Here is a 72,089-nt window from a genome sequence, read left to right as displayed (position 1 = left end):
AGCAGGGGCTGTCTCTTGACTTTAAATCCTAGAGGATTCGAAAGTCCTTCTCATACGTTTTCCTTTATGACTCTTTATTTTATTTTCTCCAATCACCTAGAATAGTGATGGCGAACCTTTTTTCCCTCGGGTGCTAAAATAGTTCACATGTGCATTATTGTATGTGTGCCCACACCCATATTCAATGCCCCCCATGGGCCCCTGCTCCCTCATTTTCCGACTTTCAATGGCCCCGGTAATTCAATTAATTTAATTTAATTTATTAGATTTGTATGCCGCCCCTCTCCGGAGACTCGGAGCGGCTCACAACAACCACAACAATATACAAATCCAATATTTTTTAAAAAACTCAAAAAACATTTTAAAAAACCCATCATTAAGAACCATACAATACAACCATACCATTCATAAAAGCTATATGTGCTCAGGGGTATCTCAGTTACCCCATGCCTGGCGACAAAGGTGGGTCTTGCGTAATGTGTGAAAGGCAAGGAGGATGCGGGCCGTTCTAATTTCCAGGGGGAGTTCATTCCAGAGGGCCGGGGCCGCCACAAGAGAAGGCTCTTCCCCTGGGGCCCACCAGATGACACTGCTTAGTCGACAGGACCCGGAGAAGGCCAACTTTGTGGGACCTTATCGGCCACTGGGATTCTTGCCGCAGAAAGCGGTTCTGAAGGTATTCTGGTCCGATGCCATGTAGGGCTTTATAGGTCATTACCAGCACGTTGAACTGTGAACTGATTGGCAGCCAATGAATGCCACGGAGTGTTGATGAAACGTGGGCAAATCTAGGAAGTCCCACGATAACTCTCGCGGCCGCATTCTGCACGATAGCACCATATAGAGAGCACTGCAGTAAGCCCATTTTTTAAGTCCAGGTTCCAGAAATTTTCTTGGAGCTTTGTGGGGAGGCAAAAACACCCTCTGCTGCCCCACTGGGCCAAAACCACCCTCCCAGAGCCTCTGTGCAAGCCAAAATCATCTGGCGGGCACCCACATGCGCACTAGAGCTGATTAGGGCAACGGCTCGCATGCCAGCAGATATGGCTTTGCATGCCAGCTGTGGTACCCATGCCATAGGTTTGCCATCACGGACCTAGAATATACAGTGAGATGAGGAAATTAAGGGAATTTTTAAAAGTCCCCTACAATGAGAACAAAGTGCAGTTCTTGGAATTGTTTACAGGAAGCTGTGACAGTTATCCTCAGTCACATCCAAAGCAGCAGATCACTGACTTCATGAGAATAATTTCATTGTAGATTAAATTCTGTCCGTATCAGATTTTACATTTTGGGTGAAAACCAGAATTCAAACACAGTGAATCAAATACAGGCTATTAAAAATACCAGAATAAGGCTCTACAAATGAAATGTTCTAATATCAGGGGTCCCCAAACTTGGCAACTTTAAGACCTGTGGATTTCAACTCCCATAATTCTCCAGCCAGCTGAGTTGGCTGGAGAATTCTGGGAGTTGAAGTCCACAAGTCATAAAGTTGCCAAGTTTGAAGACCTCTGTTCTAACATTCTAAATGCTAATGCATATATTTCAGAGTTCAGAGAACTGGAAAATACCACCTCTGATGGGCTTTTTCTAGCATATCTCTGAATCCTGGACACAAATTGTTTCAACTACTACCCTCAAAACGTTGCTACAGAGCACTACACACCAAGACAGCTAGACACAAGAACAGTTTTTCCCCGAACGCCATCACTCTACTAAACAAATAATTCCCTCAACACTGTCAAAATTTTTACTAAGTCTGCACTTCCATTTCTACTAGATTTTTCTCATCATTCCTATCATCCTTTTCCTCCCACTTAAGGACTGTATGACTGTAACTTGTTGCTTCTATCCTAAGATTTTTATTAATATTGATTGTTTCTTCATTGCTTATTTGACCCTAATGACCATCATTAAGTGTTGTACCACATGATTCTTGACAAATGTATCTTTTTCTTTCATGTACACTGAGAGCATAGGCACCAAGACAAATTCCTTGTGTGTCCAATCACACTTTGTTTGTTTGTTTGTTTGTTTATTCATTCATTCATGCATTCATTCATTTATTTATTTATTTATTTATTTATTAGATTTGTATGCCATCCCTCTCCGTAGACTCAGGGCAGCTCACAACACAATAAAACAGTTCATAACAAATCTAATAATTTACAATTTAAAATATTTTTTAAAAACCCATTATTAAGCAGACATACGTACAAACATACCATGCATAAATTGTATAGGCCCGGGGGGAGATATCTCAGTTCCCCCATGTCTGACGACAAAGGTGGGTTTTGAGGAGTTTACGAAAGGCCAATAAAGAATCAAGAATCGAGACCTTTAATTTTCTGGCAGTGAAAATAACTGGTGAGATTTTAAATCTAATTGATAATTTTTAGTATTGGCTCTTAGGGAGAGGTTCTCTTTATTTAGGATCAACTCAATCAGTGCTAAACCTGAATGTAGAATCTAAAAGTATTTGCTTATATAATTCCACAAATATAATAGAATTTTAAAATGTAATACAAATAAAGGCATTTATTTTTGTGAATAGTTTTATGGATAATTTATAGGGGTGTAGACATTGAAATGTTGACTAATCACTGCAAAAAGACTGCCACAGCTGAACTCCACCATTATTAAAATGCGTCTTTTGCTGCATTAGCTTAAATTTCTGCATGCAGTGTCTTTAAAGAAAACAAAAAAAAGAAGCACTCAGCTATTTCTTTAAAGACACTTATATAACCTTATGAGTTGAGTAGGATAATTTAAATATGTCCTTATGCCATCCACTATTGTCATTGGCTTCCTTATACAGTAATACCTTGTCTTACGAACTTAATTGGTTCCAGGACGAGGTTCGTAAGGTGAAAAGTTCGTAACATGAAACAATGTTTCCCATAGGAATGAATGGAAAAGCCAATAATGCATGCAAGCCGATTAGGAAAATCCAAAACATTAAGGGTTAAAAAAAAAAAAAAGCTGCCGGCAGACAAAGCTGAGGCGAACGGAGTGGGGGGAAGGACAGCGAGAGATGGCAAGAGGTGGCAGCCCCAATGAAGCAAGGAGAAAAGAGCCTCTCTTGATCTCCATGAGTCCCTCCCGTTTTTTCCCACCCTGTCCTGCACCTTCATCAAGAGGGGAGAAAGGTGCAGGACAGGATGGGAAAAAACGAGAGGAACCCATGGAGATCAAGAGGGGAGAAAGGTGCAGGACATGGTGGGGAAAAACGGGAGGAACCCATGGAGATCAAGAGGGGAGAAAGGTGCAGGACATGGTGGGGAAAAACGGGAGGAACCCATGGAGATCAAGAGGGGAGAAAGGTGCAGGACATGGTGGGGAAAAACGGGAGGAACCCATGGAGATCAAGAGGGGAGAAAGGTGCAGGACATGGTGGGGAAAAACGGGAGGAACCCATGGAGATCAAGAGGGGAGAAAGGTGCAGGACATGGTGGGGAAAAACGGGAGGAACCCATGGAGATCAAGAGGGGAGAAAGGTGCAGGACATGGTGGGGAAAAACGGGAGGAACCCATGGAGATCAAGAGGGGAGAAAGGTGCAGGACAGGGTGGGAAAAAACGGGAGGAACCCATGGAGATCAAGAGGGGAGAAAGGTGCAGGACAGGGTGGGAAAAAACGAGAGGAACCCATGGAGATCAAGAGGGGAGAAAGGTGCAGGACAGGGTGGGAAAAAACGGGAGGAACCCATGGAGATCAAGAGGGGAGAAAGGTGCAGGACAGGGTGGGAAAAAACGGGAGGAACCCATGGAGATCAAGAGGGGAGAAAGGTGCAGGACAGGGTGGGAAAAAACGGGAGGAACCCATGGAGATCAAGAGGGGAGAAAGGTGCAGGACAGAGTGGGAAAAAACAAGAGGAACCCATGGAGATCAAGAGGGGAGAAAGGTGCAGGACAGGGTGGGAACAAACGGGAGGGACTCAAGTCTGGAGGTGGGGCATGAGGTGAAAAAAGTTCATAAGAAGAGGCAAAAAAATTCTGAACCCTGGGTTTGTATCTCGAAAAGTTCGTATGATGAGGGGTTCGTATCATGAGGTACCACTGTACCAATAAAAGTACTGCATTGCATACTTTCCACTGTTAAGTTTTTGAACTTATTTATACTTTTTAAAGAAAAAAAATCCTTCTGCTCTAAACTTTCTAACCAAGCATTAATCAAATTATCAGGAAAACAAAACAAATATTGAAGCACATGGAGAATTCAAAGACCAATATTGATCCAGGTTACGCAACGTAGGAATTATTTGACAGGAAATCACGTTCCTTCTCTATTAAATTTTGCATGGACCACAGTAACCCTTGATTTGCAATCACAACTGAGCCTAAATTGTCCCAAAGGTGCTTTTTTCAGAAAGCAACTGGATGTCCTTGTTTTTTCTTGGAAGACTAATAATAATTGAGCCTAAAATTTCAGTTACCGAGCAAGAGGAGCGTGGAGACTGGGGGAGATGTCGAAGCAATATCGAGGTGGAAAAGAGAGTTCTTGGAGGCCATACAGTGGGGTCTGGCAGACAGAGAACTGGAAATGTCGCTCGGAAATCAGCGATGTCATCGGAGGCCACCGAGGAGTGACCAGCGAGGGGCGAGGGTCCTATGAGAGCCAAGAGATTGGTGATGGAACTGAGGGATTGAGAAGAGACCTGGGAGACATCATAGCGCCAGAAAAAGGGGTGACTAATATCAAGAAGAGATCCTTCCTTTTAACCAGGTTGAGATACTCTCCTGGGACCCTGAACACTGTTACAATCCAGAACTTCCAATTAAGAACTTATTAAGAATTTAACACTATCTTATTGCTGACTAATTTCCGATATTTTTTATATTTTATATATTTATACAGTGGTACCTCAAGATACGAATCCCTCGTCTTACGAACAACTCGAGATACGAACCCGGGGTTCAGAAAAAATTTGCCTCTTCTTACGAACTTTTTTCGTGTTACGAATGCCAAACCCGAACTTCCGGGTTCGGCGTTCGGGAGGCTGCTGGGAAGCCCCCCGGCTGTTTTAAAAGGTGACAGCCAGGCCGCGGGGCTTCCCAGTAGCCTCCGAACGCCGAACGCGGAAGTTCGGGTTTGGCGTTCGGCTTCGGGAGGTTGCTGGGAAGCCGCCCGGCTGTTTTAAAAGGTGACAGCCGGGCTGGGGAGCTTCTCAGCAGCCTCCCGAACCCCAAACTTTTGCTGAACTTCCAGGTTCGGGGTTCGGGAGGCTGCTGGGAAGTCCCCCAGCCTGGCTGTCACCTTTTAAAACAGCCGGGGGGCTTCCCAGCAGCCTCCGAACACCGAACGCGGAAGTTTGGATTTGACGTTCGGCTTTGGGAGGCTGCTGGGAAGCCGCCCGGCTGTTTTAAAAGGTGACAGCCGGGCTGGGGAGCTTCTCAGCAGCCTCCCGAACCCCGAACTTTTGCCAAACTTCCGGGTTAGGGATTCGGGAGGCTGCTGGGAAGCCCCGCAGCCCGGCTGTCACCTTTTAAAACAGTCGGGCGGCTTCCCAGCAGCCTGGGAAGGCTGGCGGTCTCCATTGCGGAGCCCAGCCATGTGGGCTCCGTTCCCCCTCTTACCAGCCCAGCAGGCAGCCGCCGCGGAGCCCTGCCATGTGAGCTCCGCCCCTTTCCTCACCGGCCCGACCAGCTGGCCGATGGTCTCTGTTGCGGAGCCCAGCCCTGTGAGCTCCGCTCTCCTCCCCGCCGGGTCTCTGTTGCGGAGCCCAGCCACGTGGGCTTAACCCCGCCCCTCTGTCCCACCCATCATCCGTATCTAGAAGAAGCTGCCACCCGAGCGCTCTTGCCCGGCGCGAGGCAAAGCATTGGGGTGGGGGGGCTGTCAGGACAGCCCCCTACCCCAGCACTTTGCATCCTGCTGGCTAAGAGCAATCGGGCAGCAGCTTCTGCCGGACACGGGCAATGAGCGGGACAGAGAAGCGGGAAGAATCAGGAGGCTCCTTTGGCGGCTGGAGGCTGCCTGGCACCCGCTGCAGCCAAAACAACAAAACCGGGCAGTTCCCCAGCTGCCGAAGGAGACTTCACCCTGCCCCTCTGTCCCACCCATCGCCCGTATCCCCCCCCGCCGCCGCCCGCTGGCTGCGAGCGCTCTGCCAGGCAGCCAGGAAGCATTCAGGGCGAAGTGCATGGAGGAATGGGAAGCTGAAGCCACCGGCATTTGAGCTTTCCATTCCTCCACACGCTGAATGCCTCCTGGCCGCTTGGCAGAGCGCTCGCAGCCAGCGGGCGGTGGCGGGGGGGGGATATGGGCGATGGGTGGGACAGAGAAGCGGGAAGAATCAGGAGGCTCCTTTGGCAGCTGGAGGCTGCCTGGCACCCGCTGCAGCCAAAACAACAAAGCCAGGCAGCCCCCAGCCGCCAAGGGAGCCTCCTGATTCTCCCCGCTTCTCTGTCCCGCTCATTGCCCGTGACCGGCAGAAGCTGCCTCCCGCGCCGATGTTCCCCGCCGTGCCCGTCTCGGCTTCCCTGGCTGCTTGGCCGGGGGGTGGGGGCTCGGCCGAAAGGGACTGGAGACGCAGAGCTGAGCATGCCCTTTCATCCCCAAAGGCCGGCCTTTTTGTCTGGGAGGGAAGATGACGCGCTGGCTGCACAGGGGCGAGGGGCGGGAGGCAAATCGCTGCGTCTCCAGCCCCTTTCGGCCGAGCCCCCCCGGCCAAGCAGCCAGGAAAGCCGAGCCGGGCGTGGCGGGGAACATCAGCGCGGGAGGCAGGAGACGATCGGGCGACCGGAGCAGCAGCCAAGGAAGCCGAGCTGCGTATGGCGGTGACGGCCGCTGTCTCCTGCCTCCCGCGCCGATGTTCCCCGCCACGCCCGGCTTGGCTTCCCTGGCTGCTTGGCCAGGGGGGGCTCGGCCGAAAGGGGCTGGAGACGCAGAGCTGAGCACGCCCCTTTATCCCCAAAGGCCGGCCTTTTTGTCTGGGAGGGAAGATGACGTGCCGGCGGCACAGGGGCGAGGGGCGGGAGGCAAATCGCTGCGTCTCCAGCCCCTTTCGGCCGAGCCCCCCCAGCCAAGCAGCCAGGGAAGACGAGCCGGGCGTGGCGGGGAACATCAGCGCGGGAGGCAGGAGACGATCGGGCGACCGGAGCAGCAGCCAGGGAAGCCGAGCCGCCTATGGCGGTGACGGCAGCCGTCTCCTGCCTCCCGTGCCGATGTTCCCCGCCACGCCTGGCTCGGCTTCCCTGGCTGCTTGGCCGGGGGGGGGGGCTCGGCCGAAAGGGGCTGGAGACGCAGAGCTGAGCATGCCCCTTCATCCCCAAAGGCCAGCCTTTTTGTCTGGGAGGGAAGATGATGTGCCGGCGGCACAGGGGCGAGGGGCGGGAGGCAAATCTCTGCGTCTCCAGCCCCTTTTGGCTGAGCCCCCCCGGCCAAGCAGCCAGGGAAGCCGAGCCAGGTGTAGCGGGGAACATCGGCACGGGAGGCAGGAGACGATCGGGCGACCGGAGCAGCAGCCAGGGAAGCCGAGCCGCCTATGGCGGTGACGGCAGCCGTCTCCTGCCTCCCGTGCCGATGTTCCCCGCCACGCCTGGCTCGGCTTCCCTGGCTGCTTGGCCGGGGGGGGGGGGCTCGGCCGAAAGGGGCTGGAGACGCAGAGCTGAGCATGCCCCTTCATCCCCAAAGGCCAGCCTTTTTGTCTGGGAGGGAAGATGATGTGCCGGCGGCACAGGGGCGAGGGGCGGGAGGCAAATCTCTGCGTCTCCAGCCCCTTTCGGCTGAGCCCCCCCGGCCAAGCAGCCAGGGAAGCCGAGCCAGGTGTAGCGGGGAACATCGGCACGGGAGGCAGGAGACGATCGGGCGACCGGAGCAGCAGCACCGCTGCCGTCGCTGCCACAACCGGCCTAAAGGGGCTGGAGCCGCAGAGCTGAACACGCCTTCCGCCCAAGCTGTCATCCTGTCTCAAGCGGGCAGCGGCAGACCGTCTTTGTGTTTATGGCTGGGGGGGAGAGCAGGAGGACCTTCCTGACTTCCTCCCCCCAGCACTTCGCCCAGGACAAGAGGCAGGGCGAAGCAGCGTGGGGCAAAGGGAGGCTCAAGCCTCCTTCGGTGGTGGCGGCCGGCTTCCGGGTTTCTGAGTTTTGGGCTTGCACGCATGAATCGATTTTCCATTGATTCCTATGGGAAACAATGTTTCGTCTTACGAACTTTTCACCTTACGAACCTCCTCCCGGCACCAATTAAGTTCGTAAGACGGAGTATTACTGTATATTATATTTATAGTTTTTTAAATTTGATAAATTTATATATTTTTTCTTATTGTATTTTAATAATCAAGTTAATCTATTTTAATTATTACTAATTTAATCTTAATATTATTGGGGGGTTTCTTAATGAATGGATGACTGGGGTGTATGTAATATTGTGCATAGGATGAATGATTGGTGTGAGTGTGATGGTTGGAGTGGGTGGGGTTATGGTATGCATGAGATGAATGAAAATAGCATGAATGACAGATCTGGCCCACCTGACGCTCGGGAGGCAGGAAAGGAAGGGGCACTGATCTCTGGGGTGGCAGAGGGTCGGAATATTCCAGTGTTCCTGGGTAGAGGCAGATATGACGGAGGCCACAGAGTTAGCTGTTCCAGGGGAACGAGGGATCGTTGCTTAATAACGATCCCTTGTTCTGGCTCTGTGAGCCCAATCTTGGGTACTGGTGATGAGTATAACTCTGGCCCTGGGCTCAGGTTGCTGCTGCTTAATGCCAGGTCGGTGGTAAATAAAGCTCTCCTCATCCGGGATTTGATCCTGGATGAGGAGGCCAGCCTGGCATGCATTACTGAAACCTGGCTGGGCCCAGAGGGAGGTGTTCCTCTCTCTGAAATTTGTCCAGCCGGGTTTCAGATACGGCATCAACCTCGACCCCAGGGAAGGGGGGGAGGAGTGGCTATTATAGCCAGGGAGAGCCTTTGCCTACGTAGACTCATTGCTCCAGAAATTGCGGGTTGCGAGTCTCTCTTGATGAAGTTGGACTTAGGGGTTCAGGTGGGCTTATTTCTCACATACCTGCCTCCCAGCTGCGTGTCAAAAGCCCTGCCTGTGCTACTCGAGGAGGTAGCCGGGTTGGCGGTGGAGTTCCCCGGACTTGTTGTCCTGGGGGACTTCAACCTGCCATCACTCGGCGAAACCTCTGGGTTGGCACAGGAGTTCATGGCCACCATGACAGGCATGGACCTGACTCAAGTAGTACAGGGTCCGACTCACGAGGGAGGGCACGCACCTGACATGGTATTCCTTTCCGAGCAATTGAGTAATGGTCTGAGACTATGGGGCTTAGAAGCATTGCCTTTGTCATGGTCAGACCATTTCCTACTACGGCTTGACTTCCTGGCTCCAATCCTTCCCCGCAGGGAGGCGGAAACAATTAAGATGTTCCGCCCCAGACGCCTGATGGACCCAGAGGGCTTTCAGATGGCGCTTGGGGTTATTCCAGAGGCACTCGTCCACAGTTCGGCGGAGTCTCTTGCAGAGGCCTGGAACAAGGCTGCAGCGGAGGCTCTTGACCGGATTGCGCCTTTGCGACCTCTCCGTGGTGCTAGACCCCGTAGAGCTCCATGGTTCAACAAGGGGCTCCGGGAGTTGAAACGCCAAAAGAGACGTCTAGAGAAGCGATGGAGGAAGAGTAGGTCTGAATCTGATCGAACACTTGTAAGAGCTTTTATTAAGACGTACAAAGTGGTGCTCAAGGCGGCAAGATGCGCGTACCATGCCGCCTTGATTGCATCAGCGGAATCCCGCCCGGCCGCTCTGTTTAGGGTGGCCCACTCCCTTCTTAACCAGGGGGGAGTTGGGGAGCCCTTACACAGCAGTGCCGAGGATTTTAACACATTTTTCGCTGATAAAGTCGCTTAGATCCAGGCTGATCTCGACTCCAATTGGAGTCGCTTAGATCCAGGCTGATCTCGACTCCAATTGGAAAACAGAGTCGACTGACAATGAGTCAGTCGAGGTGACTGGGGCACGTACTTGTCCACCTGTCTGGGAAGAGATTGATCTGGTGACACCTGATGAAGTGGACAAGGCCATTGGAGCTGTGAGTTCCGCCACCTGTTTACTGGATCCGTGTCCCTCCTGGTTGGTTTCGGCCAGCAGGGACGTGACACGGAGCTGGGTCCAGGAGATTACCAATGCTTCCTTGGGGAGGGGAGTTTTTCCAAAACTCTATAAAGAAGTGCTCGTGCGCCCCCTCCTCAAGAAGCCTTCCCTGGACCCAGCCGTACTTAATAACTATCGTCCAGTCTCCAACCTTCCCTTTATGGGGAAGGTTGTTGAGAAGGTGGTGGCACTCCAGCTCCAACGGTCCTTGGAAGCAGCCGATTATCTAGGTCCCCAGCAGTCGGGTTTCAGGCCCGGTTACAGCACGGAAACTGCTTTGGTCGCATTGATGGATGATCTCTGGCGGGCCCGGGACAGGGGTTTATCCTCTGTCCTGGTGCTCCTTGACCTCTCAGCGGCTTTCGATACCATCGACCATGGTATCCTTCTGCACCGGCTGGAGGGGTTGGGGGTGGGAGGCACTGTTCTTCAGTGGTTCTCCTCCTACCTCTCTGGCCAGTCGCAGTCGGTGTTAGTGGGGGGTCAGAGGTCGGCTCCGAGGTCTCTCCCCTGTGGGGTGCCTCAGGGGTCGGTCCTCTCCCCCCTGCTTTTTAATATCTACATGAAACCGCTGGGTGAGATCATCCAAAGACATGGGGTGAGGTATCATCAGTACGCTGATGATACCCAGCTTTACATCTCCACCCCATGCCCAGTCAATGAAGCAGTGGAAGTGATGTGCCAGTGCCTGGAGGCTGTTGGGGCCTGGATGGGTGTCAACAGACTCAAACTCAACCCGGATAAGATGGAGTGGCTGTGGGTTTTGCCTCCCAAGGACAATTCCATCTGTCTGTCCATTACCCTGGGGGGGGAATTATTGACCCCCTCGGAGAGGGTCCGCAACTTGGGCGTCCTCCTCGATCCACAGCTCACATTAGAGAACCATCTTTCAGCTGTGGCGAGGGGGGCGTTTGCCAGGTTCGCCTGGTGCACCAGTTGCGGCCCTATCTGGACCGGGACTCATTGCTCACAGTCACTCATGCCCTCATCACCTCGAGGTTTGACTACTGTAATGCTCTCTACATGGGGCTACCTTTGAAAAGTGTTCGGAAACTTCAGATCGTGCAGAATGCAGCTGCGAGAGCAGTCATGGGCTTACCTAGGTATGCCCATGTTTCACCATCACTCCGCAGTCTGCATTGGCTGCCGATCAATTTCCGGTCACAATTCAAAGTGTTGGTTATGACCTTTAAAGCCCTTCATGGCACTGGACCAGAATATCTCCGAGACCGCCTTTTGCCGCACGAATCCCAGCGACCGATTAGGTCCCACAGAGTGGGCCTTCTCCGGGTCCCGTCAACTAAACAATGTCGGTTGGCGGGCCCCAGGGGAAGAGCCTTCTCTGTGGCGGCACTGACTCTCTGGAACCAACTCCCCCCAGAGATTAGAACTGCCCCTACTCTCCCTGCCTTCCGTAAACTCCTTAAAACCCACCTCTGCCGTCAGGCATGGGGGAATTGAAACACCTCCCCCGGGCATGTTCAATTTATGCATAGTATGTTTGTGTGTGCGTCTGTTAGTATATGGGGTTCTTTTAAATCTTGTATAAATTTTAAAGTTATCTGGATTATTTATGATTTGTTCTATCTTGTTGTGAGCCGCCCCAAATCTTCGGAGAGGAGCGGCATACAAATCTAAAAAATAAACAAACAAACAAACAAATAAATAAATAAATAAATAAGATAGTCGTTAAGTTGGTTTGGCCCCACTTCATGACCTTTATGGCATTTGTTTATTTGTTTATTTGTTTGTTTGTTTTTGTTTGTTTTTGTTTGTTTTTGGTTTTTGTTTTTATTTTTATTTGTTTATTTGTTTTTATTTGTTTATTTGTTTATTTTTTATTTGTTTATTTACGACTCAGGGCGGCGTACAACTGTGAATACAACAATATATAAGAAATCTAAATAACTATAAAAGATTATGGAAATTTACTAAAAACATTTTAAAAAGACCCCATGTACAATCACACATATTCATCCAGTCCAATTATATCTAGTATCGGCTGGAAACAGTCTAATCACTTACGGCCCCTATGCTCGCTGGCAGAGATAGCTTTTAAAGCTTTACAAAAGACCAGGAGAGAGGGGCTGGTACGTATCTCCGGAGGGAGTTCGTTCCAGAGGACCGAGGCCACCACACAGAAGGCTCTTCCCCTAGGCCCTGCAAGTCAACATTGTCTGGCTGACAGGACCTGGAGAAGGCTGACTCTGTGGGACTTAACTGGCCACTAGGATGCATGAGGCAGAAGACGGTCAGGAAGACAATCTGGTCCTAAGCCATGTAGGGCTTTGTAGATCATAACCAGCAATATGAATTGGGCCTGGAGACCAATTGGCAACCAGTGCAGCTCACAATTGCTAAGTGGATCACTGCAGTTGTTAAGTTAGTACGGCTTCAGTGAATTGTTAAGTAAATCTGGTTTCTCCATTAACTTTGCTTGTCAGAGAGTTGCAAAAGGGAATCACCTGACTCTGGGATTGTGCAATCGTCATGAAAACATGCCAGTTGACAAGTGTCAGAATTTTGATCATGGAGACGTTTTAATGTTTGTATGTAAAAACGGTCATAAGTAACTTTTTTTCAGTTGTAACTTCAAACATTCAGTAAATGAATGGTTGTAAGTTGAGAACTATCTGGACTGGCACATTTAGTATTCCCCATTAGATATTCTGCAGGTATGTTGAGATCGTAATTCCCACTATTCCCAACCAGCCCAGTTACAGGTAGTCCTTGATTTATGTTGCTAATTCAAACATTCTTTTTATGAACTTTCTTGCCACAGTCGAATCATTGCAGTTGTTAAAGGAATCTTGGGTTCCTGTCAACTTTGATTGTCCCAAGGTCACAAGAGCTGATCACAAGACCTTGCCATAAATATGAGTCAATTGCCAAGGATCCAAATTTTAATCATGTCCATCATAGAAGCTCTGAGTCCACAATGCCTTTTTGGGTGGTTTAACTTTGTCCTAAAGGATCACTACTGCTAATTTTGCATACTTCGCAAACTTTGCTGCTAACTTTGTAAAATATATCTAAGAAAGAATAGGAAAGAAGATATAGTAATAGAACATATCAATGAAAGAATAGAAGAAGAGATATAGGAATAGAAGAAAGGTATAGGAGATATAGGAGAGCAATAGGACAGGGGACGGAAGGCACTCTAGTGCACTTGTACTTGCCCCTTACTGACCTCTTAGGAATCTGGATAGGTCAACCATAGATAATCTAAGGGTAAATTGTTGGGGGTTTGGGGATGACACTATGGAGTCCGGTAATGAGTTCCACGCTTCGACAACTCGGTTACTGAAATCATATTTTTTATAGTCAAGTTTGGAGCGGTTAATATTAAGTTTAAATCTGTTGTGTGCTCTTGTGTTGTTGTGGTTGAAACTGAAGTAGTCGCCGACTTTGTACAGGACAAAGTATTCAATGAGAATATTTCATTCTTTCAGATCTAGGGTGTGTTATTTGTTCCTTTTATTTTTTTTGAGCAGTATATCTTCAGGTGAAAGCATGTTTGGGAGCCACCTGAAGTTAGTTGAAAGATGAAAGAACAGCTATATAAATATTTTAAATAGAATTAATGTCAACATGCTGCTTCCTTCCTGAGAAGCAATTGCTCACATTCTTTAGAACTTGAGAAATCTTTTTTCTTCTGTCCAACAAATTACTCCACAGATTTGCAAGTCTTTACTACAGTATTTCCCTTATTCCCTCTAATTCTCTCAAGGGGTTTCTTTCTCTCTTTTCCACCCCTGCTTTCCGTACAATTCTTGTTTTTTTCTTGGGAAGGGAATATGAATAGCTGAGTCACCTCTTCTCTCAACTAACCATGACTTGCTACTTCCCATGGTTTACGGTAGGGTAAGAGTGCTGCAAGAGAGGCTGTGAACGATGTGAACGAGTGGAGACTGACCGACTTTAATAGCATTAATAGAATGAATGAATGAATTAAAAATTAAAAATTAAAAATTAAAAATTAAAAATTAAAAATTAAAAATTAAAAATTAAAAATTAAAAATTAAAAATTAAAAATTAAAAATTAAAAATTAAAAATTAAAAATTAAAAATTAAAAATTAAAAATTAAAAAAAAATTAAAAAAAAATTAATAAAAATTAAAAATTAAAAATTAAAAATTAAAAATTAAAAATTAAAAATTAAAAATTAAAAATTAAAAATTAAAAATTAAAAATTAAAAATTAAAAATTAAAAATTAAAAATTAAAAATTAAAAATTAAAAATTAAAAATTAAAAATTAAAAATTAAAAATTAAAAATTAAAAATTAAAAATTAAAAATTAAAAATTAAAAATTAAAAATTAAAAATTAAAAATTAAAAATTAAAAATTAAAAATTAAAAATTAAAAAAAAAATAGATGTCTTTTCTTTCCCCTTTATCCTGGCTCAGTCAGTATCTTTAAAGCAGAGGACTTCAAACATGGCAACTTTAAAACTTGTGGACTTCAACTCAAGTATGCTGGCTGGAGAATTCTGGGAGATGAAGTCCACAAGTCTTAAAGTTGCTAAGTTTGGGGATTCCTGCTTTAAAGTACCTTTAAAGAGTAAGGCAGCCTGCAAGAATCTTCTTTGTCTAGTTTTGCTGAGGGAGATTGTAGCCGAACCGCTCAGCCTGTGTTCAACCATGTTCCCTCATCACTATTCAACCTGATCTGCCTGCTTGAAACCACCACCACCACCACCCAATATCTAGGCCTTATATTCCATTAGTGTGCCGAGAGGTATTTGTTTGACTCTCACATACAAGCAAAATATTTTTGGGCGGGTTTTGTCTTCTCTTTCTGCTCAAGATCCCCATGTACAATTGGTAGGCCACTGTGTGACACAGAATGCTGGACTCGATGGGCTTTGGCCTGATTCAGCATGGCTCTTCTTATAATAATAATTTATTAGATTTGTATACCGCCCCTCTCCGAAGACTCGGGGTGGAGTCTTCGGACGGAGTTGTTATGTTCTGGAGAACATGTTCTGTTCTTATGTTCTGGAGAACATGTTCTGTTCTTATGTTCTGGTGAAATCAGCATAAAATGCTATGGATGTCCAATCCTTGAATACAGCTCCTCTGTCTGGAACCCACACTGCATTTTGGACATAAACATTTTAGAAAATGTCCAGAGATACTTTACCAGAATAGCCCTCCACTCCTTCACTCAAAACAGAATACCTTACACAACTAGACTTACAATCCTGGGTTTAGAAATCTTAGAAACATACAAATATAGGAGATTGACGGCAGAAAAAGACCTCATGGTCCATCTAGTCTGCCCTTATACTGTTTCCTGTATTTTATCTTAGGATGGATATATGTTTATTCCCAGGCATGTTTAAATCCAGTTATTGTGGATTTACCAACCACGTCTGCTGGAAGTTTGTTCCAAGGATCTACTACTCTTTCAGTAAAATAATATTTTCTCATGTTGCTTTTGATCCTTCCCCCAACTAACCTCAGATTGTGCCCCCCACAGTTTGTAACTGTGTATAGCCACGTACTGATAACTCCTGCAATATAGCTGGAACTAATCATATTGTCCTTTGCCATTCCATTGGAATATTTCAGAGAAGTGGAGAAGGGGGATCTGCTGCTTGGGTAACAGTTTATCCTCCATACTAACCTACCCAGGCTTTGGGAAATCCAGAGAATGATACCATGGTCTTTTGAGACTGAAGGATGCCAGGGTCCAGTGATTCTGTGTGTGTGGGGGCAAACATTTGATTGGACAACTTCAAGTGACCAACACGCACCAGGTAGATCATGGGTGCACTTGACTGGGCTTCTATCACCCCATCCCCAAAACATCACAAAAGGAAAAAACCACTTCAACTTTGATTCAACTCTGCAGGGATGGGGGGGTAGGGTGGAAACTCCCAAGACCATCAGCATTTTTATTACGATAAAATGCAAATCAGGAAACTCCCACCAGTGGACACTACTTACTGCTGAAAATGAAAGCAAAAACTCTGCTTCCTAGAAGAAAAAAAAACCCACTGCTGCTGCGGCTGCTACTTTAAAAAAAACAATCAGCCAGCTGCAGAGGAAGCAAAATCATTGCTTTCTGGCGTTGTTGAGCTACTTAGCTCAAGCCAGTGTTGAGAGGGAAGTCTGCTGGAGAGAAATTAAGCAAAATCGTCTGAGACGTCTCCAGAGGTGAGTAGGATACTGATAAACAAAAGTGGTACCTCTGCAGAGCAGTAGAACCAGTTTCTCTAATGTGTTAAGTCAGAGGTCTCCAAACGTGGCAACTTTAAGACTTGTGGACTTCAACTGTCATAATTCTCCATCCAGGTATGCTGGCTGGAGAATTCTGGCAGGTCAACTCCACAAGTCTTAAAGTTGCCAAGTTTAAAGACCTCTGTGTTAGGTCTTCCTTTATACTCAAAATGAAGAGAATTCAGAAAGGGTTGAATGTGTGACGGAAAGAACTCTTACTTACATACCTGATGTAGTAGGTGCACAGTGGCATCTGTGGGCAACGTTTTTGTGGCTTCCATCCACCAGGAGGCATTTCTAGCCATAGGCTCAACTGTGTGTGGTGCCCATCCAACTCCTGTTGTGTTTGCAGGCAGCTTTCTCGGTAAAAAATTTCCCTGTGCAAATCCAGGTCTTCTATAGGGCTTAATTCATCTTGTTTAGGGAAAATCTCTTTTCAGGCTCCCCAAGGAGAAAGGGAAGTATGACTCCTATTTATCCTGTGTTCCTTTTGGACCAGGCTAAGACTTCTCTTCTTTCAGGTGTGTTTTAATTATTTTTTTCATTTTATTTTAAGGGTTTGCTATTGCATTGAGGCAGAGAAATAGAGGAGAGAGGGCAGTGATGGGCTCCTACGGGTAAGGTCAGGTACGCTGAACCAGTAGAAAAATTTTAGTCAAGTTCTCAGAATTGATAGAAAAATTTTGAATGTTTTTCTTTTCCCCCCCTTCTGGCTCTGGGTATGTTTCTCCTATCACAGTAAATGAGGTTGAATGTGTATAATTTTAGAAGAGCTGTACGTGCATGTGTGTGTACGTACACATACAGTTTATATAGCCTGTGTGTAATATGTATGTTCACATATGGCATATATACATAGAATTAAATAGTATATTTTGGATGTTCAGTGTTGTGATTCAGCCTGAGGCTCCTCAGGGACCGGCTGGAGCTCTGCCGGATCCATGCCCTGAGGAGGAGGACAGTGACCAGGAGGGGGAGGACCAGGCAGACGGGGGAGAGGAACATCAGGAAGAGGAGGAGGGAGAGCAGCCTGAGACCCCCGGGGGGGGCTCTCCCCAGCTAGTAGCCTGGATTAATTGGATGAAGACGCACAGGCTATAATAGACAGAGGCAGAGACGTGCAGCTCAAGGAAGGGGCCAATTAGAAAGGTATTTCCATCCCTGAATTGGCAACAGCTGGGTTTGGGTGTGGTTCTCCTCAGCAGGGTTGAAAAGGCAGGCCCGCCCTTACAGTCTTGTGGAGAGTTATCAACTGGGAGTCCTGTGACCTTGCTTCGATTCTTGGCGTCTCTGATCTTGGCTTGTGGCCTAGAAGGCTGAAAGACTTGGGGGAGGCGTGGGTTTTATTATCTCCAGTGTTGTTTTTGCCAGCAAGAATCCTGTTTTATTGCCTGGCCTTCGTGAAACCTCTGTGAAGCTTCATCGTGTTCCTGTCTGTAAGAACAGTTTTTGTTACCTGTGTTTGCTTTCCAGTATATAAACTGCCTTTGCTTTTTACCAGTGTGTCTGGCTACTCTTTTTGGTTGGTGTTGGCGTCTGGGGGGACCCAGACAGAACATTCAGTAATAGTAAATAGATAAGGAAATTGTATCTCTTTGAGGCCAGGAGAGGCCAGGCACCCTAACCCTAACCCGTGACGTGAGTGATGGCAAGTTGGTCACCTTCATGCCAGTCACATGATCTTTAAGCCACCCCCAGTCACATGATCAGCAAGCTACTCCCACCTGGTCACATGGCCAGCAAGCCACACCCACAAAAGAAGCCATGCCCATAGTGTGTAAGTAAAATTTTTTGCAGCCCTTCACACACACACACACACACACACACACACACACACAGATAATACAATAAATAGAGTTTATGTATATTGCTGCTTCCATTTTTTTTAAAATAAAATTATTTCCATCACCCATTGTATTGGGTACATTGATTGTGAAAGGTAACAGGTAGATAAAAATATTGCCAGCATGGCAATAGGAGCCTTTTTTTATTAGAGCCAGGAAAGTCTTCCTAAGCCCAAAACTCCCCATACGTGTTGGAGGTTGAATTTGACAGAATTCCCAGCTGCTAAATTTTACTTCATGTTTTACAAACATTCTCAGAAGAATATGATAAATCACAGCAAAAGAGCAGAGATTCTGAAATCACCTATTGGAATGGGGATGGGACTTTTTGCCTCTGCCAGTTGGATGAAGCTCTTTCCTCCGCAGCAGCTGATCGGCCGCTGCCTTCTCTCCCTCGCCCAAAGGCCCCTAGCTCTTGGCCCCAGCCCTTTGGTCACAAAAATCCAAATTCAGCCACAGCCTTTTGGCCACATGGGACACTTCGCCACCATCCAGTCAGAACAGTTGTTACAAAATGCTACTTTTGGAAGGAAAGAATGGGACAGTTTGCTCTTTCATACACAAACACACACATTGAATGATAGAGATGGAAGGGACCTCGGTGGCCATCTAGTCTGACCCCCTTCTCATTCAGGAGACTTACAGAATGATAGAGAGGGAAGGGACCTTGGGGGCCATCTAGCCTGACCTGACCCACCTTTTCATTCAGGAGACTTACAGAATGATACGGTAGAGAGGGAAGGGAACTCGGTGGCCATCTAGTCTGACCCCCCTTCTCATTCAGGAGACTTACAGAATGATAGAAAGGGAAGGGACCTTGGTGGCCATCTAGTCTGACCCCCATTCTCATTCAGGAGACTTACAGAATGATAGAGAGGGAAGGGACCTTGGTGGCCATCTAGTCTGACCCCCATTCTCATTCAGGAGACTTACAGAATGATAGAGAGGGAAGGGACCTTGGTGGCCATCTAGTCTGACCCCCATTCTCATTCAGGAGACTTACAGAATGATAGAGAGGGAAGGGACCTTGGTGGCCATCTAGTCTGACCCCCATTCTCATTCAGGAGACTTACAGAATGATAGAAAGGGAAGGGACCTTGGTGGCCATCTAGTCTGACCCCCATTCTCATTCAGGAGACTTACAGAATGATAGAGAGGGAAGGGACCTTGGTGGCCATCTAGTCTGACCCCCATTCTCATTCAAGAGACTTACAGAATGATAGAGAGGGAAGGGACCCTGGTGGCCATCTAGTCTGACCCCCATTCTCATTCAGGAGACTTATAGAATGATAGAGAGGGAAGGGACCGCTTCATCCAACTGGCAGAGGCTAAATGTCCTAAACCCTATTGGAATGGCATTTCATTTCCCTCTGGCTTTGCTGTTTGGCATAATTTAAAGAAAAAATGCATTTAAATCTCTGCATATGCAGAAGAAGGTCATATTTCAGATAACGTGTTAGGGCCATCTTCAACAGCAAGTTTCTAGTCTAGATATAAAAGATATTGCAAAATAGTGCTTGGTGTTTACAGGGGTTTGGGGCAGGGGTGAAATCCATCAGGTTCTGGAGAAATTTTGGTAGAGGAAATTTTGAATAATTCACAGAACCAGTAAATACCACCTCTGGCTGCCCCCCAGAGTGTGGCAGGAATGGAGATTTTGCAGTATCCTTCCCCTGCCACGCCTACCAAGCCACACCCACCATGCCCACCAAGCCATGCCCACAGAACTGGTAGTAAAAAAATTGAATTTCACCACTGGTTTGGGGGTAGGTAAAACAATCATGGGTGTTTAGAGGAATGGGCAGGGGGAGGACACGAGCGAAAGTTTGCTGTAGTCACCACTGAAACCCATGCAACCAACCCAGGTGCCAACAAGTCAGTAGAAGCTGAAAGAACAGCCAATAAACACGATTCCATTTCCTAGATGCTTCGAAAACTATTGCAGATTTGAGGTCCCAAACAGCCCTAACATTCATCAAAATCGACTAAACAATGTCGTTTGGCAGGCCCCAGGGGAAGAGCCTTCTCTGTGGCGGCCCCGAACCTCTGGAACCAGCTCCCCCCAGAGATCAGGACTGCCCCCACCCTCCTTGCCTTTCATAAGCTCCTTAAAACCCACCTCTGTTGTCAGGCATGGGGGAATTGAGATATCCCTTTCCCCCTAGACCTATACAATTTATGCATGGTATGTTTGTGTGTATGTTTGGTTTTAATAAGGGTTTTTTAGTTATTAAATATTAGATTTGTTATGTGCTGTTTTATTATTGTTGTTAGCCGCCCCGAGTCTATGGAGAGGGATGGCATACAAATCTAATAAATAATAAATAAATAAAATAAGAATGCAGGAATTCTCTGGAAAAGGAAGACATTCAATGGAAAACATCCGATTTTACTTTAGGAATATTGCACACAGGACAAAACTTACCGTAAGTACAGTGGCTATCATGTCAGACTCTAATGACATCTAAACCGAGGAAAGCGGATGCAAAATAAGAGGCAGGCATCTCAATTACAACTAAAGGATGCTGGCCAGCTGCCTTCCCCCCTCCCTTGGCGTCCCTTGTCTCTTTCCAAGCCTCTTCTGGGAAGCTCTGTGTAGATGCCTTTGTTAGGTTCCTGCCACTGTTTTCATCCTGTAATTTTCACCTCTGTGGGATTTGAATGTTCTTTTGTTCTCATGATAAAAGAAAAGGTCAAGTGGGATTCCCACTGATGTCTCAATCCTGTTCCGTCATGCTCTTCTCTCTAAACATGACCAGGTCCCTGAGTCATTGGAAGACAAATATATGCTGGCTTAAAGCACATAGGCAGGATTTTTAATGCAAGGCTAGCTTGACCATGTGGTCTGAATATCATGGGGTCCGAATCATCATACATACAACGGGAGTTCTCGGTTCTGCTTTCTGTCATCCCTGAGTGAGACCACACTTGGAGTACTGTGTACAGTTCTGGTCACTGCACCACAGAGTGGGCCTTCTCCGGGTCCCGTCAACTAAACAATGCTGGTTGGCGGGTCCCAGGGGAAGAGCCTTCTCTGTGGCGGCACCGGCTCTCTGGAACCAACTCCCCCCGGAGATTAGAACTGCCCCTACTCTTCCTGCCTTCCAAAAACTCCTTAAGACCCACCTTTGCCGTCAGGCATGGGGAAACTAAACATCTCCCCTGGGCACGTTAATTTATACATGGTATGCTTGTGTGTGCGTTTGCTATTACATGGGGTTTCTCTTAAATCGTTAAACATTTTAATTAATTGGATTGTTGTGACTGTTTTTACTTGTTGTGAGCCGCCCCGAGTCTTCGGAGAGGGGCGGCATACAAGTCCAACTAATAAATAAATAATAAATAAATAAAATAATGGAACTGGAAAAGATGCAAAAAAGGGCAACTAGTATGATCAAGGAAATGGAGCACCTCCCTTATGATACCATGTTGCAACGCCTTGGTCTCTTCAGCCTTGAAAGATGGTGTTTAAGAGGTGACTTGATCGAAGTGTATAAAATCATGCACGGGATAGAAAAGGTAGATAGAGAAAATTCTTTTCTCTATCACACAATACCAGGACGAGGGGGCACTCTCTAAAGCTCATAGGTAGGAAAGTGAGGACAAATCAAGGGGAAATATTTCTTCACCCAGAGGGTCGTTGGTTTATGGAATTCACTTCCAGAAAAGGTTGTGACAGCTGTCAGCCTTGATAGCTTCAAGGCAGGTAGACAGATTCATGGATGCCAAGTGTATCGGTGGTTATTGAAACGGATGTTCATAACTATTTGCAAAGGGTATTGATTATATATGAAAATTGATATGGAAGCAATTAGGAGAGATTTGAAACATTTCAGCCTATTCAATGTGAGATACTAGAATTCGGAACAGCTTAAATGGGGTCTTAGCTAATAGTATATTTCTATAGCATTAAAAAATTGGGCAGCTATTTTTATTGTTGTTATAATTTTTATTGTATTGTGATTGGAGAGAAAAAAATAAAAAATTCTTTGCTGTAAGGAAAGTGAGGACAAATAAAGGGAAATATTTCGTCACCCAGAGGGTCGTTGGTTTATGGAATTCACTTTCAGAAAAGGTTGTGACAGCTGTCAGCCTTGATAGCTTCAAGGCAGGTAGACACAATTCATGGATGCCAAGTGTATCGGTGGTTATTGAAATGGATGTCCATGTGCCGCCTCTATGTTGGTTGAGGCTGGCAGGATTCCCTTGGGTACCATTTGTTGGGGGTCAAGGGAAAGGGAGGGTCTTGCCTTCTCTTTATGCTCAAGATCCCCATGGACAATTGGTGGACCACTGTGTGACACAGAATGCTGGACTCAATGGGCTTTGGCCTGATTCAGCATGGCTCTTATGTTCTTATGTTCTGAGGGCAGGATATAGAATGAGGGATTTGAAATACCAGCAGAAAAGCTCTGGTAGTGGTGGAAGGTGGAAAAAAAAGATGGAACTAATCCGAAGACTTGCTTTTACTGGCTGCAATTGTGCAGGAACAGACAGATACCTACCTACAATGGTTTAATTCAGAGCTGGGGGTTAGGTTTGGTAAATTGATAACTAGCTCATTAATGTTAGGATTCTGTCTCACACTGCCACACTGCCAATTTATAGAGTAATTCTCTCTGGCAGGGAGAGGGGAGATCAGAAGCAGAGGAAACTATGAGCCTTCAGGATACTAAAAAAGGAGCGAGGTAGGCCATGCCAATTTCACTGCCCCCCAACCCGGCTTTAAAAATATGTTTATTTTGCAAATTCTTGACCCCCTGAAGCTACTGGATTTGATTGGAATGAGCTACAGGCTGGTGACGATGAGCAGTTTGGTTGCGGAGAGGTAAAAACTAATAATATTTTTTAAAAAAATAGATTTTGTACATTCAAGGTTTTTCAGCACTTCATCAGTGACCATTTGGTTTAGTAATTAAGACACTGGTCCAGAAAGTGGCTGGGTGACTTTGGGTCAGCCCATGTGTCTCTGCCAGGCCACCTCGCAGGGCTGTAGAGAAAACAGGAGGAGGAAAGAAAGTTACGTGTGTAATTTTAAGGAGGGGTAATGTTTTCTTAATTAATTAATTATAGTAGTTTTAAGAATGTGTATGAATGAGTTAGATAGATTGAGTGGAGAGTTTTAATATGGTATAATATTAAATGTATATTTACTACTGTGTTTTTAGATAATTATTATAATACTAATTGTTGATGGGGTTTTTAGTTTGTAATGTCCTTTGCTTTTTTAGTTAAATTATTAGGTTTTTTTTAATGGGATACCTGGGATGAGTGGGATGGTATGTATGAAATGAATGGATGCAGTATAGATGGGAAGGTTAGCTTACCTGTCGATGGAGAGGCGGGAGGGATGGAAGAGCCTATCTCAGGGGTGATAGAGGGCCAGCAGATATGGCGGGAGCCACGGAGCTAGCCATTCCAGGGGAAGGAGAGATTGCTGCTTAATAGTGATCCCTTGTTCCGGCTCCGTGAGCTCAACTCAGGGTACTGGTGACGAGTGTAATCTGGGCCCTGGGCTCAGGCTGTTGCTACTCAATGCCAGGTCGGTGGTAAACAAGGCTCTCCTCCTCCGGGATTTGATCCTGGAGGAGGAGGCCGACCTGGTATGTGTGACTGAAACCTGGCTGGGCCCAGAGGGAGGAGTTCCTCTCTCTGAAATTTGCCCAGCTGGGTTTCAGGTATGGCATCAGCCACGATCCCAGGGAAGAGGGGGAGGAGTGGTTATTATAGCCAAGGAGACTTTTTGCCTGCGTGGACTCATTGCTCCTGAGATTGCGGGTTGTGAGTCCCTCTTGGTGAAGCTGGACCTAGGGGTTCAGGTGAGTGTTTTGCTCACGTACCTGCCTCCCAGCTGCGTGTCAACAGCCCTGCCTGTGCTGCTTGAGGAGTTAGCCGGGTTGGAGGTGAAGTTCCCCAGACTTATTGTCCTGGGGGACTTTAATCTACCATCACTCGGTGAATCCTCTGGATTGGCACAGGAGTTCATGGCCACCATGATAGCCATGGACCTGACTCAAGTAGTTCAGGGTCCGACTCATGAGGGGGGACATGCACCCGACATGATATTTCTCTCAGAGCAATTGAGCGATGGTCTGAGATTAAGGGGCTCAGATGTTTTGCCTTTGTCATGGTCAGACCATTTTCTACTATGGCTTGACTTTGAGGCTCCAATCCTCCCCTGCAGGGAGGCAGAACAAATTAGGTGGTTCTGCCTCAGACACCTAATGGATCCAGAAGGCTTTCAAAGGGTGCTTGGGGTCCTACCAGATTCACTTGTCCCCAGTTCGGCAGAGTCTCTTGCCGTGGCCTGGAACAAGGATTGGGCCATTGCGACCTCTTTGTGGCACTAGACCCCAGAGAGATCCTTGGTTCACCAAGGAACTCCGAGAGTTGAAATGCCAGAAAAGGCATCTGGGGAAGCGGTGGAGGAAAAGTAAATCTGAGTCTGATCGAACACTTATAAGAGCTCATATTAAAATTTACAAAGTTGCACTCAAGGCGGCAAGATGCTTGTATCATGTCGCCTTGATTGCATCAGCGGAATCCTGTCCAGCCGCTCTGTTCAGGGTGACCCGCTCCCTTCTTAACCAGGTAGTGCCGAGGACTTTAACTCATTTTTCACTGATAAAGTCATTCAGATTCAGATGGACGTTGACTCCATTTGGATAGCAGTGTCGGCTGACAACAAGTCAGTTGAGATGACTGGGGCCCATCCTTGTCCATCTGTCTGGGAGGAGTTTGACCTGGTGACACCTGGACAAGGCCAAGGAGTTCTGTGAGTTCTGCCACCTGTTTACTGGATCCGTGTCCCTCTTGGTTGGTTTCGGCCAGCAGAGAGGTGACACAGAGCTGGGTCCAGGAGATTGTCAACGCTTCACTGGGGGGGGTGTCCTTCCCGGCTCCCTACAAGGAGGCACGTGTGCAGCCTCTTCAAGAGGCCTTCCCTGGACTCAGCCATACTTATCAACTATCGTTCAGTCTCTAACCTTCCCTTTATGGGGAAGGTTGTCAAGAAGGTGGTGTTGCTCCAGCTCCAGTGGTCCTTGGAAGAAGCTACAGCACGGAAACTGCTTTAGTTGCGCTGATGGATGATCTCTGGTGGGCCTGGGACAGGGGTTTATCCTCTGTCCTGGTGCTTCTTGACCTCTCAGCAGCTTTCGATACCATCGACCATGGTATCCTTCTGCACCGGCTGGATGGTGTGGGAGTGGTTCTCCTCCTACCTCTCCAGTCGGTTGCAGTTGGTGTTAGTGGGGGGTCAGAGGTTGACCTCTAGGTCTCTTCCTTGCGGGGTGCCTCAGGGGTCAGTCCTCTCCCCCTGCTATTCAATATCTAGATGAAACCACTGGATGAGATCATCCAAAGGCATGGGGTGAGGTATCATCAGTACGCTGATGATACTCAGTTATACATGTCCACCCCATGTCCAGTTGGTGAAGCAGTGGAAGTGATGTGCCTGGAGACTGTTAGGGTCTGGATGAGTGTCAACAGGCTCAAACTCAACCCTGACAAGACGGAGTGGCTGTGGGTTTTGCCTCCCAAGGAAAATTCCATCTGTCCATCTGTCCATCCATTACCCTGGGGGGGGGGAATTATTGACCCCCTCGAAGAGGGTCCGCAACTTGGGCATCCTCCTCAATCCACAGCTAACATTAGAACACCATCTTTCAGCTGTGGCGAGGAGAACGTTTGCCCAGGTTTGCTTGGTGCACCAGTTGCGGACCTATTTGGGCAGGGAGTCTCTGCTCACAGTCACTCACACCCTCATGCACATGCCCACCCTTCAATTTCCTCCACAAGCGCAGAGTCCTGGCCAAAGCCGTTCTGCCCGGGAGTTACCAGCGGGAAGAAATCCTGCAGGAAGGAAAGGATTTCTTCCTGCTGGTAGCTCCTGGGTGGGATGGATCACCACCGCCCCCACCGCAGCACAGGAACCCAGCCCCGTGGCTGCCAACAAATGCGCTCCATTTAGTCCTGTGGGGTGCTGCCAGAAGGAAGAAATCTGGGACTAAAAGGGGCACCTTTGCCTTTGCTGGTAGCCGTGGGGCTGGGTTCCTGCGCAGCAGCGATTTCTTCCCGCTAGCAACTCCTGGGTGATTTGGAATGCTACCACCACCCACCTGGTGGGTGGACGACGGTCACCTCTCCGAACTGCTTCTTGAGCTGGCTCAGCAGGAGATGCGCTTGGTTCTCTGCCTGCTCCAGCCGCCCTGGTCCCACTCTGGCTACGGTGGGGCAGCAGGCACATCTCCTACCTGAGCCAGTGCTGAGCCCGGAAACGTGTCAGGTGGCTTGAGTTTCCTCTCCAAACGGCCCCAGCGGCGGCAGCAGCAGAGGCGCCCCATGCCCGCCAAATGAGCACTGCATTCTCTGGCCCCACGTAGCGGTAGGTGCTGTCGCTGCTGGCTGGGGTGGCGAGATTTGGCTTCTGCACATGTGCAGAAGCCGAATCTCATGTGCACAGCCTGTGAACGGCGGGTGGCAATTTTCGCTGGTGGAACAGCATTCCACACCATCCTGCCAGCAGCCCTCCTCTGTCTTTACATCTATAACATGATTGTAATTTGGGGGCTTGGCAATTGGTAGGTGTTCACATTGGTTGTATTGTCCCAGGGTCATGTGATCAACATCTGCATTCTCAGGGGACGCCTGAAACCTTTTGGACAAAAATCAGTCAGGAAGCTGGTTTTACTTAACAATTTTGTGATTTACTTAAGAACCACGGTAATAAAATTGGGAATGACTGACTTACTCACATTGTTTATGGCAAAAGTTCCAGTCTCAATTGTGGTTGTAGGTTGAGGACTACTCAAAGTAGGTTGGATGCCCAAACTAATGTCAAATACCCTCTCTATACTAGAGAGTACTTGTTACTTTTTAAATTTTGATTTATTGAAATCTTTATCCATGCACCTTCAAAGCAGTTTCCAAAATAAATATATAGAAGCATCCCATCAAATAAAAACATGAAGTAAAACTACAAAGCACCATCTAGTTCTAAAATAATGCACGAAAATTGCATGCAGGAGGTAAGTTAACAGGTTAAATGCAACTATTAATCCATCTGAGCAGGAAATGCAAAGTTCTATGGAAGAACTTCAGACTTGGAAACCAGCCCTAAGTTTCTGTAGAATTATAAAATTAGCTCTCTCAATTTGCAATACTGCCTGCAGACCTAGCCATGGGACAGACGTGTCATTACTGAGGTTAGATATAAATGCTAGTTCATTTCTTCTGGTGAAACTAGAACTGGGACCATAAGATTTGTGCTGGAGCAGTTCATGGACAGGGCATTGAAGTTGGGTAAGATAGTTTCCAACTCTTATTCTAAAGGCAGTCAAATGTCTTGAGGTCTGCCTGTCTGCTCAGTAATTTTCAAGCTTAGGGCACACATGGCAAATGAATCTGAGTATGGTCACAATTGACAAGCATTTTTTAAAAAAAGACAATAGGCTAAAGAGCTATTTCTCTGTGGCAAAGGGAACAAAAGAATGTCGCTTGGCGGGACCCAGGGGAAGAGCCTTCTCTGTGGCGGCCCCGGCCCTCTGGAACCAACTCCCCCCAAAGATTAGAATTGCCCCCACCCTCCTTGCCTTTCGTAAGCTGCTTAAAACCCACCTCTGCCATCAGGCATGGGGGAATTGAGACCCTCTTCCCCCTAAGCCTTTACAATTCTATGCATGGTATGTATGTATTTATGTTTGGTTTTTTATATTAATGGGCTTTTAATTATTTCTAACATCAGACTACTATTGTACACTGCTTTATTGTTGCTGTTAGCTGTCCCGAGTCTCCGGAGAGGGGCGGCATACAAATCCAATAAATAAATAAATAAATAAATGACTGAGTGAGTGAGTGAGTAAATAAGTAAATAAGTAAATAAGTAAATAAGTAAATAAGTAAATAAGTAAATAAGTAAATAAGTAAATAAGTAAATAAATAAATAAATAAATAAATAAATAAATAAATATCTTCCTACTTGCATATACATTGTTTTTTTTAAAAAAAAGTCCTCTGCGAATTGGCTTTTATTGACGAATAAATTAACAACAACAATAATAATAATTTATTAGATTTGTACACATTGCAAAGCACCTTAGCTTGAGTCAACCTGCTGAAGTATTGCAATCCTTAGCTTGAGTCAACCTGTTAAAGTATTACGATATTAATGATGAAACTCTTTTTTAAAGATATTTCTAGGAAATGGACAACTTCCTACCAGCTCTGCTGTTTGCAACCCAGCTTTCCTTGACAGCAGGTGAGAGTTTTCTATTGGATATTTTCCAATAATCGTCTCAGAATTGTCCACCAAATTTAGAACTTCAGATTCAATGCTAGAACGGTTCACTACTCCCTAAAAGTTCAGGTCCGGACAGTGATGGGCTCCTATGGGAAAGGTCAGGAACGCAGCTTCCAGTAGCAAAATTTGGAGCTCTACCCCAGAGCACCCAATTTGCACTGAAAGATGTTGAAACAAAATGCATAAGCCACGGCCACAGTGTGGTAGTAAAAACTTTGGTAGCCCATCACTGGGTTAGGAGAACTATTGTAGTAATGCGCTTTATGCTCAAATGAATCCATGCTTGAAGAGGTTTTGGTGGGGCCGAGATCCTTTGGGTACAAGCACTGTTGTAGTTTAGCGGGAGATATTCAAAAGGACATGGGTTGATGCTTGTGTCTCCCTCTTCTCCATTCAACACAGCATATGTTCCAAACATATCTGGAGTACCAATAGAAGAGACTATTTGTAGCCCTGGTTTGAACTCTGGCATCCTTGATTCTCTCTGGGCTTGGTTGTTTTCTTACAGAGGTTTCAGTCACCCAACTAGGTCAGTAGCCTTCAACATTTTGGGCAACGTTTGCCCAGTTTTGCCTGGTGCACCAGTTGTTGCCGTATCTGGATCGGGACTCACTACTCACAGTCACTCATGCCCTCATCACCTCGAGGCTCGACTACTGTAATGCTCTCTACATGGGGCTACCTTTGAAAAGTGTTCGGAAACTTCAGATCGTGCAGAATGCAGCTGCGAGAGCAATCATGGGCTTCCCAAGGCATGCCCATGTTACACCAACACTCTACAGTCTGCATTGGTTGCCGATCAATTTCTGGTCACAATTCAAAGTGTTGGTCATGACCTATAAAACCCTTCATGGCATCGGACCACAATATCTCCGGGACTGCCTTCTGCCGCATGAATCCCAGCAACCGGTTAGGTCCCACAGAGTTGGCCTTCTCTGGGTCCCATCGACTAAACAATGTTGCTTGGCGGGTCCCAGGGGAAGAACCTTCTCTGTGGCAGCCCCGACCCTCTGGAACCAGCTCCCCCCTGAGATTAGAACTGCCCCCACCCTCCTTGCCTTTCGTAAACTCATTAAAACCCACCTCTGCCATCAGGCATGGGGGAATTGAGACATCTCCCCTGGGCCTATACAGTTTATGCATGGTATGTTGTGTGCATGTTTTTTAAATTATGGGTTTTTAGCTTTCTAATTATTGAATTTGTATTATATATTGTTTTCTGTTGCTGTGAGCCGCCCCGAGTCTGCAGAGAGGGGCAGCATACAAATTTAATAAATAAAATAAATAAATAAAAGAGATATTTTTCTGTGGATCGATGGGGACTTGGTTTTGTGTGCTACCTCCATCCCACGGATGGGGCTTCCCTTATTTGTGCATCCTGATTTTTGGCATGCCGTGTCCCAGTGCTTATCCATGGACCGGGGGTTGAGGAACCCTGAACTAGGTAACATCATCAGGGAGTGAGATTCAGTGTCTGTTTATATCCAAATGGCTTGTCCTATAAGTGTTGGTGGGAGCAGTCTTGGTAATCCCTTGATTGTTGCTATTGTTTACTGTTTGATTGTTTGCCTGAGTTGGTAATTCCTTGATTGAGGTATCGTTTACCTAGTTAGGTAATGAAACATATGCAAGAAAAGCTCAAAGAGGACCAAGGATCCCACATATCTGGAGTAATCTGCAAAGGATTGGTTCCAGTTATGGATTCAAACTCAGGATAAGCAGCCCGGAACCAGAGACATTCTGGGAAAAAAGCCACATCTTGGGGGAAATCAGTAGGAACCACCAACCTGATGCCTTGGCCAGCAATGTGGGGTCTCCTTCAACAATCCTTCTGGTGTTTCACCTGGACTTTTCATTTTGTAATTCATCACGCAGCCATGATAGCAAGTTTATAGGAAGACCATCTTTATAGCTGAGTGTAGATCCTGAGATCTTCACTATACCAAATTCCTGAAGCCTTCACTATAATCTGAATGCCACGTACCAGCAAAAATGCTGCCCCACATCTCAATTTATGCTATTGAAAATTTCCATTTTTAGAATTGTAGGGTTTTTAAAATATCATCATCTTGATATTCACAGGCTCTTAAAATTAGCATAACGGGTATTTTAGTAATCATAACTAGAAGAAGAAAATTTTTCAAATTTAAATGAATTGCTTCCCATTTTATATCAGTTCAAGTCAAAAAAAAGGGATCTGGTTAGAAATATTTCCCCGTTTCATTTATATTTTTCTCCTAATAGTTCTACGTTTGGTAGTCATTTTTTCTAACATTATCTGTAGGCATTGAGTCATGACTCTTTTTCACACAATCAGTGAAAGTACAGATAACAGGAAAAACAACTTGGTTTGCATACCAGAAATGCAAATGAATAAGTCTCATTAAAATGAGGACCAAAGGAAATGACTACTTTTGAGATCTTAGTTACTCATCTAGACAGCCCGATGACCGCATCAATCCCTTTCTGTTGACTTAGTTTCTACATTATGGGAACAGCAAAAACTGTGACCACATTAATGTGCAATCCCTTAGAAAAAAACATGTCACACTAGTATAGATAGTCCTCAACTTACAACTGTTCATTTAGTTAACATCCAAAGATACAATGGGGCCGCAAAAAGAAAAAAAGACTCATGACCGTTTTTCACAGTTACGAATTTTGCAGCATTGACATAATCATGGGATCCATATTCATATAGCTTTGGCAACTGGTTCATATATATGACCGTTGATTGTGTCCTGAGGTCATAAAATCCCCTTTTGTGATCCTCTGACAAGCAAAGTCAATGAAGAAACCAGATTCACTTAACAACCGGTTTACTGACTTATCAACTTCAGTGATTCACTTAACAACTGTGGCAAGAAAGGTCATAAAATGAGGCAAAACTCTCTTAACGAATGTCTCACTTACCAACAGAAATTTTAGGCTCCACTGGACTCCTTGTATAAACCAAAGGCATTTGACTGATTAGAGCTCAATTATATAAGTATATGTTTTGATTATAGTATAAAGTATGTTAAGCAATTCCCTTCTAGCACTGATGATTGTTACCTAATTTTATAATGAAACCTCTACGAGAAAACAACCAAGCCCAGCAAACACTAAAGACCAGTCAGTATAGACCAATGATGGCAAACCTTTTTTTCTTTGGGTGCCGAAATAGAGGCACCCAATTGTGCTATTGCAGGCGTGTGTGTGCCCACACTCATATTCAATACCTCTCCATGTGCCCACGATTCCCCATTTCCTAACTTCCAGTGGACCCGGAAGGCCCATTTTTCACCCTCCCCAGGCTCCAGAAGCTTTCATGGAGCTCGGGGAGGGCAAAAACGCCATCTCATACCCCCCTGGAGGCCCTCCGGAGGCCAAAAAGGCTCTCCCAAAGCCTCTGTGCAAGCCAAAAACCAGCAGGCGGGTGCCCACATGTCCGCTGGAGTTCAACTGGGGCAACGGCTCATGTGCCAGCAGATATGGCTCTGCGTGCCGCCTATGACACCCGTGTCATAGGTTCACACATCACAGGTATAGACCGTGGTGGGTGTGTTTCATTAATACTCTGGAAATGCACCTATTTAGAGATTCGGCATATTTTGGTACTTGCAAAATACTGATAGAAGAGAATATTTGTAGCTCAAGGTTGAGTTGTAGGGTCCTTGGTGCTACAGCCCTGATGATGTTACCTAGTTTGATCATGAAATATCTGCAAGAAAACAACCAAGTTCAGAGAGCACTAAAGGATCCCACGTGATTAGAGATGTATCTGCAGGTTCTTAGCTAACTGAGTTACAGCACACATATTCCTGCACAAAAATGTTAATCATAATCGCCTCGTGTTTCTTTTATTCCCCCCCCCTCCAGCTTTATTCAGGGTGAGTGTTATTCAGCCTTATTACACTGCAGAATATGGAAGCAACGTGACTATAGGATGTCGCTTTCCAATTGACAATTCCTTGAATCTGACACAATTGAACATCCTGTGGCAGCAAAAACTGGCGGACGAAGCCAAGGAAGTTTACAAGCTCCAAAATGGGCGTGAAGACCTGTCAGAGCAACACCAACATTTTAAAGGAAGAGCTACATTATTATATGAGGAATTGAAAAGAGGCCAAGCTATGTTACGTATCACTCATCTAAGGATCACAGATTCTGGAAGTTACCTTTGCGTTGTCAGTTACCGTGAAGCTGATCACAAGTACATTGAATTAGAAATTGAAGGTTGGTAGCCATAAAATATCACAGGCAAAAATCTGAATGATGTGCCATTATTTATCAGTGAGAACTTTAGGACATCCTTTTAAATATTCAGTGCTGAAGACTACCTGTAGGAGAAAAGATGTATTAGTCTATGATGGCCAAAAATCTGAAGGGGTATGCCTTGATAAAATTTTATTTATTTATTTATTTATTTATTTATTTATTTATTTATTTATTCATTCATTCATTCATTCATTCATTCATTCATTCATTCATTCGATTTTATACCTCCCTTCTTAGACTCAGGGCGGCTTATAACGTGTTAGCAATAACACTTTTCAACAGAGCTAGCATATTGCCCCCACAATCCGGGTACTCATTTTACACACCTCGGAAGGATGGAAGGCTGAGTCAACCTTGAGCCAGTGCTGAGATTTGAACCGCTGACCTAGAGACCTACAGTTAGCTTTAGTGGCCTGCAATACTACATTCTACCTGCTGCGCCACCTCAGCTCACTATTGTTAGCCTGGAATTAACAAAAATTGTTAGCCTGGAAATTGCTACACTGACTCCTGATTTTTAAAGACTTGGCAACTAATCCATTACCCAGATAGAATTGTATAAAAGTACATTATGGGCCCTTTTTGCTCTTTCTCTGCCTACTTCATACTACAGAGGCAAGATCTCAAGGAAGGGGCTATTTTACTTACAATAGCTGTCATTTATTTTAGGAGATCTGGTAGAAGAAGGCCTACACAACCAGCATTGGAAGAAAGCTACCAAAGGAAGGCAATCTAGTTATGTTCCAATAAAGTGACCCAGGTGGCAGTGGCGGGACCAGGGTCATCTCCAGCTTTCTCACATTCTTGCAATCACAGAGGGATATTTGTCATTGTCATCATTTGTTTCATAACAAATAAACAGAATCAAGATCACGTGAAGTGTTAATACCACTTTATAAGGCCTTGGTAAGGCCACACTTGGAATATTGCATTCAGTTTTGATCACCAAGATGCAAAAAGGATGTTGAGATTTTAGAAAGAGTGCAGAGAACAACAAAGACAATTAGGGGACTGGAGGCTAAAACATATGAAGAAAGGTTGCAGGAACTGGGCATGGCTACTTTAATGAAAAGAAGGACCAGTGGGGACATGATAGCAGTGTTCCAATATCTCAGGGGTTGCCAGAAAGAAGAGGGAGTCAACCTATTCTCCAAAACACCTGAGGGTAGAACAAGAAGCAATGGGTGGAAACTAAACAAGGAGAGAAATAACTTAGAACTAAGGAGAAATTTCCTGACAGTTAGAACAATTAATCAATGAAACAGCTTGCCTCCAGAAGTTGTGAAGGCTCCAACACTGGAAAATTTTAAGATGTTGGATAACCATCTGTCTGAAGTAGTGTAGGGTTTCCTACCTAAGCAGGAGATTGGACTAGAAGACCTCCAAGGTCCCTTCCAACTCTATTGTTATTATTATTATTAAATTGACCTTCTTCATATCTTCTCAATTATTCCTATGAATATCCACAGAAATGAGAGTCTACTTCCTGCCTCCTATTTTTATGACTTTGCAGAAATTTCCCTGGAAGGGAAGTTCTGAAGTTAGCTCTCCCTACCCCCAATCTTGAGAAAGTTTTACATTTTATACTGTAGCACTTAGCATACAGTATTTTCCTTTAGTTCAGATGGGTGAAGCATTAATGAATACTTTACCTTTAATATGCAGATTTTTTACAAATGCAGCTGGGAGCTTGTGTGTCAATTCCTAACTATCACAATGTAGCAGGCAGCAAGAGAGAGTTAAATCCTTTCTTCTTTCCTGTGGGGATGATAAAAATGGCTCCATCTAAGCCTTTGTTATTGGGAGGAAAACTGCTAATAATATCATTGCAAGATATGTTTCCTTCTATAATGTTTTGATCAATCAAAAACTTCTAAAATCTTTATTTCTTTTTATGTAGCACCTTATAAGAGGATAAACATCCAAGAAAGAAGAGGAGAAGGAGACGACCACATCTTAACTTGCCAGGCAGAAGGCTACCCTATGGCTGATGTCTTTTGGCTTTATGAAAACAGAATCAATGACACGATACTTGGAAGCACTACCCATCAGCTGACAGACACAGGACTTTTCAACATGACCAGTGTCTTGAGAATCAAACCAAGCGCTCCTGGAAAGTACAGCTGCATATTCCAGGATAAGGAATTGAGGCAAACCTCAGTTCACAGAACAGTATTTCTAATAGGTAAAAAAAAATAATGCCTTGATTATGTGGGAATTTAATCCTGGCAGAAATGGAAAAACTAGGGATTCCAGCCATAAAAATGGAAAAGGGTAAAATGTGTTGCGTGGATAGATATAGGGAGAACTGGCATGTGATACTGAAGATGCCCTAAGACAAAGGTCCTCAATTTTTGTGGCTTGATGGCCTGGCTGGAGGGGTGAGAGCAGTATTAGGTTCCTACCATTACGGGCCAAACTGCAGCTCCGGTAGGGAAAATGTGCGGAAGCAAAGAAAATAGCCGAAATCTCACTCGCACACAGTTGTGCATGCGCAGAAGCAAAATCTTACGAGGGCGCACGTTGGGTCACAGAGCTCTGTGGGAAGCGCACTAGTAGTGGCCCTAAGTGGCCTGGTGTGAGGGAAACTGGTTGCACAAGTGGTAGGCTGGCATATGCTTGTGCTCACACATGCAGCCTTTATATGAACGGTGGCCAGAAGGCAGCTCAACCTAATGAGATGTGGGTTGGCGCACATGTGCACAAATGCCCACCGGCCCATCATTCATGCAAGTTGAGCTGCATACATGTGTGCATTTGCTCTAAGCAGCCACTCATGGGGCCCGATTCAAACAGACCACGGTGCAGTAGAGGGCCGTGGCACCGGCCTTGAGGACCCCCAGCCCTAGAAACATGGAGATGATCGCTAAGGAACCTACATGTAGGGTAGCTGAAATAAATTGTCTAAGATGCAATGGGTTAAAATCTAGGAAGAATAATTGAAAGTGGCCGAGTCTGGAAGGGTATTTTTTCCTTCTGAAACAATTATAGGCAGGAATTACTCTAATCCATGGGTAGGCAAAATTGGCTCTTCTATGACTTGTGGATTTCAACTCCCAGAATTCCTGAGCCAATCATGCTAGCTCGGGAATTCTGGGAGTTGAAGTCCACAAGCCATAGAAGAGCCAACTTTGCCTACCCCTTTTTAAAAAAAATATATTTTTCCTTTTCCTTTTTTTAAAAAAATATTTTTTATTATTTTCAAAAAAGACAGACAAAGACATACAACATTGAACATTTAAGGAGCTACCATTGCTCCGCTTATCGTAGAAGTCTAACTAATACAGAATATAAAAAACTCTAACTGTTACCAGATCTAAGCAGAAATGCCACACTTGCAAATTACATTATCATTAAATTTAATTCTATGTTTTTAAAATTAAGATTATTGGTTACATTTCTTTATATATATATATATATATATATATATATATATATATATATATATATATATATATATATATATATATATATATATACTTTAAAAAGTAATACACTTGTATATATATAGAGAGCAATAAACAAATTATTAGTAATACAAAAAGAGAATAAAATAAACACTTCTAAATTAGTTATCATATAAACTATTTAATTCTATCATATAGTTTTTCAAATAGTCATTTATTCTTGCATATTTAATTTTTAGTACTATTTTTAACATTCCACCAATCATATACTTTATCCCATATTTTGTAAAATTCTGTTTCGGTTTGGTTATTCAAACGTTTAGTCATCATGTCTAATTCTGCACATTCTATAATTTTTTTGAATACCTCCATATCTTTCGGTATCGTCTTTTCTTTCCATTTCTGTGCAAATACTATTCGTGCCGCCGCCAGTATATGTATTATCAAATAGTAAATTTCTTTTTTATACTTTATATTTGAAATACCCAATAGGAAAAATTCAGGAGATTTTTTAATCTTCTCCTTAGTTATTTCATTTATCCAATTCTCTATTTTATTCCAAAATATTTTTGTCTCAGAACAGGTCCACCATGCATGATAATATGTACCCACTTCTTTTTTGCATTTCCAACAAATAGGCGATACGGATGGAAACATTTTAGAAATTCTATATGGTGGAAGGTGCCATCTGTAAGCTATTTCCAATCTACCAATTACTTTGTCACCTTCTCTCTGAGAGCCACAGATTGGATCTGAGACATAAGTGCAACATTACGACTTTAGTGTAGGATTGATACATTTCAGATTCCAAAGAACTTCAATTAAAAAAAAATCAGGCAAAATTTCAGTATTTGGGGCGAGACCTAGAATGTTTCACAAGCTGCTTAAATCAAATGGAAAACTAATGAAGTTTCTGTGATGTATACATTATACATATCTTCCTAGGAGCCCCAGGTCCACTTCTTTTCTTATTCTGTTTTTTTCTTATCTTTCATCTGAGCGGTCATTAGTAGTTGATTACCAAAATCTTCTTTCATCTTAACGATTATTACTAAATGATTACTAAAATCTTCTCTCAAGTTTGTATGTAATTCTGGATTGCCATCCAAATGTATCTTAGAATTTTTTTCTGCATATTTGCATGTCATTTTCAAGATGAATATATGTTCAGGACTAAGAATGGCATGTTGCATTCCAGTTAAGGACAGAGTATGCCAGTTTGATGACACCAAGTAGGATAAGGTACCAAGTTAAACACTGGTCTAGTCTTGCCTGAAGCACAAAAGAAGCTGGGTGACTCTCTTTCTCTCAGCAAGCAGGTAATAACAAGTCACTTCTGAGGTCTTGCCAAGGAAACAGTTGTCAGGAGTCAACAGTAACTTGAAGACACAGGAGAAAAAACATCTGAAATAGAATCCCTGCTCAATGCGATCTGAATATGCAACTAAGATACTGCAAGGAATTTGAATTGGACTAGTGCTACCCTTACCATCAACAAGAGGGAAATGGTACAAACTGAAGCAATAAAGAAATAACATCAAGAGTCTGGATGAATACAATTATTACAAATACCTGCACATCCTTTAACATCAAGCCCATTGAAGGCAAGAAGAAGGTTAGAAGTAAATGGTATATTATGAAAATGAGGATCTTAAAGTCCAAACTTAGTGCAGGAAATATCAAGGCAATTACTACCTGGACAATTGCAATCATTAGTTGCACAGCTGGAAGAGTGGACTGGACTCACCCCAAACCAAAAGAATTAAAAGCACCCATAATTCTATAACTTAAACATATGGGAACTAAACACTTTCCAGTTAGTGGGATAAAATAATCATATTGTTGAATGGGAGAAAAGAGTACACATGACCTAGGATGAGTCCGTGTTCAGTTCTCGTAAAAAGAAGAAGTATTCAACCTCGATAAGCACAGCATATAATATTTTAACATTTGTGAAAATTAGAGACCTAAGAGACTGTGCTATATCAAAGAAATGCTTGAAAAATATCAAACAGACAGCTGGCAAAGCAAGCACCAGCTTCTAGCTTCATTTTTATTTTCCAAAGATGTCTCCAAGACTTAAAGGAGGCCACACAGATATCTTAAACATTGGTCAATGTCTTTCACTTTAAGGGCTGTAAAAGTTGTAAATGCCTCAGAAGTTGCAGTATGCTTGCTTCTGATTTTCTACTTTTTTGGTCCCTCTGCCTTAAAATTCCTCTTTGTCCATTTCCCCTGGTTTCCAGCATGTTAGAAATCTTTTGAATCCTGTAGAACTTCTGTACTTGTCAAGCATACAACTTTTATTGCCCTAACTCTGCTTACTTGAGTTATGGACCCTGAGAGAGTAATACACAGGCAATTTATTGGTGCATTAATGCAAAGGTGAAATACTTTTTGGATACCATCAACCCAATGAAATCAAAGTAGCAAGATGTTTTGCTGGCTTAGAGTTACTTCTTCCAGGACAGCAATACAATAATTACCCAAGGGGCAATATCTGTTGGAACTTGATTTGCATTTACCTGCTAAATTAACTCCCATCTACCATTTTCAAACTGAATTTTAAATGCCAGTAATTCCATGTTCTAGTTCAATGCTTTTCAAACTTGGTAACTTTAAAATATATGAGCTTCATCTCCCAGAATTCCCCTGTTCCATCAATTTTTAATTATTTTAGTGTAACTAAAAATATCAAACAGAAAGCTGATAAAGAAAGCACCTAGCTTCATTTTTATTTTCCAAAGATGTATCCGACCGGGACTTAAAAGAGGCCACACAGACATAGAACTACAGAAAAAAAACAATTACTGCCAATCTGTCTTCCACTGAGGACCTTGTATATTGCACGTCAAAAAGAGAGCCATGAAAATATTTTACTGACCCCTCACATCCTGGACATCAATTTTTTTCAATTCCTACCCTCAAAATGACCCTAGAGCACTGCACACCAAGACAACTAGACATAAGAACAGTATTTTCTCAAATGCCATCACTCTGCTGAACAAATAATTCCCTCACCACTGTCAAACTATTCACCAAGGCTGCATTACTATTACTATTAGTCATCTCATCATTCCTATCACCCATCTCCTCCCACTTACGACTGTAAAACTGTAACTTGTTGCTTGTATTTTTACGATTTATATTGTTTCCTGATTGCTTGTACCCTATGACAATCATTAAGTGTCGTACCTCATGTTTTCTTGACGAATGTATCTTTTATGTACACTGAGAGCATATGCACCAATGACAATTTCCTTGTGTGTCTAATCACATTATTATTATTATTATTATTATTATTATTATTATTATTATTATTATTATTATTTAGATTTGTATGCCGTCCCTCTCCATAGACTCGGGGCGGCATTTGGCCAATAAAGAATTCTATTCTATTCTATTCTATTCTATTTATTCTATTCTGAAAACGGTGAATGGCTAGAATGCAATGGGAAATGTGCCTACCAACTTCTTCCCAATTTGTTTTTTAAAAAGCCAGTTGGATAACCATGCTGTGAACAGGCAAGTCCTTATCATAACAATCATGATTAAAGCAGAAATCACAAAGTCAAGGACTGGGGGGTGGATCCGGCCCACGAGGTGTTTATATCTGGCCCACGGGGCCACCCTAGAAACAGCAAAGGACTGGCCAACAGTGCCTTTGCCAGCAGAAATGGGGCTCAGGAGAGCTGCGTGCAGCCCTCCCAGACTCCATTTTCAGCTGCAACAGCCTCCTGCCACCCTCTGCCAGTTAAAACAGAGCTGGGGAGACCACATGCCCTGTTTTCACTGGCAGAGGATGGCAGGAGGCCATCACAGATAAAAATGGAGCTCTGGAGCCAGTTTTCACTAGCTGAGCACTTGGGCTACCACAGATGCCCTCGACATGAGTGATGTCAAGCTGGCCACTCCCACCCTGGCTAGGCTCCCCATGTCGAGGTCAAATACAACCTCATGCGGCCTTCAATGAAATTGAGTTTGAAACCCCTGTTGTAAAGGGTCACATTTCTGTGATATATAAAGCATCTTGGAGTTAAAACCCCAACCCATCCTCCATGATAAGGACTATGAAAATAGATGCTTATACACAGGTTTTTTTTAAAGACCTAGCAATAGAGAATCAAGTTTTGTACAAAATCTCAAGAAATTGTATTTTCTTGTTTACAGATCAAAGCAATGCATCAGGCACTGGGAAAAATTCCATGATCTTTTTTATCCCAACAATTTTCTATAGTGCTATGATTTTATTTACTATCACTAAAGTCTAAGGGGGGGAAATTAATAAACGCACACCTAGAAAGGTAAGTGTCTATTTGTTTTTCAATTAAATTGGAAATTTAACTCCATTTGGTATCTTAAGTATTTATTGCTTGGCGGTTATACACTGCTCAAAAAAAAATAAAGGGAACACTCAAATAACACCTCCTAGATCTGAATGAATGAAATATTCTCATTGAATACTTTGTTCTGTACAAAGTTGAATGTGCTGACAACAAAATGAAATTGATTTTTCAATCAGTGTTGCTTCCTAAGTGGACAGTTTGATTTCACAGAAGTTTGATTTACTTGGAGTTATATTGTGTTGTTTAAGTGTTCCCTTTATTTTTTTGAGCAGTGTATAATACTAATGGATTATGAGGAACCTTTAACACACATTTATCAATACATGGCTGTGTGATTATGTGTGAGTTTAGCAGCTAAGCCTGAAATCCTGGTTATTATTTGGATGGGAAACCAGCATTGTGGCTGGACTCTATAGTAGAGGGATATGATAGACAGGTGTCAAGGCAGTTTCAGTTCCCTACTATTTCCAAGAAATGGGGTTTCCACCAAAGATGAGTTTAATTTTTAATGTACTAATTTTTTATTGACTGGGTTACATTTATTTCATAACATACTTCTGGGTTTTTTTTAAACATCTCTCCCTCCCTCTACACACACCGTCTCTCTGTGTAATAATAACAATTTGTACTTACCCCATTATTTCCGCTGTATAATTTTGACACGGCTGTTTCTGATAAAAGCAAGTTTGATTCCTTTACTCTAAGGATTGAAAATGTCTATGCAAATCAGGCATGTGAAAAGCAAAAGTATTTTTTTTTCACCGTCTGATTTAAGCCTATATTGAAACAGAATTTTGGTTATACAGTTTCCTGTTGCTGACCTGTCAAATCTGTATTGAAAATGAACTGAAATGCTTTGATTTGAGAAACGAAAGTTGAGAAATTTGAAAAGCTGGGGCTCTCCCGATGATAGTTTCTTAACTATGGTGTGAAGTGCGGTTTGTAGCACTGAGCCAAATTATTAGAAGTTTTAATGTTGGCATATCCATAGGAAAAGGTTGGCTAACCACAATTCATTATTTCTTGTGTAACCTCTCTTTGTCGCTCTGTTGTTGGTTTTAGAAGAAGATCTGGAGCATCAAATCAATCAAGGATAAAGTTTGATGACTGATGCAGATGGAGAAGCCTGAGCAAATACAAGAAGGAGTTACTCCTTGTTGTTTGATTCTCAATTGCTCCTCCTCTTAGAAATTTCCTTAAGGAAGTTGGACTATAGAGGTAATTAATGTTGATCTCTCTGGTTTCATGTTCATTGTTCATTCCAAACCTGAAAAATGTGCAGGTTAGAGATCTGGGATTTGCTTATTTTCAAGACTCCCTGCAACTTCCAGATACAGCCTCATACGGAACGGATGTTATATTAGAAAACATTCCTCTACTTGTTGCAACACAAACTCCAGCCCGTATGGACTTGTGTGTGATGTTATGATTTAAATAAGAAGGTAGAGCTTATCCTCTAATATTGCAATGAACATTTCCTTATGTTGGTACCTTCATGGCTAGCTGCAGGTGCACCTGGTCTGACTTCACACTTTTGCTACAGAAATGTTCTTTCTGAAAGACAGCTCCGTCATTATTGCACAACAGTACAGTGATCCCTCGCCACTTTGCGCGGTTCACCGTTCACGGCTTTAGTGCATTGCCGGTTTTTATAAAATATTTTAAATACAGTGATACCTCGTCTTACAAACCCCTCGTCATACAAACTTTTCAAGATACAAACCCGGGGTTTAAGATTTTTTTGCCTCTTCTTCCAAACTATTTTCACCTTGCAAACCCAAGCTGCCGCTACTGGGATGCCCCGCCTCCGGACTTCTGTTGCCAGTGAAGCGACCGTTTTTGCGCTGCTGGGATTCCCCTGAGGCTCCCCTTCATGGGAAACACCACCTCCGGACTTCTGTGTTTTTGCGTTGCTGCAGGGGAATCCCAGCAGTGCAAAAATGGGGGCTTCACTGGCAATGGAAGTCCGGAGGTGGGGTTTCCCAGCGAGGGGAGCCTCAGCGAAATTGCAGCATCACAAAAACACGGAAGTCCAGAGGTGGGTTTTCCTATGGAGGGGAGCCTCAGGGGAATCCCACCAGCACAAAAACGGGCGGTTCGGCTGGCAAAAGGGTTGCGTTTTGGGCTTGCACGCATTAATCACTTTTCCATTGATTCCTATGGGAAACATTGTTTCATCTTACAAACTTTTCACCTTACAAACCTTGTCCCGGAACCAATTAATTTCGTAAGACAAGGTATCACTGCATATATACAATAGCAGTTTTCCTCAGACAGACTCCCCACCTCTCCTTTCCTTGACCCCCGCTTGGAGGTGAAGCTTTGTCAGAGCCATTCTGTTGTGATTCCGGTCGCAGCAGATGGGCGGGGCAGGGTGGGAGGCCATCACCGCCTTCTTCCTCAGCCGACAGGAAGCACCAGCAAGAGCCAACCCCACCAGTGGCAGCATAACAAAGCGGAAGAAGTGGTGGCGATGGCTGCAGCGGCATCTGCTAATTCTGGGAGACCCTGGTAAGGCAGCAATTGCACTGAGCCTTCTTCCCTCCTCCCTCCTTTGCTGGGCTACCCTGCTTTCCTTGTGTGTTTTGCACTCCCCTCACCTGCTCTGAAGTGGATTATTATTATTATTTATTGGATTTGTATGCCGCCCCTCTCCAATTTGGATCCCGCCCTCTGGCATGTCTCTTTCTCACCCCCCCATTCTCCTCCCCTTCTCTCCTGGTTTAAGACACAGGTAAAAAGGGGCACTGGGTGAGGGGGGGTGACTTTTTTTACGTTATAGTTACGTTGTAAATATAGCATCCCTACTTCGCGGATTTTCATTTATCACGGGTGGTCCTGGAACAGAACGCCCACAATAAACAAGGGATCACTGTATCTCAATCAACAGATGATAAAGTCATAGAAAACAGTAGTGTACAATAGGGCTCCTTCCTTTAATGACAGCCTGATATTCTCAAGCATTATAGAGAATGTTGTCCTGTTACGGTTAAATTAAAAGTTAGCTATTATCATACAGTAGTTGGCTTCTGGATGGGTATGAAGAATGGTAGTTCCATTTTGTCCTGTCTGATGCTCTTATGAAACATTGTAACTAAAATGTTAAATATATTTACAAACTATTGTAATGTAACGTGCAAAGTATGAGTTACAAATCGGATAACTGCTGTTTCAAACTTTTCTGGAACTATAGTCTTAGACAAGTTTGTTATATGCTAATGACATTCTGGATCTTTTCAATTATGATCAAAAATCTTGGTTGTGGAGATGTTATAATGCTATAAATGCTGCAGATATACAATCAATTGGAATAATCTCATAAATGCCAAATGGTAATAACACTTGTTTTCACTTTTTGTTTAGTCTAATAAAGAATTATTATTGATAATTATTTCTAAGACAAGTATCCTATTCAGTGGATTTGAATATTTAATAATGCATAGTTCAGATTAATGGGGATAATATTAGGTAGTTGAAAAGCACTAAGAATCTCCGAAGAAGATTAAAAATAGCAAAAATGAATATTGTCTCAAGACTGATAGATTGTTTTTTGTTGATTCCCATGGACAGTTTAGACAAATTCACTATTGATTCAGTTTCCAGTGTATGGTAAATAGGATTTCCATTTCAAACATATGAAAATGGGAGCTCTAACTTTCCTGAGTGCAAATTATATAATTTAGTGTTTTTATTAGCTTCTATAATGCATTCAGATGAAAATAATACTGAATAGGTCTGACTCATGGGCCATTTGAAAAGTCAGGCTTGGAACTGTTGAAATCCTATATATACAGTACATGGTTCCAACTACAGTAGTAGTCCTCAACATGTGAAAGTAATGGAGCCTGCCCATTATGGTTATACATTGTGGCTGTCATAAAAGAAGTTATTATGTGACCAGCCCAATTTTACAACTTTTTTCATGGTCATTAAATGAATGTAGCAGTAAGTAATAAGTGCAAACCCATTTTCCCCCCCTATGGGTAGAGTCTTGCTGAAGACTAGAAATGCCAGTTTTTCAGCAAAAATGTCATAAAATGTCACATGACTGTGGGTATCAACCATCCCATTTGACACATTCAACAAAAGAAATCCCGGGCTCTTTAAATCAATTAAGAGAGTAGGGTGTTTTTTTTAAAATCCATCTAGGTAGGGCAGAAGTTCTGGGATTTTCCTGCAAAAACCAACATAGGTAACTTCCTTTTTCCCCTCCGGGTCACCCACAGTTCATAATTCACCAACTGAGTTCAGTTCCTTTGCTTTGGGAAAAACTGTCTGCTTCGGTTAAAACATTCTTCCATCATTTGGCCTTGTCAGATAATGTCCCTCCGACAACAGAGGGTACACTTGCATTCCATAGCCTCCCTCCACCCTTTAGGAATTCATCACCCTTCTTCCCTGGCTTTTTGGCAAAAATGCAAGCGAACTAGGGTGTGAGCAAGGTTCGACAGTGGGATGCTATAAACAACTATTAATTCAGCTGTGTTGTCAAACACCCAGAGCTATATGATTGCAATTTCTGATGGGTTTTTTTTTTTTTTGCCACTTTCTGGCAAGAATGGCTGAAAATGGGTTTGCTTAATGATCATGGGATTTGCTTAGCGATTGTTGCAAAAAAAAAAAGTTATAAAATCAGGCACTGTCATGTGGTGACATACTTAACAATCACCATGATTTATGACTGTAATTCCAAGCTTAATTATGGTTGTTAAGTCAAGGACTACTGGTAATTAAAGTCCTTGTTATATTCTAATTTTGTTCCAGATGCTTTGCCTGCCTCCAAAGACCCTGATTTTTGAATATTATAGGTTTTGATCAAGAGTAAAGTCATAATTCAGTATCACTAATAGTCTAAAATGTTTACAAAAAATAAATTTGGATAATATGCAAGAAAACTAGATTAGAGAATTCAAGTTTTCTTATTACAAAATTAGTGGTTTCAGGTCTTAATTTATGTAAAATATGTCTTTTATGATTAAAGCCTCCCCTTTTAGGTTTACTGGACTTCCTAGTGAATGCTCAAATAATTCTTTTACTGTCCTTAAATTGAAGGTAGAATGTGCATGGTTTGATTCTATCCATAAGAATTATTTTATTGGTTCTGTTTTTAATGCCATGAACCAGAGTTTGGGGAGGAAGTTAAGGACATTGATGTGCAATTAGTTTATATTTAAAGTATCTGGGATTTTATTTTATTATTTATAAAATTTATTGGCCACCCACCTTACCATAGGGTGGTGATGGCAAACCTTTTTTTCCTCGGAAGTTGAAATAGCATGAGTGCGTGCTATCGCACATGTACAAGTGCCCATATCCATAATTCAATGCCTGGGAGGGCGAAAACAGCTTCCCCTGCTCCCTGGAGGCCCTCTGGAGGCTGGAGACGGCCTGTTTTCTAACTTCTGGTGGGCCCAGTAGGCTTGTGTTTCACCCTCCACAGGCTCCAAAGACTTTCCTGGAGCCAGGAGGGTAAATATGCCCTCCTACAGCCCCTTGGAGGCTCTCTGGAAGCCAAAAACATCTCCCAGAGCCTCTGTGTGAACCAAAAATCAGCTGACTGGCACACGCATGCATGTTGGAGCTGAGCTAAGGACAAAGCTTGCGTGCCAGCAGATATGGCTCCGTGTGCCATCTGTGGTACCCATGCCGTTGGTTCGGCATCACTGCCATAGGGTAACTCTGGGTGGCTTTCAATTACATAAAATCAAAAACATAAAAAGTTCAAGAAAAAACATTAAAACCAAAAACACACATGGAGGAGAGCGTGGGTGGGGGTGGCAGTGGGGTCTGTTATTAACCACCCCCACTAGAGCCCCAAGCCAACTGGCGCAGCCACATCTTTAAGCCCTTACGAAAAGATACGAGGGGTGGGGCCCACCTCACATTAGGGTGGGCAAGATGTTCCAAAGGGTGAGAGCAACAGCAGAGAAAACCTTCTTTCTGGATCCCGCCAACTGGAATACTTGGGCTGATGGAACCCATAGCACAAATGGTACGGGGCCAATCCCAGCGAGGTGAGACCGTCTCTCAATTTATCCATTAAGAGATTTGGGTCTATCATGTTTAAATAGTTGCCAACCAGATTATATGCTCATACACACGATGTGTCTTAAATACAGGATACAAAAGAGTAGATTTAAAAAATTGTCATCTCTCTTTGAAATGATTCTTTTACCACCAAAAAAAAGAAAGAAAGAGAGAAAGAAAGAAAGAAAGGAAAGAAAACTGGGTCATGTGGTTTTGTGTGGTCAAAAGTTGTTCAAAACTTGAGTGACAGTATTTTTTATACAGAAAAAAATTTTCTTCATATATTTTTTATATTTTTTGTTGGGATTTTTTAAAGGTCAAAAGTTAGAGTTATAAGAAAAGCAATGAAACATTTTTTTTTTTAAAAAAACCCAAAACTTCCTGCTGTCTCTCAGCGTCAATTTTTCTCTCTGTATTTTGTATGCTTCAGCAAAAGCAAACTAACTGTAAAACCCTGGGACTTTCTAAAAGTGTCACACATCCACTGCATGATTTGAACCTTGTTGTTTTGCAGATCAGATGAGCAGCCTATCTAGGCTGCAGACCTATGTATTCGTTTCATAAAATTTAATTCTGCTTGGAAGGTAGCCATGAACTTCCTCACATTATAAAAGAAATCACAAGGCGCCTGGAACCTTGCAAGTTAAGCCCTTTCTTCTTGGCAACTGCAGACAAGTATATGAATAAGTATACAGTATTCCTGTAGTGTTTATCTACAAAGTGGGTTTGAGTAGGGGAAATGCCTCCCTTCTTGTGTAGAATTTCATAGGTATACAGATATATTCTAGTCTTCTAATCCACTAATGTGCCAACTATCCCTCTCGGCAGTTTACAAGACAGTTTTAAGATTGAGGCATTAAACAGTTTTAACCGAGCTTTTGATTCAAAAGACAACCACCATGAATAATGAATAAATCTAGTTTCTCATGTGGCTCCTCGGAAAAAAATTAATTGCCAACCCCTGCTATAGAGTACAGTCAAAGTCAATACATCCGCCACAGGGACATTTTATACGCATTACATATTTAAAAACAAAATATTTTTTACTTTTTGCAATCATGCCCTGCAGAGACTTCAGATCATTCCCAGCAGCATGGAAGCTCAGATTTTAAAAAAGGAGTTCTCTCAGGCAGCCTGGATCGAAAGGCCATTTAAGGCTTTGGAATAAGCGAAATGTGTGGGTGGCCTAAAACGGAACAGGCAGGCAGGCTTTTCAACAAAGATGAAATGAGGCATTTTAAAAATTCTTCTCAAGACTAACCCAGCTGCCAAGGTTTATACTAACTGAAGCACATGGAGTCTTTGGTGGTCTTTGAGCTTGGTTGCTTTTTTGTAGACATTTCATTTCTAAACTAGGTAACGTCATCAGGGTTAGAATGGAGTAGGGTTTGCTCTTTATTTATCTACCCCATTCCCTTCTAGCACTGAAGATGTTACCTTCTGCAAGAAGCTCACAGCACTGAGGACCCCTCATTTCAACAATGAGCTACGATACAAATATTCTCTTCTACTGTATCAGTACTACCTGAAGTTTCTAGTAGATATGAAGGCTCCCCTCCTGTACAAGCATTGCTGGAGGGGAGCCAGGGAGTTTTCAGCAGGTGCATTAGTTTTATTTTCATTATCTTCCAGAGGTGGATACATTGGACAAGTAGATCAAAGATGATAAAAAGTCATCCTAGCTTTGTCTTAAATGTGGTTAAGAGAGAGAGATTTGGAGATCACTCTGAAACTGAGCATTTGCTCTCTCTCAGGCTGATGGTGTTATATTAATAATAATAATAATAATAATAATAATAATAATAATAATAATAATGACAATGACAATAATAATAATTCACCGCTACATCATGCAGTCCTAGGTGCTTGGGAAGCGCCCGACTGGTGATGAAATACAAAATCCAGCACAGTGATCTCATTTGCAGTGTTGTATTGACATAATAATAATAATAATAATAATAATAATAATAATAATAATAATAATAATAATAATAATAATAATTTATTATGCCACCCCTCTCTGAAGACTGATACTTATTGTTTCCTGACTCCTTATTTATACCGTACAACAATCATTAAGTGTTTAGTGTTTAGTGTCATGATTCATGACAAATATATTGTTTCTTTTATGTACACTTATATTTTGTCGACTATAAAAACAATTTATCTGCCTTGGAATGGCCCCTGCATGAGGCCAAGAGGCAAAAGGAAAACAACGTTGCTTCCTCCCATATTTGGAAATACAAGGCTTATTTCGACAGAAAAACAGTCATATAACTCTTCCCTGGTAAGAGGCTGATTTGGAGATGAACTTGTGGGTTGGAGGTTAATATCATGCTTCGCACGTAGAAGGCTACAAGTTCAAATCCCAGTAAGGGTATGTCTGTCTCATGATATCATACATTGGCATCCTTCACTCTCAAAAGACCATGGTATCATGCTCTGGATTCTACACACACACACACACACACACAAACACATATTTGTAGATTTTCACGGGTATAGGTATGTAGGTCTTGGCATATTCAGATCTTTTTCCGTGTAAGGTTAATAGACTCCTAACGATGTTTCGACGGGATCCCACTCGTCATCTTCATGTTGTTGTCTTTGGCTTTATGCTCGTATGAACAAAAACACAAAGCTGAAGACAACAGCCTGAAGATGATGAGTGAGACCCCATTGAAACATTGCCAGGAACCTTACACGGGAAAAGACCCAAATATGCCAAGACCTACATATATATACTGTACATACCTTGAAACTAAATACACACACACATACAGCATTTAGTTTCAAGGCATTATTCCCTATGGAGCTGTTTACTAATTTAAATTGGTCCCTAAATAATTTATCACTCCATCAATGGTTTTATAATTAACAACAGACCTGCCTGTAGGGCAGGTGGTGAGTCGGAAAGGAGCATTGCTCTTCAATTTTTGTATGGTTGATATTATACAAACACAAGGAAGCGACAGAGCTTGTGGTGCTTGCAAATTACTGATTAAGAGGGATTATGCTATCAAAAGAAAATATATTACTTGCATTACTGGCTTTTCTACTGTTTGATCCAGAACAATAGTAAGTAAACATATAGTTGGGACAGCTGTAATGTTTTTGCTTTGAACTAAAGTTTAGTTTCCAATATAAGATGGGGTATAGCTCCCCCTTGTGTTTTCTATTGCATTTAGATTACAAGTCATTTTTGTTTTAGAAATGATGAGCATGGAATTTTAGTATGGAAATACAGTAAAGAGCATTCAGTCAAATTTTCTCTTATTGTTCACCACCCATTTTTAATAACACATCCAATGTTCATTCAGTAAAGAATGTTCAAAGCTAGCTAAAATATAGCATTATCGTTACAGTTCATTTAATAGTCCCATTTTATGTCTTGAAGCATGAGCTCAACAGGAATATTCAAGTTGGCTTTGATCAAATACAGCTTAAAATCAGGAACTGTTTTAAGGACTATTCTGTAATTTTGGAGAAATGGAGATAACAGTTTTGAGTCCTCTGTTGTAAATTTAAAAAAAATAAAATGGTGTCCTTGATAGCTCATGATGAATGTTTACTGTTTGTATTTATTGTACTACATTGTGTTTTGAAGGTTATGGAAAGTACAGTGGTACCTCGAGATACGAGTTTAATTCGTTCCGGACCTGGGCTCTTAAGTCGAGCAGCTCTTATCTCGAACGACTTTTCCCCATAGGAATTAATGTAAATAATTTTAATTGGTTCCAGCCCTCAAAAAAACTCACAAAGTTAGTCTAAATTATGCAGAAAGACATGTTTTTAATGAAGAAATGTACATGTACATATAAATGAATAATGAAGTTTCTTTCACTTAACTTGTAAACTTTCTTAAACTTTTAAATTTACATATGTTCAACTTCTCTGCCACCCAATCCTGTAGGACAGAGGTCCCCAACCCTTTTTGCACCAGGGACCGGCTTTAAGCGATCAAGAGAGGAATGGGTGAATGAATGGACGGAGGGTGGGAAGGAAGGAAGGAAAGAGGGAAGGGACAGGAACAGAGGAAGGAAGCAAGGAAACTTATGAAAGGGGAGAGTAAGAGAGGAATGAGTGAAGGGAGGGAGGGAGGGAAGAAGGTGGGAAGGAGAAAGAAAAGAAGAAATAGAGGAAGGGAAGGTAAAAGAGAGAAAGAAAAAGAGCAAGAAAGAAAGAAAGAAAGAAAGAAAGAAAGAAAGAAAGGGGGAAGGGACAGGAACAGAGGAAGGAAGCAAGGAAACTTATGAAAGGGGAGAGTAAGAGAGGAATGAGTGAAGGGAGGGAGGGAGGGAAGAAGGTGGGAAGGAGAAAGAAAAGAAGAAATAGAGGAAGGGAAGGTAAAAGAGAGAAAGAAAAAGAGCAAGAAAGAAAGCTGCAAGCACCCCCCCGAGCCCCCCAGGCCGGCTGCAACCTTTTAAAACACGCGCGCCGCTTCGCAGCTGTCTCCTGAAGCCGAACGCGGAAGTTAGCGTTTGGCTTCAGGAGACAGCTCCTTGGCGCTTGTATCTCGAATTTGGGCTTGTAAGTAGAACAAAAATATCTCTCCCCTCCCAGCTCTTATCTCGAGTTGCTCTTAAGTAGAGCAGCTCTTATGTCGGGGTTCCACTGTATAGGTATGTACAGCATGTAGCAACAGTAAAGAGGCATCTAGAGGAAGAAAGCTACATATTTAGCTTGAGATTAACAAATATTGTAATAAAGCTACTACTTCTAGTAATTTTCTTGGTTTCATTCATTCATTCATTCATTCATTCATTCATTATTTCAATTTCTAGGCCGCCCTTCTCCAGTGACTGAGGGTGGCCTAGAAATCGAAATATACTTATGTGTACCAGATGTTCCCATTTCTAAAGATACTAAAAGCAATGGAACATTATGCCTTGAAAAAAAGAGGCAAGCATTGTCTATTTTTGCACAAGAAAAATGGAAATGGCTGTCAACAAAGAATATAATGTTCCTATCATTACAAATATTGCTACCCTCTCAAAAATATTTTTAAAATGTACTTTTACTGACCCATACAGAAATGTAATATGCAGACTGTAAAGGGGAAAAAACAAATTATTTTCAACAGTTATTAAAATAAGTATGTGCTACTTTGACTTTGCAGTAAAAATGCACACCCATGGAAGAAAATAAGCAAATGCCAACTCAGAGTACATTCCAAAAAAAACCCTGGCTGTCTACTATAACTACAGTGAATTATCTCCAGCTGTCATGAGCTGTCATTTCTAATTGCAAGTTTAATATGCACACTGTGTTCACAAACTTCTTTGAGATCACATTTGGTGCTTATATATTGCAGAATATATTGTGTTATGAATGAAGGCAAATGTTCTGTGTTTGCACTAGAGATTCTACATCTTAATAAAAACAATTGGAAAATCTCAGAAGAAATGGGATCCTGCTCATTAGAAATGATCAATTATCTTTTATTTCATCATCCATAGCATCCCCAGATAAGAGGCAATCTGCACTCTGCTCTACTTCTGTTCTAGTAGTTAAAGCACTGGGCCAGCAACTAGAGCTGAGTTTTAATCCTGCCTTAAGCATAAAAGCCAACTGGATGTCTTTGGGCCAATCATTCTCTCAGCCCTAGAATTATTATTTTTGACAAGAAAGTGGCATGGATTAGTCCAGTTATTTATTTTATTTTATTTATTTATTAAATTTGTATGCCGCCCCTCTCCGTAGACTCGGGGCGGCTCACAGCAATGACAAAGAACAATGTAAAATACAAATCTAATATTTCAAAGAGCTAAAACCCATGATTTAAAAAACATACACACAACATACCATACATAAATTATATAGGCCTGGGGAAGATGTCTCAATTCCCCCATGCCTGACGACAGAGGTGGGCCTTAAGGAGCTTACGAAAGGCAAGGAGGGTGGGGGCAATCCTAATCTCCGGGGGGAGCTGGTTCCAGAGGGTTGGGGCTGCCACAGTGAAGGCTCTTCCCCTGGGTCCTGCCAGATGACATTGTTACTCACCAAGAATCAAAACGTACTTGATGGAAGGGAAAAAAGCAAACCAAATATTTGTAAAACCTATTCAATTGTTTACTGAAGATGATTTGGAAAAATGTAGATCAGGATATACAGAAGGCAACTCAAAGGGAAAAGCTGCACTAATGGAATCTATTGTGTTTTGAGCTGTTTTTAAAGAGAGTTTCAAACTCAAAAATCTCTATAGGCAGCAATGAAATGTGCATTAGAGACTCGTGTTTCCTGCATGATGGCTAGAGAAGAAAATCATAAAGCTCCCTTGAAAAAAATGAACCGTTAAAAGTTCTTTATTAATACTGTGCAACATCTGTTTATTATCTTTAAGCAAAGGCTTCTGATAGTATTAAGTATGAATTGAGATTCCTGCTTGGAAAAAAAACCCTGAAACACAGATGATCGTTACTTCTCAGAGGCAATATGTTCGCTCAAGTTATTTCAAGCATAGTTTCATGCTCACTGTACCAACAAGTGCAATCATAATAATCTTTTGAATTTTATATTTAATCATGAAATCAGAATAATTAAAGGATCAATTTTATATTTAGAATAGTAAATTCAGATTTGAATAAGTCTTTGAGTAGAGGTACAACTCCACTATTTTCAAATACAGCTTTTCCGATTTACACTGATAAAATCAATGCATGGTTATACTGTAGTAAAAAAATTTGCAATGCAACATTTACAACTTTTTTTGTGTTGTTTTTAAATACAGGCAGGTTTCAAACACAATTATAGTGAACAGCTGCCAGTAATTCAACTTCAAAATTTGGTTACTAGAATATGCTATAATAGCTATATTTTGCTTATGCTCTATATTCATGTAAACGGAATTTTCATTATTAAGCACCCCCACTTTTGCAATGGAAGTGTAAATAGTTAAGTGCAAATGGGCAGCTCCATCTCTTTAAACTTATACAGTATGTACAAACTGTTTTGTAAAGCTTTTTAACTTGTTTTCCAGAGACAGTTATATAAGAAACAGGGAGACCACTGCTTTTGATATGTCAGTTCTACCATACAAGAAATTTCTAAGATTTTGTTTTGCCAACACATTTTTGGGAATTTCCAGGGCACTTTTTGCATCAGTAATCATATGCTCTCTTTTTAAACCAATCTTCCTTATATATATATATTGCTGGGCATTATACTAGCAGTCTTATCTTATTATGTATGCATCATAAATTCAACAAATGTTTCTTTGGTAAATATTTGCACCGCAAACGTTTCTCATGTAAATATATCCTAACAGAGGAGTCTCCAAATCACTCTCGGTCTCCCACACATTTTATTCTGTTTTTTTGTTTCTAAGGATTTTGTGGGGGGAGGAGGGGTATTTTCTGCTTGAATCAACATACTGTAAACCTATGTTCTTACACAATTCAATACATGAATCAAGCCCCCTCTTCCCCAAATTATGCCATAGATGGCTACTTTGTCATATTTATTTAACACACTACTAGTCATTCATATGAAAGAAACCTTTGCATTTGAATGCCTCTATTAGTTAAAAAAAATCTCAAATACAGCAGCGAAGCAGTAGAAACTCTGTAACTGAAATCTGCCTTAGGTGCAGGCTCATCATGTTTCAATTTCAAAAGGAACTTCTAAACTAATGAAATTGGTCACTGGATGTGTTGATCAGGAAGACATAAGGAGTGAACTTAAATTACAAGATGCACCCACGTTTATGGTAGGGGATTTATCACATAGCACATTCACATCACATTTTGCTACAAAACACAGATAAAAATACTGTACAACATACAAAATATAAAATGTGATAGGGAAGCCCCATTGAAATACAAATGCTTCTATTTTATTATATTATTTTGTAAGCCGCCCTGAGCCCTTTGGGATTGGGTGGCATAGAAGATAGATAGATAGATAGATAGATAGATAGATAGATAGATAGATAGATAGATAGATAGAGATAGATAGATAGATAATAGATAGATAGATAAATGTAGTCCTCGACTTACAACAGTTCACTCAGTGGCCGAAGTTACAACAGGGGGAAAAAGCTATTTATGACCATTGATCACATTTATGGCCATTGCAGCAATTCCAGGGTCGCCTGATTTACAATTGGGATGATTCATATTTATGACGGTTGCAATGTCCCGGGATCACGTTCTGCAACCCTCTTGACATGCAAAGTCACTGGAAGAAACTAGGTTCACTTAACAACCGTGTCACTAACCTCGCTGCAGCGATTCATTTGAGAAAGGTGGCAGGAAAAGTCATAAAATAAATTTCTCACTTGAGAACATAAAATGTTAGGCTCCATAGTGGTAATAGGTTGAGTACCTGTACTGTCCATGTACACTTTGGACTGACAGCTTCCAATCAATCTTTGGAAGCCAAAATATATCGGAGGAGACTCCATATATGGTTACAAGAAATGATGGAAATTCTTATTGAATTTACCCCGGAATTCTTTCTGTTAGGCATTGTCAAAAAACCCCAAGAGTATGAAATATTTAATGTTACATATAACAACAGCTGCAAGAATTGTCTCTGCAAAAATGGAAGGATTTGCAGATACCCACCGAGAAGGAGGTTATAAGAAAATATATGAATGCGCAGAGATGGTCAAATTAACAATGGAACTAAAGGATCAAAAGGACTCAGATTATTACATGACTTGGCCCAAAAATGGTATAAATGGACACAAAAAGAAACACAAAACAGTAAAAGATGGAGGATAGAAAGAATATAAAAATGTGTATACAATGTACAAATATATAATGTATTTATATTTAAAAGAATGTAAACATAAGGGTGTCGACCTACCTGAAGATATTAACATATAAATATTTTTTTTAAAACCCAACATAAATAATTTTTTTAAAAATGGGGCAAGCCTCGCTTAATAAATTCCTCACTTAAGAACATAAAATGGCTCCCTAGTGCTAATAGGTTGAGTGCCTGTGCAGTACATGTACATTTTGGACTGACAGCTTCCAAACGATCTTTTGCCGTCATAAGAACACGATAAGCGCAGGGGTAGGCGAAGTTGGCTGTTCTATGACTTGTGGACTTCAACTCCCAGAATTCCTGAGCCAATCATGCTAGCTCAGGAATTCTGGGAGTTGAAGTTCACAATGTCAGAGAAGAGCCAACTTTGCCTACTCCTGCGCTAAGAGAAAGAGAGCCGACTCCGCACCCCGGGAAAGACAAGCCCCCCCTCCCCCCCGCCGCCATTCCCGCTCCCCGATCTCGCTGACCGCTCCGGAGATCGCCATCCAATCCGCAAAATGGAGAAGAGTCCTCCACTGCACAGGAAATGTGAGGGAGAAGGATTTATTTTCCTCCGTTCTAGTTTTTCTCTGTGGTTCTTCCGCAGATCTTAAACGTCACCTCCGATTGGTTCCTCCCCTCCCACCTCCTAAAGGCCCTGGAGCCAATCGTGGCCTCCTCTGGCCCGAATTCTCCGCCCCTCCCTTTTTCCCCAACCAGTACTGAGTTGCAGTCCTGAGGCGAAAGAGGGCTCATCTCGCTCGCTCCCTCCTTCGGATCGTATGCGTCTCTCTCGCTCGCTCTTTCTCCTTCTTCACCCCCCGCCCCACCTCCTTTCTCTCCATCGCCAGACGCCGACGTAGCAGAAAGGAAAAGAGATGGCGGCGGCGACGGCCGAGGCAAAAGAAGCCGCGGCGGGAAGAGCGCGAGGCACCCGCAAGGTTAACGTTACGTCGCGAGGACGCCGTCGCGAGCTGTAAACCGTCCTCTCCCAGCCTTTAAAGGACTCCTCTCCCCACAGTCCCGTTGCTTTCAACCCGCCACAGAGGCAGCCCCGTCTTCCTCTTCCGAGCGCCTCTCAGTCTGGCCGGCCGGGGGGGCGACGCCGGCCTCCGAGTGGAGCTTCCACCCCTTCCGCTGTTATGCTGGTACCCCTCGGGAGCGCCGAGAGCGTCCCGGCCGCCCGAGACGGATGCTGAGAACCCTTCAGGCTCCGGCCGCCGTGTCTGCCTGCTAGGACGGCGCCTGGCCAGGACGCCCGGTTGGCTCTCCATTGGCCATGTATTTCCTCAGCGGCTGGCCCAAGAGGCTGCTCTGCCCTATAGAGGCTCAGGAGCCCCCGCTCGGGATCCAGGCCGACCCGCAGAGGACTTTGTTCGCCGTGTTGTCCCCGTCCCAGCTCAGCGTCTGGTACAACAGGGTGAGTAAAGTGGCCACCCTATAATCAGCCTGCCTACTGTTTTGGCTACGGTTTCCTCCCGAAGCTCTCTCCTGGTTTTTTTCCCACCCAGCCAGATTGCTCCATACCTGACTGACTTTGGCCTCTTCCTCCGCCCGTTTTTAAATAGTGAGAAAGACCTCTCTCTCTCTCTCTCCCTCTCTCTCTCCCCTTCTCTCTATATAGATATAGATAAATGGACATACGGTAGATAGATAGACAGACAGAATAGAATAGAATTTTATGTGATTGGACACACAAGGAATTTGTCTTTGGTGCATATGCTCTGAGTGTATATAAAAGAAAAAGATACATTTGTCAAGAATCATGTGGTACAACACTTAATGATTGTCATAGCGGTCAAATAAGCAATGAAGAAACAATCAATATTAAACAAAATCTTAGGATACAAGCAACAAGTTACAGATACAATCCTAAGTGGGAGGAAAAGGATGATAGGAATGATGAGAAAAACTAGTAGAAATAGAAGTGCAGATTTAGTAAAAAGTCTGACAGTGTTGAGGGATAGAGTTTTAAATAGAGTTTTAGACAGACAGATATAGAGATACATATGCCTAGGTATATATGTGTGTGTGTGTATGTCTAGATGTATATATATGTATGTCTATATATATCTAAATCTGTATCCTTCTGTGTCTGTCTATCTATCTATCATTCTAGATCTATTTCTATTTATCTAAGTCTGTCTATCTATATCATTATATCTATTTCTATTTATCTAAATCTGTCTATATCTATCTATCTATCTATCTATCTATCTATCTATCTATCTATCTAAATCATTCTATATCTATATTTCTATTTATCTAAATCTGTCTATATCTATCCATCCATCTAAATCCTTATCTATCTATCTATCTATCTATCTATCTATCTATCTATCTATCTAAATCATTCTATATCTATAGCTATTTCTATTTATCTAAATCTGTCTATCTTTATCTATCTATCTATCTCTAAATCCATCCATCCATCCATCACTCTCTCCTTCCCTCATTGGGATATGATGCTGAATTCGGGAATACTTTGAAAACGTGGCTCAAACAAAACTTGTGGCTTTGCTTTGTGGTATGGCTAAGGCTGAACATGTGTGATAATGTTATGCTTTTAAATACAAATCTTTTGCCTCTTCTCTTAAATCTCCAGATTGACAGCATGGTTTAGATGTACCGTATTTTTCGCTCTATAAGACGCACCTGCTGATAAGACGCACCTAGATTTTAGAGGAGGAAAATAGAAAAAAAATATTTTGAGCCAAAAAGGGGAGAGGAAGAGAGGAAGGAGTGAAAGAAGGGAGTGAGGGAGGAAAGAAGGGAGGAAGGAAGAGGAAAGCAAGAAATGGAGGGAGGAAAGGAAGGAAGGAAAGAAAGAAAGAAAGAAAGGGGGAAGGGACAGGAACAGAGGAAGGAAGCAAGGAAACTTATGAAAGGGGAGAGGAAGAGAGGAAGGACTGAAGGGAGGGAGGGAAGAAGGTAGGAAGGAGAAAGAAAAGAAGAAATAGAGGAAGGGAAGGTAAAAGAGAGAAAGAAAAAGAGCAAGAAAGAAAGCAAGAAAGAGAGAAAGAAAGAAAATGAAAGAAATAAAAATAGAGAGGGGGAATGAAAGAAATGGAAGGAGGGAAGGAAGGAGAGAAAGCAAGAGAAAGAAAGAAAGCAAGAGAAAGAAAAAAGAATGAGAGAGCAAGAGAGAAAAAGAGAGAAAGAAAGAAAGAAAGGCAACTTCAAAGAAAGGCTCACTGAGCATCTCTCACTCTCTCTCTCTTTCTATCCCTCTTTCTTTCTTTCTCTTCCTTTCTCTCTCTCCTCTTCCTTTATCTCCTCTCTCTCCCTCCCTCTCTCTTTCTCTCCCCCCTCTCTCCCCCTTTCCCTCTCTCTTTCTCTATCTCCCTCTCTTGCTATCTCTCCCCCCTCTCCCTCTCTCTTTCTCTCCCCCCTCTCCCCCCTTTCCCTCTCTCTTTCTCTCTCTCCCTCTCTTGCTATCTCTCCCCCCTCTCCCACTCTCTTTCTCCCTCTCTTTCTCTCTCTCCCCCTCTCTCTTTCTCTCTCTCCCCCTCTTTCTCTCTCTTCTTCTCACTTTCTCTCTCTTGTTTTCTTTCTGTCTCTTTTGCTTTCTCTCTCTCTCACTCTTTCTCTCTTGTTTTCTTTCTCACGCTCTTTCTTTCTCTTGTTCTCTCTCTCTTGCTATCTCTTTCTCTCCCCCCCTTTCTCTCACTCTCTCTCTCTTTCTCACTTTCTCTCTATCTTGCTGTCTGTTGCTCTCACTCACTCTCGTTCTCTCTCCGTTCTTCTCAGCGGTGACGCGCGCACGCCCTGCCCGCCTCACCTTTGCCGAGAGCACTTTCGTCCCGGGCTCTCAGCAAGGGGGTTGTAGGAGAGGCGGGGCCGGCGGCAAAGGAGAGGGGCGGCATACAAATCGAATAAATAATAATAATAATAATAATAATAATAATAATTCAATGTCGGGGGCGCACGGGCGGTTGCACGCGCTCCCTATCTCCCTGCTAGCCCACTCGGAATATTCAAAATAAGAAAAGCCTTCGCCGGCAAAGGCTTTTCTTATTTTGAATATTCCGAGTGGGCTAGCAAGGAGATAGGGAGTGCGCGCAACCGCCCGTGCACCCCCGACATTGAATATCACCTTCGCCGGCCTCCGCTGAGAAAAACCTTTGCCGGCATTTCCTCTCGGCGTCAAGGAGACGCAGCGGCGGGCGGAGAGAGGGAGGGGGGGCAGCGGCGTCCCTCCTGGCCTTGGCGGGCCGCCCGACCCTCCCCACCTCCTGCAAACGCGGCGGGGGGAGAGCGAGGAGCCGGTTCCGGCAGGCGCGGGGCTTGGCTGGCTGGCTGGCGGGGGAAGCGCCGCTGGTGGTGCGGAGGGAGACCCTCCTCCGGGAGGGAGGGAGCCAGGCAGCAGCTAGCCAGCCAGCCGGCGGGATGGCGCTTCCGAGTTCGCAGCCTCCCCACCCCCCCCTGCCTGCATCTTCGCTCCATAAGACGGGGCTGATTTTTCATCCTACTTTGGGAGGAAAAAAACTGCGTCTTATGGAGCGAAAAATACGGTATTTTTAGTTACTTAATGGACTCTAGATGTGTCAGAAAGCTGAGTGCAAAGAGATACTTTCTTAAAAGGAAAGGACTTGTTTTGCAGATTGGCTCTGTTGTGTCATCATTGGAATTTTTTAAAATTTTCTTTTGAACTTTACTGGTATTTCTTAATCTCAGTTCCAAACCTGTCTTCGGGTACATACAAGTAGTTCTCAATTTAAATTTGCTAGGGAGACATTTTTTCAGTTAGCTGTGCCTCATTTTATAACTTTTCTTGTCACTTTTGTTAAATGAATCATTGCAGTTGTTAAGTTAGTAACGTGATTGTTAAGTGAATCTGGCTTCTCTATTGATTTTGCTTGTCGGAGATCACAAAAAAGTAATCACATGACCCTGGAACACTGCAACCATCATAAATGCATGCCAGTTGCCAAGCATCTAAATTTTGATCACATGACCAAGGCGATGCTACAATGGTCGTAAGTGTGAAAAATAGGTCATTTTTTTCAGTGCTGTTGTAACTTTGAAGGTCACTAACTGAATGTTTGTAAATTGAGGACTACTGTAGTTGTAGTCGCTTGGCATAGGGAAAAAATAATTCCAATAAGCTGTTCACCACTTTTAAAAGGAGTAGTAGAATTGCATTCTCAATATTTTCCTAACATATATCTACATTTTAGGTATATTCCTCTTGAATATCCATTTTATATACATGTGACAGTTATGAAAGGTGTTTATGTTTGCATCTGAAATTTTCATAAATTTGAGTTTATTTCATACATTTCCTATCCAGTTGGATATTGGATTCCATGGAAGGAGTAGGATGTGCTGTTTATGTAAATTATATAGAGATGTATTTAGAAAGAACCAACTAACAATAATGGGGGTGGGTTTAAATAATAGTGGGTTTAAATTTTGTGTAAGTGAAATATCTTTCAATAACAATTTATTAATGACACTTCTGACACAGTATAGTGCTGTATACTCAATTACTCTATACACCATATGGTGCCCATTCCTTAACAAATATTTCTGTAACTGAATTTTTTAATATCTTCTAATGCCCCATCAATCTGTGGGTCTAAATTTAGCATCGACACATTGATTTTATAAAGTCCATAAAGGAAGTTGAAATTTAGTTGTTCCATATGCCTTAGCTTCTAATTCAATGGCAGTCCGTTAGTTCCAGTAGTAATATATTTGTGAGCATTGGTTTCAAAATAGTCAAGTTAGTATAGTCTACAATTCCCTGCAAAAGTTATCATTCAAAATAGTAATTTTAAACATGCTTATAATACTATTACATATTATTGCATTAGAATGTCATCTGCCTGGGACAAAGCAATGCATTTTATATGAGATCTGTTGTTCTATAGAAAACATAATATTGGAAGGAAATTCAGAAAACAGTGATTAAAATTAAAATAATTGGAAAACCTTCTCTTTGGCTTTCTTAATTTACAAAAAAAGATCGAGGTGGAGTAATAAAGAAGAGAAAATTAAAGAGTGAATATGAAAAAAAATCAGATATGAGACTAGAACTGAAAATCAATGAATCAAATGCAATGGAAGGCATAGGATGAAAAGGAAAATATATAATTACCTACACTTCATTTTCTCAACACATATTAATATAAATGGCTTTAAACAATTTACAATGTAGTTCTACATATACCAGAGATAAATACCAGAATATCACTTTCTAAATGAACAAGGATTAAATTACTAGCATTTGGATGGCTGTTAGCTGTAAAGATGAATATAATTTATTTTTGTTTATAATTTATCTTTCTATTTTTCGGGTGAGGAGGGCAAGTTTATAATCCATTTGCAAATGTGTAAAAATGTATGTACTGTATCTAAAATATCTATACACATATTTTGATGATGTAATAAGATTATATTTTCTTATAGCCAGTGTAAAATGTGCTTGTGATAGGTTCTTTATGCAAATGCAGAAGGCCTTTATTATCTTCTAGTATTTCAAATATGCAAATTTTTAAAGAAGTTTTCTGTATTTTATATGCCCAAATCCCAATAGTTCTGAATATATTACTGACCTCTATTTTGCTATTCATCCTGTCCTAATGACTTCGCATAAAGTTGTGAATTCTCCTTTGACAGAATCTTCAAACAGAAGTTGGATGGTTATTGTCAGAGTTGCTGTAATAGAGTCTGTTTTGTGATGGTGTTGGGTGGGATGAAAAACTAAGGCTCTTCCCAACTCTGATTCTATGAGAAGATTACCATCTTGTACAGATAAATATTTTAGAAAACATCTAGTTTTATACACATGCCCATAAACATCAACGTTATCAATAATTATTTGTAATGCGTGCTATGTAAATATGGCATCATAATGGTAAATAATTTTCAAGATTAACAAGCATTGCTGGGAAGCTAATTTTTTTCAGTCTTTGCTATCAGATTAGAAATTTTTATTTTTCATTGCAGTTGGAATGTTATTAACAATGCAAGCTATTTTATGTATAAGCTTTGATTTAGCCACAAGAAAAAATATCACTGAAATGAGTGTGATCCAGAGGCTTCTTTCATTAAAGTAAGAAATAGAAGCAATATTTAATAATGATTTATTCCCTCTACAGCCAATTCTGTTTGGTGTAAAGGAGGGACCTTTTGAACAATGCATGGTGAGGAAGGGTTGCAGTAAAAAAACAAAAAACAATTCAATGGAGCAAGCTAAGAAGTTGGGCTGGAAACCAGGAAATATGCATTTTAATCTTCCCTTAGGCATGGGAGATGATTGAGTGTCATTGAGCCAGTCACTATCTCTTAGCTCAACCCACCTCGCAGGACTGTTGTGGAGAAAAGAGGATTCAGGCCCATTACATATGAACCTAATAAACATATATTATAAACAGTGTAACTCCTGTTTGTAGCAACCATTTGCAAACATGTTTTCATTTGTAAATTGCATTCCAATTTTACATTTCTACTACATAAAGCACGTTTTTTCTGACACTATCAATATATACACTATTTTGGATGGATAAAGAATTGGTTGCCCATTGCATTTTTTTGGAAAAGGACAATAAGATTATGACTCTTTTAAAATCTAAAGTAGTGGAGCGAACGGAATAGGGTCAATGCCTGAGCTATATTAAGATACTTAATATGACTTCCAAGTTTCAGTTTCCAATCCTTTGGGCTAATAGGTGGATTTGGAACTGTGCCATAGTTGTACTAAATAAAGTGGCCACCATCAGAGAACTATTAACAAATCACTAAACATTGTTGTAATTAGCATGGCATATGGGCATTTTTTAAAAGTCAAGGTACTGAGGCTAAAGATAATTTAGCAGAATGGTTCTAAACTATGAGTCATAACTACAAATATGCAAAAGCTAGGAAAAGCTTGTTAATAATCAGTAGCATCTTCAGATAACTGTTAAAGGAAAAAGGTTGTTAGGCTTATTCTCTATTCTACCTTTCTTTCAGAAACTTATGTCTATTTCAGCCTGCTACATTCTAAGTTATTTCTGAAGTAACTCCCATAATGGAACAAAGAGTTTAGTGAGCTTGTGGGTCCTATACCTGTCCATGTTTTAATTAACTGCTGCTGCTAAAACATTAAGTCATATATGGCATAAGGCAAGAGTTCTTTCATTCCTAATTACTAGCTAGTTATGGGTTAGTTGTACTCGGTACAGGGATCACGTTGGGATTTGTGAACCTGTCTGCATGTCTTTCAAAGTTCCTCCACTTTACCAAGGGTTTTACAGTTGTTTCTCTTAGGATATCTATAGTGAGAAAATCTCTCCCTCTGAGTATGCTTGTTTCTGCAATGCTGGTGATTAAGGCTACTAATTCCAAATAGGACTAAATAGGACAGCTGTTATCTCATTTGGAGACTAAACGGAGGGCATTTCAGGTGGCAGGTTGTAGCTGCTTCCATTGTACCTTGCCTTTATTTAACAATTTAAAATTCTAGTTCAACAGAGCCAGAGGGGTTTTTTTTTGTGTGTGTGGATGAAATTCTTATAATCTGTATGTCATTCTACTGAAGACAGTTGGATATCCCTTAAATAGGGATCCTGTAAGATCCCTGTTACTCTTACAGAATTATTTTTTTACCTACAAAAACCATTCCCTATATTTTTCTTTCCCAGTTGTAGAGTATTAATCTTAGGTTTTTCTTCCATTTTCATTGAAATTATGCTAAATGGAAAAAGGACTTTCTGTGCCTCTGTGCAGTCTAGTAGTTTCACAAATCCCTTCCTAGCACATTTCCATTTTTTTCCATTTTTCAGGTACACTATCTGTACCATCCAGGAGATATCGGAAGATTGATCCAGGGTTTATAATGAATTCTAACATGTTAAGGTCCTCCTGGAGTACTGAACTGACTTTCCATTAAACAAAATATTTTCCTAAATATTATCCATTATCCTAAGTCAGTTATGGTGAACCTTTTTTTGTCAGGTGCCAAAAGGGTGTGGGCGCACACTATTGCACATGCCCTAGTGCCCACACCCGTAATTCAATGCCTGGGGAGTGCAAAAACAGTCCCCCCCCCCAAGGTCCTCTGGAGGCTGGAAATGATCTGTTTTCCAACTTCTGGAGGGGCCAGTAGGCTCGTATTTTGCCCTCCCCAGGCTCAAAGGCTTCCTTGGAGCTGGGGGAGGGTAAAAACGCCCTCTCCCATCCTCCTTGGAGGCTCTCTGGAAGCCAAAAGTGCCGTCCCAGAGCCTCTATGCCAACTAAAATCACCAGGCCAGCACACAAATGCACCTAGTGGAATTGAGTTGAGCTAGAGCAACACCTCACATGCCAGCAAATATGGCTTTGCGTGCCATCTGTGGCACCCGTGCCATAGGTTCGCCATCACTGTCCTAACTAGTCTCCATTAGCTTACAATTGTTCATGTCAGTACTTTTCTGTGAGTTGTCTTCTGAACCTCTCTGGGGATTTCCAGTTTAACCAGGAAAGAAATCATTGCAAGAAAAAATAATTTGGAACACACATAAAAAGCATAGGCAATTTGCCTCATATTGTCTAGCAAAAATTCCCACCATAGCAATGAGAAACAAAGTTGGCATGTAGGCACACATATAAAGTAAATACACGTTAAAGCAATCCAGACAAAATATTTAGAAGACCAAATATTCTGTTATATTGGTTAGAGCCATTCCTGTGTACTCTGCTACCCCTAGGTTTTGGGGTTTTTTTTTGAATTATGGTAAGAAAAACAAGGTAAAGTGGTAGCCTAGCCTAAGAGGAAACAACTTCTGCATTCTAGTGCTTTATAAGCTCTTTATCTGTATGATTTTCAAAAATCCAGTGTGAGCTTGAATTTTTTTAATTGATGCATAAATTGACATATATGATTATATAGGCAGTTTGTTCTATGCTTATTACAGGCTCTGCTATCTGTAATTTCCTGCCATTGACAATGCATATTTAATGAGCTATACTGTACTGTATAACACACGGAACAAAAAATAAGGAATATTTCTGAAAAATTCACTTGCAAGCAAATTGTGATAGTTTTGGGTAGCAAATGGAGACAAGGCTTGTGATGTGTGTGATCATTACTTTTACAAATGTCTGAAAGCGCTTTAACCCACTGACTTGAGATGATATAGAACATTTAGAATCAGCAGGATAGCCTTTGGAATCCAATAAATGTTCTACAAATAGGTAAAAGATACTATGAAAATAGGATCTTTTAAACACCAGTTAGTATTTATAATTGAGAATGACAATGACTCATTCCAAATGACTGGGGGGGGGGAAGTCTCCTTTGATATGGGGAGGTAAAGCAAGCAAATGAACCAAGAAAGAACTGAAATAATTCTTCTGATGAGATGAAGGTAGTGATGCTGACTTGAGATAGGAATTTGTTTATTGTTTGTATAAGAATGGTTCCAGAATGCTCTGTCTTCTGTGGAAGAGAACAAATAAAAGCATTTTTCAAATAGATTGTCAGCCCTAGTCTTGACTTGGTCAACTTCTTTTGTGCCTTCTCCTTGTTATTCTCTTCCATTTTCTTGAATTATAAGTTATTTTACTAGTATATAAAATAAGATTAGTTGTGCTAATGATTCTATATACGTCTATTCAGAAGAAAGATTTCATTGGAATTTTCTGTGCGGTAAATATTTATAGGCTTCTATGTAAATAAATACTGCATCCATAAAAATATTTTCTTCCTCTTTTGATATGCAGTGAAATCTTCTTTAAAAGCATGTTAACATAAGATATAATTTAGTCTTGATTATTATCCTATCTTCCAAAAAGGCAACATTTTAAAATTAATGAATGATTATGGGTCTTGCTAGTGCCTGTCTGAAACAAAACAAGATAATTTTATTGTTTTAGCATGTTATTTACTTAGCGTAAGCTTACATGCCTAGACTAGCTACTGTGCCTGTGTCCAATAAAATGCATTTTCTTCCGTACAGTTGCCAAGTTTTCCTTGTGGGGGAAAAAAGTAGGACTTCTTTTCATTGAGTAAAAAGTATTATTTAAAAGACTTACGTGATTATTCATCTTAAGCAACTTTGGGCAGCTTATAACAACCATAAAGCCAATAAATAAATAAAGCAATCTATACTGAATTAAAACAATAAGCCCAAACCCTGTACCTTAATTGTCCCTCAGTCACCCTCCTCCCATGCATACAAATCCAGCATCCAGATGCATACAAATCCAGCATCTCAGTAAAAAGCCAGGTGTTAATGGCCTGAAGGTTAGAAGGGTGGGGGCCTGTTGAATTGCCAGAGTGTTCCACAAGATAAGAGCAACCATAGAAAAGGGACACCTCCAAGTTTCCTGCCAAATGGGAAGGTTCCTGGGAGCAGGACCCCCCTATCCAATGTAGTGGGATGGGTGGATATTCTTCCTGAAAATAACCAGAAATATGAACTTAATGTCTATCCTTAAATAGAACCTCTTAAATGTAGAAATATTACTTTCAGTATAGAAAGTTTCTGTAAAGATGAATAAACTGTTTACAACTATTTATAAAAACCGATATGTCCCCAGCGTTGTTGTTGTTATTGTTGTTGTTGTTGTTGTTATTATTATTATTATTATTATTATTATTATTATTATTATTATTATTATTATTTATTGGATTTGTATGCCGCCCCTCTCAGGAGACTACCATATGTATGGCAAACTATATTTCCATAGTAATACTGATAAATAATCTGAGAAAGAGAATGGAGTAGATCTCCTTTTTTATAATTTACACAGTATTTCTGACCTAAAAGCAGGATGAGATAAAATTGTTTTCAAAGATAAGAGGCTTTTAACATTAGAATTCGAGTTAGAATTTTACTATAACTTCTATTGAAGGAGAAAATGGTGAAATGAAGTCATTATGGTACTACAGCCAGTAAACACTGCTCTTCTTAAGTGCTACAACCCTCTTTTCCCATTACAGTATGCTGTTTTCCTTAGCAGCTGATCTTTTGCAACAAGTTGCCATTAGTTACTGCCAAATGTTATAGGCAAGGTTGTGCTTTAAACTCTATATCAGCCTTTCCCAATTGGTGCTTTCCAGGTGTTTTGGATTATAGCAAACATTGTTCTTGACTGCAGGCCTTAAATGGCAATGGAAGTAGAGGAAATGGAAATTGTAATTCAAAACAACTGGAGGGGCACCAGATTGAAACAGTTTGAAATACAGTAATGTTATTGCAACAGAACATGCCAGAATACCAGTATCTTAATATTCCATATCTTCATTTTAAGATACGACCTTTCAGCTGAATTCCTATCATTATTGAAATATATTTGAAGCATAAAGATAAGGAGGTTAGTGCATTTATGATGTGCTGGCATATTGTAGTATTTTGGGATTGCTTTGATCTTGACAGAGTTCAAAAACTAATTTTTTTTCACACTGTTAAATTTCATGGGTTACAATAAGAATGTATATTTTTTATTTTATTTATGGCCGAAATCCAATAGACTCTGGGCAGTGTATAAAAATATGAAACAAAACATAAACATGGCTAAAAATTGAAGCAGATGGACAGCTCCAATTAAAACGATGTAATAAGTAGCATAATCTACAAAACAGGGACCTTAGACAAATAATGAACATTGCCCCCAGATCTGCAACCAAAGCCAGGTTTTCACGTTTTCTAGACTTAGAAAAGGTGCAACCCTTATCCTTATCTCTGAGGTTATGCTGTTCCAGAGGGTGGGGCCAAAAGGCATGCTTCCTAGGTCCCAGCTTCCCCCACTCTCTAGAGGCCCTCTGGAGACCAGAAACAGCCTGTTTCCCAACTCCTGGTAGGCCCAGTAGGTTCATGTTTCGCTTTCCCCAAAGGCTTCCCTGTAGCCAAGGGCGGGTAAAACTACCCTCTTCCATCCCCCCAGAGGCTCTCTGGAAGCCAAAAACAGCCTCCCAGAGTCTCTGTGCAAGCCAAAAATCAGCTGACCAGCACACACATTCACATTGGAGCAGAGTAGGGCAACAGCTCACGTCCCAGCAGATATGGTTCCACGTGCCAGAAACCATTGGAGATTAGCAGTTTTCCAGGTATCCATTTAAAAGATGAAACATGAAGATATTACTTAAGTTATTTATTTGAATATACTAGAAACCAAGCATTACAATAAAATTAATTAGTTGAATTTATGATCATAGCTTTTCTATCTATTGATTGTAGAATCTGTGATGGAAATACTCCACATATAACATGCTGCTAGCCTTGTTTAGAAAAATAACATTGAAAAACCATAAATCTATCCAAATGTCTAAAAACAGTGTAATTATTTGAAAAGAAAATTATTCAAGACATTATTATTTTGTAATAAAAGTGAGTTCTTGAATGGTACTCAATTTTTATTTAGATATTCATAAGTGAAAACCCCCCCCCCATAGTTTTGGCATACATATTATATTTGTTTTACAATCTTTAATATACTCCTGAGACCCAACTAATTGATTCTGGAAGTCTGTTTTGATACTATAGGGAATTTATAAATTAGCATCTTGGTGAAACATCAGCTTACTTCCCAATGTTTCTAGTATCTACTCGTAGTATAGATCTGAAACTTTGTGCTGCAAATGATAGAAATCAAACACTGTTATAACACAAATTTCTGAACAAATGTTCAGTCATTTGTTAAAATAAACATTTCTGAGCAAAAGATAATGTTCTGATCTTTTCAAGCCTGAGAGTTGTGGTATAACATTAGCTTTTATTAATACATTTCCCACTGTGGAATGATTAACTATTCTATATAAATTGAACCATTTTGAATGATTGCTGTACATCTCGAATAAATGTTTGAAACTGGTAATATTGCATGAGCCATATTTTTAAAACAGACATTTTAAGGCATTATGCTATGCTTAATTTATTACTTGCCAAGTAAGATTATATTGTGGTTTTGAAATAAGGAAGTCTTAGTTTTCCTAGTCACAATTCTTAATTAGTTTGCTTAGGGGGAGCTTCTTAAATATGGATTGGATTTAGGTAAAAACAACATCTTAGAAAATATAAATAGACAATTATTTTTAAAGTTCTACGGTAGTCTTTAAAAGGAATTAAGTAGGTGTGCTATCACTTAAAGTGTTTAAATCTATAAGAAAGAATTTAATTTATGAAAGTAATAGCTTGCAGATTTAACTTTTTTTAAAAAAAATAGATAACATTGAAATATAAACAATGTAACTTGTGTACAATTTCTCTTCCTATCCCAGCCCAGTGTGCTAATTGTAAGCTACAAAGAAACAGTAAAAGCTGTGTCGCAATTTGGACATTATGACCAAGCTGAATGGAAGCCTGACAGTACCACAATAGCTGTTACGGTAAGTAAAGACATTTATGATTCTAATAGACTTTCACATAACATTTTATTGACACAGATAGAAAATAAATTTAAAAAGTAAATTTAAAATGTAGATTGACTTGTTATCTATATTTTTCACTTTTTTTTATTTAGAGCAACCATGATCTGAGAGTCAGGTGCCATCTCTTTAAGCTGTCATCAGTTAGGGCTGTTCCACAAGACTATTATAGAGTACTGTGGGCACTCTTTTTTGTTTTTCCTCCAAATACATTGGATAAAGAATTCAGTGTCCTCTGATTCCAGCAACAACTTGTCTGAATACGTCTGAATTTGGGGTTGAATTATGTTTCATAAAATATATCATTCTTCATGAAGACATACATTCTGAATTTTTAGTATCTCATTCAAATGTGTATTCACATCTTTAAATTGTATTAATCTTTGTAATACATGTATATTAAACCCAGCAATAAATAGGACAGCCTCTTAGAGGTGAAATATGCTTACCTCATTTTCTGCTCAGATTTGAAACTCTTTATTTTAATTATTTAATATATTGCTGTAATTTGTCAGTACCATCTTGAGGTTCCCTGAATGATGCTCAGAGAGATTGTGAGGCCACAGTTACCCTCCCTTGTTTACTTGCTTGATTGGCTAATTTTATTCAGCATCATAGTTGGCCATTATCTATTTTTTACTCATTACATTCCAAAGCACTATTTTAAGGCAGTTTTTGTACATATTTGTGTCAAAGTTGTGGAACATTTAATTTTTTTAAAAGAATGGCAAGATTAGGTTTGGATTGCTTAAAAAACCTTATAGCATTCTTCTGGGCTGCTGTATCTTTCCATAATAATATTTGCCATTTCTTGGAAGAATCTATATCTAAACCTATACAGTATATGTTTACTTACACAAATTTGAATTAAAGTTAATGGTAGCTTCTTAAAATTATACAACTGAATATTAAATAATAAGATGGAATAATAATTGTTAAAGAATAATGTAGGTTAAATATGTCAAATTCAGCCTTTTTATGTCAGTATATACAGAACTGAGCCTTGTAACATTATCAACTTGCATGGCAAATGGAACTTAAGAATGTGCATCTGTGCTGATGTCAGGTTGATACTTCTAGTACATGGTGTTGTCTTACACTTTCTTGTAGCATGACATAGCAAATGAATAAATTATTTAAAGACAGATAATGGTAAAGAATGCAAAATTGAATAGACAATGCTATCTTGTTTCTTTTGTTTCTTTAAAACCATTTAATTAGAACATAATTTGAAAATTGTAATATATACTTAGATGTATAAACAAATCTGTCTATCTTTGGATTAATAGTAGTTTTGCTTCAAATATTAAAGATAATATTACTAGGAGCAGCTATGGAAATATGCTTTCCTTCTCCATCATATTCTTAACTGAAAAACAGGAAACCATGCTTGGAAGAAACCTGAAACCTTTATATATATTTTTCTCCTTCTGTCTGTGAGAAATATATTAAATTATTTAAAGGAAGGAATCTACTTAACATTCTTTTAAGGGTCTGGTTTTGATTTAGAGTTCATTTTAGTTTAATTTTTTGGGAAAATGCTAATTAGTATTGTAGGCAGTTGCCATCAAATGGGGAGGTTAGGATTAAATAAATAATGTACTGAAACTAAAAAATGAACATTCAAAAGTCAGATGTTTAAACTGATATTGTGTGTGCCCCCCCATAAACTCTGCATTTTAAGTACCTTTTTGTCTTAAGGTTTTCTTAAACTTATTTTTGCCATTAATTTGGTTAAAATATAAAACATCTCAGAAAATCATGAAAAGGGGTGCTGGTTCTTACCTGATACGCCCTTTCTCTGAGGATTGAATGGGGGGTCCAGGATGGGTTACTCTTGTCCCATAGAACTATGGACTGCGTTGAATTTCTGAGGATCCACCTCTGAGGTGACGTTTCCTTAGTCAACAACAAGTCTGAAGCAAATGATGCAAGCCTACAGCAGTACCCACAGAACTGTGGTTGGAATGCGTGACAGATCTGCAGAAAATATAAAAACACCAAACCCCCTAGTGACCAGCCAAAACCAGACCCACAGTTGGGACTGGATTGTCCCTTCAATCCTCAGAGAAAGGGCATTTCAAGTGAGAACAAAGACCCCTTCTCCATCCGCAAAGGGAGATCCTCCCAAAGGGAGAGTCCAGTATGTACTACCAAAGGTGGGCAGTCCTGGCGGGGAGGTGGGGGGGGAAAGGTTATTCACGGATCCTCAGTTCCTCAAACGGACGAACACAGCCTCAACAGAAGCAATTTGATATGGCGGTTGAAAGGAGATGCTGACATCCAAGACACTGCCCCGCAGATCTCCTCAACTGAAGCCTGGGTAGCCCAGGAAGCTGTGGTAGCTGCACTTCTGTCACACCCTGAGGCACCGGAAGAGACTGTGTCTCATATGCCCGGAAGATGCAGGCCCTAAGCCATGTACCGAGTGTGGAAGGCGAAATCTTCTAGCCACGTCCTACTTCTGGAGAAGATCATCTC

General features: G+C 41.8%; 2 protein-coding genes across 5 annotated transcripts in view; both read left to right on the top strand.

The window, feature by feature from the left end:
• The first annotated feature begins 16,084 nt into the window (after nt 1–16,084).
• CD274 (CD274 molecule) lies at nt 16,085–43,892 on the top strand. 4 transcript variants are annotated; one of them, XR_011557772.1, is made up of 7 exons: nt 16,085–16,269; nt 28,367–28,434; nt 32,338–32,694; nt 34,637–34,921; nt 40,314–40,447; nt 41,552–42,270; nt 42,420–43,892. XR_011557772.1 is itself a non-coding variant. In XM_070736264.1 (6 exons), the coding sequence occupies exons 2-5, from the start codon at nt 28,380–28,382 to the stop codon at nt 40,412–40,414; spliced, it is 798 nt and encodes a 265-aa protein (XP_070592365.1). In that variant the 5' UTR covers nt 16,163–16,269; nt 28,367–28,379; the 3' UTR covers nt 40,415–40,447; nt 41,552–43,892. The 4 variants fall into 4 exon arrangements, 3 of the variants coding, with proteins under 3 accessions (XP_070592367.1, XP_070592365.1, XP_070592366.1); XM_070736264.1 differs by having other exon boundaries at nt 16,163–16,269; nt 41,552–43,892; XM_070736265.1 differs by lacking the exon at nt 16,085–16,269 and adding an exon at nt 27,457–27,479 and having other exon boundaries at nt 41,552–42,420.
• Nucleotides 43,893–56,010: 12,118 nt separating this feature from the next.
• RIC1 (RIC1 homolog, RAB6A GEF complex partner 1) overlaps nt 56,011–72,089 on the top strand; it is a 60,458-nt gene continuing 44,379 nt past the window's right edge. Inside the window, exons 1-2 of the mRNA XM_070742578.1 lie at nt 56,011–56,693; nt 69,462–69,569. Coding sequence (XP_070598679.1) covers nt 56,553–56,693; nt 69,462–69,569 — 249 coding nt within the window. The 5' untranslated portion in view covers nt 56,011–56,552. The remainder of the gene's footprint in view (nt 56,694–69,461; nt 69,570–72,089) is intronic.

This window comes from Erythrolamprus reginae, chromosome 2 (genome assembly GCF_031021105.1).
Source record: "Erythrolamprus reginae isolate rEryReg1 chromosome 2, rEryReg1.hap1, whole genome shotgun sequence".
Taxonomy (NCBI): Eukaryota; Metazoa; Chordata; class Lepidosauria; order Squamata; family Dipsadidae; genus Erythrolamprus; species Erythrolamprus reginae.
The sequence above is the reverse complement of the archived record's forward strand: the minus strand, read 5'-3'. Positions and strand labels throughout refer to the sequence as shown.

Excerpts from the sequence above, each read along its gene's own strand:
- CD274 (XM_070736264.1), top strand. The coding sequence starts at position 28,380 with ATGGACAACTTCCTACCAGCTCTGCTGTTTGCAACCCAGCTTTCCTTG. Across the intron at positions 32,695-34,636 it reads CATTGAATTAGAAATTGAAG|CACCTTATAAGAGGATAAAC; the intron begins GTTGGTAGCCAT and ends CTTTTTATGTAG. Across the intron at positions 34,922-40,313 it reads CAGAACAGTATTTCTAATAG|ATCAAAGCAATGCATCAGGC; the intron begins GTAAAAAAAAAT and ends TCTTGTTTACAG.